This window comes from Ochotona curzoniae, unplaced genomic scaffold (genome assembly GCF_017591425.1).
Source record: "Ochotona curzoniae isolate NIBS_2020 unplaced genomic scaffold, NIBS_Ocur_1.0 contig_1826, whole genome shotgun sequence".
NCBI classification, from domain to species: domain Eukaryota; kingdom Metazoa; phylum Chordata; class Mammalia; order Lagomorpha; family Ochotonidae; genus Ochotona; species Ochotona curzoniae.
This window is the reverse complement of record NW_024465210.1, coordinates 1-70,777: the sequence shown is the minus strand read 5'-3', so window position 1 is coordinate 70,777 and position 70,777 is coordinate 1. Positions and strand designations below refer to the sequence as shown.

Here is a 70,777-nt window from a genome sequence, read left to right as displayed (position 1 = left end):
TGCATTGCCATTTACCCCGAGTCGAGCGGAGGGACTAGGGTTGTGAGACAGACAAGACAGACAAGACACACAACACACTGAGGCTCATTCTTGTGAAGTGAGGCCTTTATTCAAAGTCGAACTCTCTTATATAGTCTGCTGGGCCCTCCCAGGACCTTCCAATGGTTAAGCAACACCTAAGCTCCCCCAAGGACGTGCAAAAAGGGGAAATAGGAAGGAGGGAAATTGCAGTCAGGACGTGCAAGAATTTGAGGCAGGAAGGAGGGAAATTGCAGTCAGGACGTGCCAGAATGGGAGGCAGGAAGGAGGGAAATTGCAGTCAAGCCATTGGCTAAATGTATCAGGCCATGATTGCCCTTCCTGTTACACCTTTGAGAAACAGGCTGTGCTGCGGAGTTAACCTTTGGGAGACCCGACCGTGCATATCCCCCTTTTTTTGTTTTTAATGGACACCTGTCTTAGGTTGTCCAGCAGTCAGTTGATGCCTTACCCGTCATGGGGAGTCCCACCCAGGGCATGTGTGATCCCTGTCTTAGGTTGGTCATCAGCTCTGCCAGATCTTACCAGTCTCTGGCTGCCCATTACACATCATGTTCAACTGGACTTGAGCTCTAGGGTTTTCCACAGCTAAAGTCATAGTTTGTCATATAATGACCTGCTCCTGGGCTTTCCTGTGTAGGCGGCAAAGAAGAGTAAACAGTACTGCAATCATGGCTATGACTATCAGCCCCATGGCCAATATTCCGCTACATTCCTTAAACATCTCCTTAAATATCCATGCTGCCAGTCTAATGACATTTACAATAACTTCCCTTGACATGAGGGGAACTCGGGTCTTAACAATGTACAAGTATTGTTGAAAATACTAACAATCAAGAATCTCACAGAGCTAAAATGTTACATGTATACCACAATTTTAGCAGGAACCGGAGACCCCAACTACTTATCATCCCATCTGGCTCAAACAGATAATGGATCCCAAAAGTTCTTAGGGAAAGGGGCGTAGTCATCAGCTCTTAGCTTCTTCCTGGTGAGTGGGGGGTGCAGTTGGGTAACAGCAGCAGTTGGGGGTCAGTCCATCTAGTGGTTCCTGCTAGAAGGCAGAATTCATCAGGTGTTTGATGTATGTCTTGGCACTTGAGAGGCTTCGGAACCATTCAGCTGAACAGACTTTGAAGGTCCTGAGAAAGCAGAAACAGACATGCCTCTCCAAGGCATGTCTGCTTAATTGTGTATCCATACATTATTTTCAAAAGGATTTAGCTTAGCAATTGACATTTATGAATTTCTCATCTGTAAGCCAATTCAGATAGACTACATAGCTTGCCACATAAACATGTGCATGTATATCAGATAACACATTATAAAGCAAAACTGCCATTGTAACAGCTACTTGAGATTTCTCTTAAGTGTGTAAGTTACCAATTGTTTAGAATTTCATTCTGTTTTTAATAATCTGAATAAACCATACCTATAGTTTACTATTAAACTTTAGCAATGCCCCAATTTTTTTTTTAAAGATTTATTTTTATTATTTTGTTATTGGAAAGGCGGATATACAGAGAGGAGAGACAGAGAGGAAGATCTTCCATCCGATGATTCACTCCCCAAGTGAGCGCAACGGGTCGATACTACGCCGATCCGAAGCCAGGAGCCTCTTCCGGGTCTCCCACGTGGGTGCAGGGTCCCAAAGCTTTGGGCCGTCCTCGACTGCTTTCCCAGGCCACAAGCAGGGAGCTGGAAGGGAAGCGGGGCTGCCGGGATTAGAACTGGCGCCCATATGGGATCCCGGGCGTGCAAGGCGATGACTTAACCACTGCGCCACCGCGCCGGGCCCCCCAATTTTTTTTTTTAACAGATTGAATCAGTTGTCTGTTCTACAATTAACTTTTCCAACTAAAAGATACAGCCTTTGAAACATTCTTCTGACTTTGAGGCTGCTAGGGGCCCATCTAGAAGTCCCAAAACCAGAAGAGTTGAGCATATTAAATATGCCAAGAGGCCTTAAAATATCTGATCGAAGATGCTTCATTATAATGGCCATCCTTTTAATCAAACTGATACAAACAGTAGCATGAAAAATTTTCTATCACATGTAAATGATCAAGCAAACATTTCAAAGTAAATACATGGGTGGGTCTCAGGACGGGGCGTCTCATGCCTGGATTCCGGACGGCCGCCATGGGCACCTGGTGAGCCGTGTCCGGGCCTGCTGGGTTCCAGAGGCTGCTTCCTTTGGGGTGAGTAGACCGAGGGGGGAGGCCTCTGGGACCGGGCAGGTCCGGCACCCAGCCACCGCCCTCATTGGGCAGTGAAGGGGATTTGGGAGGGGCACGACCTTAGGCCTGGGAATTTAAACCTCCAGCTGCCTCCCGGCAGCTGGTGGGTCTCAGGACGGGGCGTCTCATGCCCGGATTCCGGACGGCCGCCATGGGCACATGGTGAGCCGTGTCCGGGCCTGCTGGGTTCCAGAGGCTGCTTCCTTTGGGGTGAGTAGACCGAGGGGGGAGGCCTCTGGGACCGGGCAGGTCCGGCACCCAGCCACCGCCCTCATTGGGCGGTGAAGGGGATTTGGGAGGGGCACGACCTTAGGCCTGGGAATTTAAACCTCCAGCTGCCTCCCGGCAGCTGGTGGGTCTCAGGACGGGGCGTCTCATGCCTGGATTCTGGACGGCCGCCATGGACACATTGTGAGCCGTGTCCGGGCCTGCTGGGTTCCAGAGGCTGCTTCCTTTGGGGTGAGTAGACCGAGGGGGGAGGCCTCTGGGACCGGGCAGGTCCGGCACCCAGCCACCGCCCTCATTGGGCGGTGAAGGGGATTTGGGAGGGGCGCGACCTTAGGCCTGGGAATTTAAACCTCCAGCTGCCTCCCGGCAGCTGGTGGGTCTCAGGACGGGGCGTCTCATGCCTGGATTCCGGACGGCCACCATGGGCACATGGTGAGCCGTGTCCGGGCCTGCTGGGTTCCAGAGGCTGCTTCCTTTGGGGTGAGTAGACCGAGGGGGGAGGCCTCTGGGACCGGGCAGGTCCGGCACCCAGCCACCGCCCTCATTGGGCGGTGAAGGGGATTTGGGAGGGGCGCGACCTTAGGCCTGGGAATTTAAACCTCCAGCTGCCTCCCGGCAGCTGGAGGGTCTCAGGACGGGGCGTCTCATGCCTGGATTCCGGACGGCCGCCATGGGCACATGGTGAGCCGTGTCTGGGCGGCCAGTGCGCCATCGACGCCAGGCTCCGCCTACTGGCCGCCCGGCTGGGAGCTCTGGGGATTTTGTTCTTTCAGTCGCTGCTTAATTAGCTCCAGGTTGAACTCATTGTGATTCTCGGACCTGAAACAGGCAGTAACTCTTTCTTTGTAAAAGTTGTAATCACTAATAATGCTGGGCACCAAATACCAGTCATGCAGAAGCCTGGGCTTGGGGCTTGTCCTGCAAAAGTAGCTCCAACGGCTAGCTAATGTGTCAACTGGTGGGGAACAGAGTAGATCTGGTACGAAGGAGCAAACCTTAGCCCAGAAGCAAAACTAGAAACCAGGAGGGAGCAAAGGTCATGCCAAGCTAGGCTCTTGTACCTACTGGTCTGCAGGAGCCAGGGACACAAAGCCACAGTGTCTAAGGCAGAGGTCGGGACAGGTGAGGAGCTGTGCTAAGCTGAGTCAGAGCAACCACTGGCATGCGAGTGATCTATCGCTGGGAACAGACCCGGTTGGGGAGCAAAGGGGACAACCCTAGCTGGGCTGAGGTTCCCACAAAGAGGCGCGTGGCCTGGAAGGGGGGCTGCGTTCTGATCTGGATACAGTTGTAGTCTCCCTTGGCACAAGTGTGGACTGGGATCGGATGCACCGAACCGGGCTGGACCCCGACTCCCCCTGGTGTTCTGGAGGACCAGGGCAGATGTGTGATAGACTAGGCAAGGTCTCAAACCCCTACTGAGCCATGTGTGAGCCATACGTGGGTATGGACAAGCCATGGCTGGGCTGGAACATCCAACAGCAAGAACCAGATTGGGTGGAAGGCCAGTCAGGAAAAGCCACAGTTCCTGCTATGACAGGAGGTGGACTGAGTAGGATTGGCTCATGGACCCACTGGTAAGCGTGTAACCTGGCATTGGGAGAGGTTCTGATGGAGGAGCCTGGGCAACTCCTCTGGCAGGACACAGACCCGGCAGGTCAGCGCAAGAAACATGATAGGAAACAGCCCAGAACAGGCCATGGAAAGCTACCCACTGGCATACACTTGGCAGACGTAGGGGCAAGACCAGGCTGAATCTGTCCACGTCATCCACTGGCAAATCCAGGCACCAGTGTGGGTCGACCTAGGTTCGGTTGCAGCAAAGACTAGTGCACAATATGGAATGCCAAGGTGAGGTTGCCTGTACCGGAGGGGACCACAGTGCCCAACCAGCCTGAGAATGAGAAAGGAAGTAGGCAGAGCCAGCGGGGGAATAAGGGAGGGTTCCTTTGCTGGACAGCTACTCCCGCAGGAGAGCATAGGCTGGGATGGAGGCAGACCAGACTAGGCAGAGCTACCACACCTGTGCGCCTCATGTGGACTAGATCAGGGAAAAGCCAGGCTGGGCAGATTATCCCTACTGGTGCAAACAGAATTAAAGTGGGCGAGGGTTGTTTTGGGCAGCTGGAATCTGGGAGTGGGAGAGGCCTGGGAGGGTAATAGTGGGCTCATCCCTCTTGGGTTACCACTTCCACGGGAGGACATAAAACTAAACAGTGGCTGGGGTGGAATGGGGTGTGGGGCAGACTGGATTACTGCTACACTTACTGGCAAACCAGGGTAGGGGCGGTCCTGGTGGGGGTTATTGTGGGTCGCTCCAACTAGGCTGCAGCTCCCACTGGTTTAGGTGAGGGCCAAATATGTGCGGGGCAGAACCAGGCTGGACTGCAACACCCATTGGTTCCAGTGGAAGTCGGGAGTGAAAACAGAACCAACCCAGCAATTACAACCACCAGCTGATTGGAGCGATGGACGGTGCCTGGCCCTGTACTTGTTAGCACATACAAGAAGTTTCTTTGGAGATCTTCCTAATCTAAATGCTGGACTCAGAACCCTAACGAAGAAAAGAGAGAAGACAGAACAGGTCAACCAACCATCTCAGCTATGATGGACTATGTCAATCAGTGGATTTTTCAAAGACCTCATAGTGCTTGGAGTGGCGAGATTGACAGCGATTCATGACTGTTGCAACATCAAAACCACTTGAGCAAGAACCTCAGAGCATGCCCTACATCCGGGACTTGGGGAGGGTGGGAAATTGGGTTGGCCTTCTCCCTTAATACCCCCCTTTTAAACATGAAGGTAACAATATGGAAAACATACTAGTATTATCCACTTTCCTGTAGCCCTTGAACCTTCTTACTCTAACTAAGTATGTAAAGAATATAAAAATAAATTATATTTAAAAACAAACAAACAAACAAACAAAAAATAACAAAGTAAATACATGGCAGAAAATACCCTTGAAATCACAGCTCTTCTAACTTTTTAAGAATTTTACCCAATTCAAAGGTCGGAACAAGAATAGAGCTTACCGAACCTCTATACACATTTGATAAAGTTACCAATTAAACAGAAACTAAAGTTCATTGCTTTAATTTTTTAACAGCTTTAAAAAATTAGAAATAATTCAGCTGTTGTCTTGGGAGATTACCTAGAAATTTACTGAAGTTAGTTAATAATAAGGTAAAAATAATTTGAAAAGATGTTAAAACACTTGTTTCTCTCAAGGAATCAGACTCCAACTCCATTATCATAAAGGCAAAATTCAGTAATCATACACCTCATAACCATTTTCACTGTGCAATTTAAACGAATTTGTTGTTTTCCTGTAAGGCAAAATTTCACATACTTTCTTGTAAGTAAGAACACAAATAATTTACAATCAGGGCCAATTTCATACTTAGGAAACATCTGATAATCTAAATTATTTTGAATGACAATTACACTACTGAAATTTTTGTCTCAATATTTGAGAGTTCCAGGGATCCTACTAGAATGCTCAAAGTCATGAGACTTGGTTTAGAATTCTGAAGAATTTAGAGGTCTAAATAAGTTTAATTTTTAGACTTGATAAATACCAGGACAACAGGGTAAGCTGAAGATCAAACAGTAAGAAAACATTATACAAACTTTTCCCAATGGAGGTGGGGAATCTGGTCTGGCCAGGGCCTGTTAAATATGTTAGACCTCTCTAAAATTATTCACCAGGAGAGAGAGAGGGGGTAGGTTATCATTCGTCCCATCTTGTCTGTCAGTCAGTCACACACGCACCCAGTTCTGAACAAGAACAACTTAACAACTCAAGACAAAGACAGAACTGGAGAAAGAATATTAAAACAAAATCTAGTTTTTGTCTGGACAAAAATAACAGAACACCAATAATAATGACTAAACATATGCACAAACACCAAACACATCAGAACAGAGACATATAACTCTTAAACACTTTGCGATTTCCAACCTCTTCTTTGACATACTTTAACCTGGAGATATTTTATGAAACAAGTACTTAGGTTCCTCTCATGTATTAAGTTAATTTAACAGTGGACCACTTTGTATCAGATTATTTTTGTTAAATTAAGTTGCAGAACACGTGTCTTTCTTTCATTTTTTTTCTTTTTCTTTCTTACTCTTTTTTTTTTTTCTTTTTTTTCTTTTATTTTGAATCTACCTTGCTTGAATTGCTTAACTCTCCGGTCAGCCTGTTCTGACAAATAGCATTCCCCATTTTATGTAGAAGTTCTTTAAGCTCGGTGTCCAATTTATCCTGGGAGAAGGCTGAACCCATTTTATATTCCTTTTCGCAGGATAAATTAAACACCAAAACCTAACTATACTTCAAAATAAATTTAAAACCTAACTATGCCTCAAAATAAATCTAAAACATTAACTATATTTCAAAATAAATCTTAAACCTACCTATATTTCAAAATAAAACTCCCTTTCCTACCAGTTTAGGAAAGACTTACAATACGTCCCACTTACCTGCTGGCCAGCCTCCTGAGACGACTCTTCGTCGTGTATCCTATCTTTCTCAGATCTCGGTGGAACCTGCATTTGTTGGCAACGCCTGCATTGCCATGTACCCCAAGTCTAGCGGAGGGACTAGGGTTATGAGACAGACAAGACAGACAAGACACACAACACACTGAGGCTCATTCTTGTGAAGTGAGGCCTTTATTCAAAGTCGAACTCTCTTATATAGTCTGCTGGGCCCCTCCCAGGACCTTCCCAATGGTTAAGCAACACCTAAGCTCCCCCAAGGACGTGCAAAAAGGGGAAGTAGGAAGGAGGGAAATTGCAGTCAGGACGTGCAAGAATGTGAGGCAGGAAGGAGGGAAATTGCAGTCAGGACGTGCCAGAATGGGAGGCAGGAAGGAGGGAAATTGCAGTCAGGACGTGCCAGAATGGGAGGCAGGAAGGAGGGAAATTGCAGTCAAGCCATGGGCTAAATGTATCAGGCCATGATTGCCCTTCCTGTTACACCTTTGAGAAACAAGCTGTGCTGCGGAGTTAAACTTTGGGAGACCCGGCCGTGCAGGGAGGGCATAGTTGCACCAAGACAGCCTTGACTATAGTATTTCAGGTTCTCAGTAGAGACACACTGCTACAGTTCCTTGTGTGCAGTATCTTCGAGCACACAGTAGAGTGAGCCCTGCTCAGCATCTGAGGAGCACAGAGACATGTGTGGTAAGCATTGGCACAAAGTGGCATGAAATGTATAATTTTTGGTGATAATATCCTGTATAATGCAGTTGTTATGAGATAAATCAATGCCCAACATTTTTCCCACTTCTGTCTGCCCCATTTTACTGTTCAAATATTTTTCTCTAATGTCTCGGCAAGGTGGAGAAGTCTGATAGCAGATACAACCTTAGCTTTCTGCTCTAATGGTATCATGGCATTGTAGTCTACTACCATATTGAGAAGGTAGATTGAACTGTTCCTGTCTTGTCTACTTCTCATGAGGAGTAACTATGCATACTGCAATGTGTTTCATCTTCTGGGAATTTGTAAAGTTTAGGCATCCCTGCGTGAAATTTAGAGATCCCACCTAGATCTGCTGAATCCACCTTCTGTTGTATGTTCAGGTGGAGAATGTGATGTCTTCTGGAGGATTTTGCACTTGTGTTCATAAGGAATATTGGTGTATATTTGTTGTGATGTTGTCCTTCTTTCCAGTTTTGATATGAAGGTGATGATGGAAGGCATTTTGAAGGATTTTGTCTTTCTGACTGCTGTTTTCTGGTCTTATGCAGGCTTGAGACTAGTTCTTCCTGACCCATTTGTAAGAATTCAGCAGTGTGCTCATCCAGGCCTTGAGTTTTGCTTGTTGTTGCAGGGAGGATTCAATTTGCACTCTTCCTTGACAATAGAGCCATTGATGTTTTTAGTTATGCCTTGAGTATGATGAGGAGAATTTTCCTTTCCAGAAATCTCTTCTGAATTGAGCCATGTACCTGCTTGTAATCATTCCTGATGGTTTGATGAATGTCTGGGCCACCATTTCCTTGCTGCTGCCTGTTTTACAGTTTTGTGTTTCTTCTCACACTCTGAAGTGTGTCCCTGATGGAGTAAGGATTGTACATTTTCATGAGACCTGTCTCATTGACCCATTGATAGTATAAGAGCTTTTGTCCCTCTGTTTGTATCACAGCTGGCCGGAACAAAGTCATCCATGTATTGATTCTATTTGCTAGCCTTGTTAGGCACTTTCAGATGAAGAGATGGCTTAATATCATAGACATGACCTAGGTTTGGTTCTGGGCTATGATTACATATGTATTTTTGTACTACCCTAAATTCGTCTCTCAGGTTTTATATGATCTATTGAGATTGATGACTTTACTTATTCCAGGAATATTTCTTCATAGATTACCTCACAATTTTGGTAACTCAGTTTTCATTCATCAGCATGAGGTTTAGATTCTGATCCTTTGTATGCTGAGATATTTTCTGTTTGTACTTAACTGTCTCCAGTTTCAATCCATGCTGCTCTGAGAAGCTGGTAGGTTTTGATATTTTCAAGACCCCAGTCTTGTTTTGTGCCAGAGAATATTTGCATCTACACATACTTTCATACATATACGTATTTAGTGGACACAATTTAAATAGAATCCAAACACACACACACACACGTAAAATTGGTGGCTAATTTAAGTCACGGCCTCGAGTCAAGGATTATATCATAAAGCAAGTCAGTGTGATGCATTAGCCTGAATCAGCTGTATGGGAGTTCACAGTTTTCAGGAACATTGTGAAAGCAGCACTGGTTATTTCTCAAAATAGAAGGTTTCTGCAGTTGTGTCATTCATTTGGCAACATGTGCTACCCCATGTAAAGCTTTCTGATCATTGGGTAATAATCCCCTTCGTTCATTCAGAGCATGTTTGTGAACTCATGGCTCTGGACCATTTGCATTGTAGAAGCTTTGTGTTGTAACTGGGTATTTTTTCACCCTAAATTTTCTTGAAAGAAAATGCATGGAAAAAGGCACGATCTGGCATGTCCTTGAGAGCAGCAGAAGACTTCATTTCTTTTGCAATTAAACGGAAAAGGATTCATGAAGGCGTTGTTGTTTAAATTAAGCAATGCTTAAATTTAAAGTCATCTGGCAGGTGAAATAAATAAGAAGAAGACACATGCAAATGTGTATCCAAACACATAGGCATCCATACCGTGTCTTCTAAAGTATTTATTATTACTACACACCAGTGACGAAATGCAACTCCTGCTGCCCTGCCATCAACTGAGACAAAGGAGTGGTGGACAGTATCTTCTGGACAGCCACTGCATTGAGAAAAGTCAAAGCGCATGTGCTCTGGCTGAATATGCATGAGTTGGCTTATTGGCATTGCCAATAATTTAACATCTGTTATTCGTAGTGGGTAGAATTTTGTAATCTGCATCGTTGAGCTTCACATATTCTCTTTGGCACATCTAAGTTCTTCCACAGTGTCTCAATCTACACGATTGGGTTTTCAGGTGCAGCAGATGCCTGGAACGTCACCATCGAGGTAGTTGTCCAAAGGCAGCATAGATTGATGCAGATGCAATTACGTAGGTCACCTAAAAACCATGAATGGGTTTGTCATTAATTCAATAATTCTGCTAGGAGCTTGTTGTATGGCAGTCTGTTTTGCCTTTGGCTACAGAGGCTACTTACAACTGCTCATTTCCCTTCAAGTGAGCATAGGAGATCTACTGTCTACTTCCCTTTCAGTTGTGTGCACTTTTCTTTTTGTGCACAGCAAACATGTAGTTGGTGTTGTTCAACCAATTGAGCCAATATGCCTCTTGGGGTTGCAGAACATACATCACCTGCACTCTGCTATATCGTTGAAGTGAAACAATGTGGTCTTCACCTTCGTCCATAACATTCCTACTCTTTCCTTCCTATGACCCTCGTACTTATACTTAAAGATAATCTACATCAGCATTAGCTTATGATGCCAGTGATTATTCAGTATATCTGTGTCCTTATTCAGTATATCTATAAACAGCTTTTGTATAGCTGCTGGGTTTTGATGTTTCTATCCACTTCTGTTTCTTAGGGACGCTATTATTTTGGCTTCATTGATAAGTGAGCTTTTATTGAACACTACCAATCCTCTGTGCAATTTCATTCTTTCAGTTACAGCATTATGTCCCTCCTTTCTGACATGGCATTTGGTTTGAATGTGTCATCGGCTGTAGGTCTTGTTTGATGTCCCGTGAATGTAGACTAGGCGCACATGTCTAAAATTGAGGGTCTTTCCTTGCCATGTCACCATGGAATGTTTGGCAATAAAGTGCTGAGGAGAAAATAGATTTGGTCGTCCCAGCGTGGTGGGCTAGTGGCTAGAGTCCTCATCTTAAATGCTCGGGGGATCCCACATGGTCACTGGTTCTAATCCTGACAGCTCTGCTTCCCACCCACAATCATTTACACAGTTAGATTGAATGAAGCCTTTATCCTAATTCAGCGGCAAGAAAGCCAGGCTTATGCCATTCTTGCGATTCATTTCTTTGACTTATGTCTTGTTACTCGTATGCATTTTTAGATTTTTTTAATAAAAATTGTGGCTATACTTTAGCATGGCCCACGTGTCCCAGTTTCCCAGCTGCTGTGTGTCAGTGGCATGTTGGGAAGCAAGTGGGGGTCAAAGGTGAGATGTGCTGCTGAGGTAGAAGACAGCATATAGTGATGTCACAATGGTTCTGTATGAGATGTGGCGGAGGGAGAGAGTGGTTAGTCTGGACATTTCTTCTCAAGCGTTCCGAGGAACAACAGTCTTCAAATCCTTCAGCGGAACCAAGGGACAGCAATCAAGTTGCTTCGAGGAACTGAAGACAGAACTCATTCCAGGTTTTAAGATGTGCTGTGAGTGGTAGTGTCTGAGCCCAAACATTCTCGTGGAAGCTCCAGAAAGTGAACAGCTATTGTTGAGGATACTCACCTAAGGTCTGTGATTGAAGAAGAAGCCTTTAAACTTTTATCCCAGCAGTCCTTGCTGGACAGACCGTCTTCTCCTAGCGATGGATTCACTCATCAGGAACAGAATAACCATCATGTTCTGGGGTTTCCTAGAAAACTTTGGCAAATAGTGGAAAGCCCTGAATTCAAATCGATTTGGTGGGATGAAGGAGGAACCTCCTTCGTGATAGATGTAGAGCAATTTCAGACAGAAGTTTTAGAGATGAAAGGTCATTTCAGAATCTTTGAAACGTGCAACATGAAGAGCTTTGTTCGACAGCTTAACCTTTATGGATTCAGGAAGATGCAGTCAACTTTTCCGAGATCGGCTTCCCTATTCCACTTTATGCCGGAATGTTGTGATGTCTTAGGGTCAAGCAAGGTGATGAAGATTTCCATCCCTTGGATTCCAACTGAACATATAATGTGTATTGATAGTGCCAAATTCTTGTAAAGGATCCAGAGTAGGAGGCCTGAAGGATGCTTTCAAATTTAACATGGGATATTTAGTATTTGGTTGTTGCAGTTGTTGTGGGAGAGGTTATTATTAACAAGTTCAATAGCACTGTGCATTTTGTCTGTACACTGCAAGAAGACAGTCATGTCCGTGTGCTGTGTGCTGGAATCTCCACTTTTCTTTTCCTTTGTTGGCATTTTAGCCATCTTGAAACAAACTGTGCTTCAATGAACTAAGCATAGGAAACTCATTCCAAAAGCAATATCAGACTAATTTCTCTTTCTCTCATTTTCTCTTTCTCTCTAGTTCTCCCTATCCAATATGTGTGTGTGAGAGAGAGAGAGAGAATGTTTGTGTGCATAGTTGGTGTAACGAGATTTTCGAAAAATAAGAAAAGGCTTAATGAGCACATGATGAAATACCAAGATTACACTCAGAACATTCAAGACCTGGCTTATGAAATGGTGATACAGATTGTTTGGCAAAATTTTCCAGTTACCAAATATCTTAGCTCCTTGCCAGGGCATGTCTGTTTTTCAGAGGATGAAACACCTGTACTTATGCATATAGTCAGCCACATAATTTTAACCATGATTCCACATCAGTGGGAAAGCCAAGTGTAGCTGCCATGTGTCTATTCAGTCTCTAGTTAGTAGAGTTTGTTTTTGCCACGTGTTCACTTGCCTCCTGGCTAGAAATATTGCTGATGCATGCTTAATTTTGTCGCAGGTGCAGTTCTTCCATCAACCACATTTCAAACAAGGCTGTCCTCAGCTCTTATGACATATTCTAAGAAGAGTGGGCATTAAAAAGAAATACCAGGCCCTGGAATCCTCACTTCAAAAACTGCCCAAGGAGTCACGTCGAGCAGGGGAGGTTTGAGCAAAGAGTAAAGGAAATGCAAGTGTTGTTCCACGGAACAACATCAATCCTCAAAACTATGCATGCTTTGGTGCATCACCTCGCAGATGCAGTCCATCTGTAGCTGACACCTTGGCTCCTAGAACTGACGCAATAAGAGGAGCCTCATCAGCTCCATCATCATCTTCTGCCATACCATCAGCCATCAAGGACACACTCACACTTGAGACTCCTCTTCAGTTGACATCAAGCCAGTTGGTCTCATCTGGTCAACATCCTCATTCTAGAGCCTCTATCAAGAATATTGTTTCAACCACACATTCTTCTTTGTGGAAATACACAAGGATGCCACACTGCACTCATTCTTACCCAATTATGCCACATCCATCTGGGTTTCCCCTCACATACGTGGAATTCTGGTCCCATCAGCAATCATCTCATCCCTCTTTCCTTGTAGGCAATCCACACATCCCCAGGAGAATGATGGCACAGCCATCTTTTGCTTGCCCTCTTACTCATTTCCAAAATGACCCCACTCACACTACAAAATGACCATGAAAACTGCTATTACACCTTTGCATTTCCTCTGTGGAAGCATTTCATAAAATGTAGCCAGTGGGTGAATGCTGCAAAGAATATGCTTGCATAATGTTGCAAATAAAAGCATCACTACCTGTGCTTCATGGCTTATGTTTTTCATTCTCAGCATGCTTTTGGGATGCAACAAAATGGCATATTGCCCGGGAGTAGGCTGAAATTCATGCTGAGTGCTCAAGAGGGTTAAGTGACAAAGTAACCACTTCCATACTTGCTACAGAGGTGACACTTCTTACAGAAATCAAATGAGTACGTCCTTTGTCAAAGTAAGAAGGAGAACAGTGGTTGTTGAGCATTGTGGTTAGGTATCAGCCAAAGCTGTGAGGGGGCAGGGAATGGGTCCATCATGATCCTTGGCTCAGGCAAGCTGCCCCTCCTGCCCTGCCTGCTTCTATGTTACGCCTGCCCTATCTGACTAATTCACAGATTCTGCGGAGACTGGAGTGGACAGGTGCATCCAGTGTGGATGTTGTACTAGTTCTTTCAGCCTCGAGATAATTTTGGGAAAGTGGAATGGAATGATCTGATACTCCAGCTCATTCATTTCTACTGCTGGAGTAACTGGAGAAGATACAAGTGCCAAAGAGTTCATCCTTTTCAATTTTCCTTCACAAATTCTGCAAGGCAAGAGTCAGAGTGTGCATAACTCTCTTCTGTGGAGAGAGCCTGGCTTCAGGCACTCATTACTGTCCAGTCAATTCAGATGGTGAAGCCGTATCACGGGTCTAGTGATGCAATCACCCTCATCCATGCACAGCTTTGCTAAATTCAGGGCAAGGCCAGGGTCACTGAGAGGAAGCAATGTGTCTCAGAAAACAAGGTGTGGGGAGGTGTTGGCAATGCCTGCATTGCCATTTACCCCGAGTCGAGCGGAGGGACTAGGGTTGTGAGACAGACAAGACAGACAAGACACACAACACACTGAGGCTCATTCTTGTGAAGTGAGGCCTTTATTCAAAGTCGAACTCTCTTATATAGTCTGCTGGGCCCCTCCCAGGACCTTCCCAATGGTTAAGCAACACCTAAGCTCCCCCAAGGACGTGCAAAAAGGGGAAATAGGAAGGAGGGAAATTGCAGTCAGGACGTGCAAGAATGTGAGGCAGGAAGGAGGGAAATTGCAGTCAAGCCATGGGCTAAATGTATCAGGCCATGATTGCCCTTGCTGTTACACCTTTGAGAAACAAGCTGTGCTGCGGAGATAACCTTTGAGAGACCCGGCCGTGCATATCCCCCTTTTTTTTGTTTTTAATTGACACCTGTCTTAGGTTGTCCAGCAGTCAGTTGATGCCTTACCCGTCATGGGGAGTCCCACCCAGGGCATGTGTGATCCCTGTCTTAGGTTGGTCATCAGCTCTGCCAGATCTTACCAGTCTCTGGCTGCCCATTACACATCATGTTCAACTGGACTTGAGCTCTAGGGTTTTCCACAGCTAAAGTCATAGTTTGTCATATGATGACCTGCTCCTGGGCTTTCCTGTGTAGGCGGCAAAGAAGAGTAAACAGTACTGCAATCATGGCTATGACTATCAGACCCATGGCCAATATTCCGCTACATTCCTTAAACATCTCCTTAAATATCCATGCTGCCAGTCTAATGACATTTACAATAACTTCCCTTGACATGAGGGGAACTCGGGTCTTAACAATGTACAAGTATTGTTGAAAATACTAACAATCAAGAATCTCACAGAGCTAAAATGTTACATGTATACCACAATTTTAGCAGGAACCGGAGACCCCAACTACTTATCATCCCATCTGGCTCAAACAGAAAATGGATCCCAAAAGTTCTTAGGGAAAGGGGCGTAGTCATCAGCTCTTAGCTTCTTCCTGGTGAGTGGGGTTGCAGTTGGGTAACAGCAGCAGTTGGGGGTCAGTCCATCTAGTGGTTCCTGCTAGAAGGCAGAATTCATCAGGTGTTTGATGTACGTCTTGGCACTTGAGAGGCTTCGGAACCATTCAGCTGAACAGACTTTGAAGGTCCTGAGAAAGCAGAAACAGACATGCCTCTCCAAGAGCTTAATTGTGTATCCATACATTATTTTCAAAAGGATTTAGCTTAGCAATTGACATTTATGAATTTCTCATCTGTAAGCCAATTCAGATAGACTACATAGCTTGCCACATAAACATGTGCATGTATATCAGATAACACATTATAAAGCAAAACTGCCATTGTAACAGCTACTTGAGATTTCACTTAAGTGTGTAAGTTACCAATTGTTTAGAATTCCATTCTGCTTTTAATAATCTGAATAAACCATACCTATAGTTTACTATTAAACTTTAGCAATGCCCCCAAATTTTTTTTTAACAGATTGAATCAGTTGTCTCTCCTACAATTAACTTTTCCAACTAAAAGATACAGCCTTTGAAACATTCTTCTGACTTTGAGGCTGCTAGGGGCCCATCTAGAAGTCCCAAAACCAGAAGAGTTGAGCATATTAAATATGCCAAGAGGCCTTAAAATATCTGATCGAAGATGCTTCATTATAATGGCCATCCTTTTAATCAAACTGATTCAAACAGTAGCATGAAAAATTTTCTATCACATGTAAATAATCAAGCAAACATTTCAAAGTAAATACATGGCGGAAAATACCCTTGAAATCACAGCTCTTCTAACTTTTTAAGAATTTTACCCAATTCAAAGGTCGGAACAAGAATAGAGCTTACCGAACCTCTATACACATTTGATAAAGTTACCAATTAAACAGAAACTAAAGTTCATTGCTTTAATTTTTTAACAGCTTTAAAAAATTAGAAATAATTCAGCTGTTGTCTTGAGAGATTACCTAGAAATTTATTGAAGTTAGTTAATAATAAGGTAAAAATAATTTAAAAAGATGTTAAAACACTTGTTTCTCTCAAGGAATCAGACTCCAACTCCATTATCATAAAGGCAAAATTCAGTAATCATACACCTCATAACCATTTTCACTGTGCAATTTAAACGAATTTGTTGTTTTCCTGTAAGGCAAAATTTCACATACTTTCTTGTAAGTAAGAACACAAATAATTTACAATCAGGGCCAATTTCATACTTAGGAAACATCTGATAATCTAAATTATTTTGAATGACAATTACACTACTGAAATTTTTGTCTCAATATTTGAGAGTTCCAGGGATCCTACTAGAATGCTCAAAGTCATGAGACTTGGTTTAGAATTCTGAAGAATTTAGAGGTCTAAATAAGTTTAATTTTTAGACTTGATAAATACCAGGACAACACGGTAAGCTGAAGATCAAACAGTAAGAAAACATTATACAAACTTTTCCCAATGGAGGTGGGGAATCTGGTCTGGCCAAGGCTTGTTAAATATGTTAGACCTCTCTAAAATTATTCACCAGGAGAGAGAGAGGGGGTAGGTTATCATTCGTCCCATCTTGTCTGTCAGTCAGTCACACACGCACCCAGTTCTGAACAAGAACAACTTAACAACTCAAGACAAAGACAGAACTGGAGAAAGAATATTAAAACAAAATCTAGTTTTTGTCTGGACAAAAATAACAGAACACCAATAATAATGACTAAACATATGCACAAACACCAAACACATCAGAACAGAGACATATAACTCTTAAACACTTTGCGATTTCCAACCTCTTCTTTGACATACTTTAACCTGGAGATATTTTATGAAACAAGTACTTAGGTTCCTCTCATGTATTAAGTTAATTTAACAGTGGACCACTTTGTATCAGATTATTTTTGTTAAATTAAGTTGCAGAACACGTGTCTTTCTTTCATTTTTTTTTTCTTTTTCTTTCTTACTCTTTTTCTTTTTTTCTTTTATTTTGAATCTACCTTGCTTGAATTGCTTAACTCTCCGGTCATCCTGTTCTGACAAATAGCATTCCCCATTTTATGTAGAAGTTCTTTCAGCTCGGTGTCCAATTTATCCTGGGAGAAGGCTGAACCCATTTTATATTCCTTTTCGCAGGATAAATTAAACACCAAAACCTAACTATACTTCAAAATAAATTTAAAACCTAACTATGCCTCAAAATAAATCTAAAACATTAACTATATTTCAAAATAAATCTTAAACCTACCTATATTTCAAAATAAAACTCCCTTTCCTACCAGTTTAGGAAAGACTTACAATACGTCCCACTTACCTGCTGGCCAGCCTCCTGAGACGACTCTTCGTTGTGTATCCTATCTTTCTCAGATCTCGGCGGAACCTCCATTTGTTGGCAACGCCTGCATTGCCATGTACCCCAAGTCTAGCGGAGGGACTAGGGTTATGAGACAGACAAGACAGACAAGACACACAACACACTGAGGCTCATTCTTGTGAAGTGAGGCCTTTATTCAAAGTCGAACTCTCTTATATAGTCTGCTGGGCCCCTCCCAGGACCTTCCCAATGGTTAAGCAACACCTAAGCTCCCCCAAGGACGTGCAAAAAGGGGAAATAGGAAGGAGGGAAATTGCAGTCAGGACGTGCAAGAATGTGAGGCAGGAAGGAGGGAAATTGCAGTCAGGACGTGCCAGAATGGGAGGCAGGAAGGAGGGAAATTGCAGTCAGGACGTGCCAGAATGGGAGGCAGGAAGGAGGGAAATTGCAGTCAAGCCATTGGCTAAATGTATCAGGCCATGATTGCCCTTCCTGTTACACCTTTGAGAAACAAGCTGTGCTGCGGAGTTAAACTTTGGGAGACCCGGCCGTGCAGGGAGGGCATAGTTGCACCAAGACAGCCTTGACTATAGTATTTCAGGTTCTCAGTAGAGACACACTGCTACAGTTCCTTGTGTGCAGTATCTTCGAGCACACAGTAGAGTGAGCCCTGCTCAGCATCTGAGGAGCACAGAGACATGTGTGGTAAGCATTGGCACAAAGTGGCATGAAATGTATAATTTTTGGTGATAATATCCTGTATAATGCAGTTGTTATGAGATAAATCAATGCCCAACATTTTTCCCACTTCTGTCTGCCCCATTTTACTGTTCAAATATTTTTCTCTAATGTCTCGGCAAGGTGGAGAAGTCTGATAGCAGATACAACCTTAGCTTTCTGCTCTAAGGGTATCATGGCATTGTAGTCTACTACCATATTGAGAAGGTAGATTGAACTGTTCCTGTCTTGTCTACTTCTCATGAGGAGTCACTATGCATACTGCAATGTGTTTCATCTTCTGGGAATTTGTAAAGTTTAGGCATCCCTGCGTGAAATTTAGAGATCCCACCTAGATCTGCTGAATCCACCTTCTGTTGTATGTTCAGGTGGAGAATGTGATGTCTTCTGGAGGATTTTGCACTTGTGTTCATAAGGAATATTGGTGTATATTTGTTGTGATGTTGTCCTTCTTTCCAGTTTTGATATGAAGGTGATGATGGAAGGCATTTTGAAGGATTTTGTCTTTCTGACTGCTGTTTTCTGGTCTTATGCAGGCTTGACCCATTTGTAAGAATTCAGCAGTGTGCTCATCCAGGCCTTGAGTTTTGCTTGTTGTTGCAGGGAGGATTCAATTTGCACTCTTCCTTGACAATAGAGCCATTGATGTTTTTAGTTATGCCTTGAGTATGATGAGGAGAATTTTCCTTTCCAGAAATCTCTTCTGAATTGAGCCATGTACCTGCTTGTAATCATTCCTGATGGTTTGATGAATGTCTGGGCCACCATTTCCTTGCTGCTGCCTGTTTTACAGTTTTGTGTTTCTTCTCACACTCTGAAGTGTGTCCCTGATGGAGTAAGGATTGTACATTTTCATGAGACCTGTCTCATTGACCCATTGATAGTATAAGAGCTTTTGTCCCTCTGTTTGTATCACAGCTGGCCGGATCAAAGTCATCCATATATTGATTCTATTTGCTAGCCTTGTTAGGCACTTTCAGATGAAGAGATGGCTTAATATCATAGACATGACCTAGGTTTGGTTCTGGGCTATGATTACATATGTATTTTTGTACTACCCTAAATTCGTCTCTCAGGTTTTATATGATCTATTGAGATTGATGACTTTACTTATTCCAGGAATATTTCTTCATAGATTACCTCACAATTTTGGTAACTCAGTTTTCATTCATCAGCATGAGGTTTAGATTCTGATCCTTTGTATGCTGAGATATTTACAGTTTTTACTTAACTGTCTCCAGTTTCAATCCATGCTGCTCTGAGAAGCTGGTAGGTTTTGATACTTTCAAGACCCCAGTCTTGTTTTGTGCCAGAGAATATTTGCATCTACACATACTTTCATACATATACGTATTTAGTGGACACAATTTAAATAGAATCCAAACACACACACACACACACGTAAAATTGGTGGCTAATTTAAGTCACGGCCTCGAGTCAAGGATTATATCATAAAGCAAGTCAGTGTGATGCATTAGCCTGAATCAGCTGTATGGGAGTTCACAGTTTTCAGGAATATTGTGAAAGCAGCACTGGTTATTTCTCAAAATAGAAGGTTTCTGCAGTTGTGTCATTCATTTGGCAACATGTGCTACCCCATGTAAAGCTTTCTGATCATTGGGTAATAATCCCCTTCGTTCATTCAGAGCATGTTTGTGAACTCATGGCTCTGGACCATTTGCATTGTAGAAGCTTTGTGTTGTAACTGGGTATTTTTTCACCCTAAATTTTCTTGAAAGAAAATGCATGCAAAAAGGCACGTCTGGCATGTCCTTGAGAGCAGCAGAAGACTTCATTTCTTTTGCAATTAAACAGAAAAGGATTCATGAAGGCGTTGATGTTTAAATTAAGCAATGCTTAAATTTAAAGTCATCTGGCAGGTGAAATAAATAAGAAGAAGACACATGCAAATGTGTATCCAAACACATAGGCATCCATACCGTGTCTTCTAAAGTATCTATTATTACTACACACCAGTGACGAAACGCAACTCCTGCTGCCCTGCCCTCAACTCAGACAAAGGAGTGGTGGACAGTATGTTCTGGACAGCCACTGCATTGAGAAAAGTCAAAGCGCATGTGCTCTGGCTGAATATGCATGAGTAGGCTTATTGGCATTGCCAATAATTTAACATCTGTTATTCGTAGTGGGTAGAATTTTGTAATCTGCATCGTTGAGCTTCACATATTCTCTTTGGCACATCTAAATTCTTCAACAGTGTCTCAATCTAAACGATTGGGTTTTCAGGTGCAGAGCTCCTTGTCCTGACACATGACCCAAACTAAGTGTCCTGCTGCCAGCTTTTGGCTGGCGGGGACAGGGGAGAGCCAAGATTTTACCCCCAGCCCCCCGCCAGCGCCTGCAGGTACTCACCCGTGAGGCGGCTAATGTGCCCCCGGGCCAGGAGAAGGCCGGTGTCTGTGCCCCCGCCTTGTGGCAGGATAGTGGCTCAGACCCCGACAGGGTTCCGTCCGAAGAGGCACCCCCACCGAGGGCCACCTCGATGAGTGATGATACCCGCCCCTTGTCCTGAGACACGACCCGCCCTACCTGTCCTGCCGCCAGCTTTTGGCTGACGGGGACAGGAGAGAGCCAGAATTTTAGCTCCAGTGTCCCGCCAGCCAACGCGGATACTCACCCGCGAGGGGGCTGAGGTGCCCTGGTCCAGGAGAAGGCCAGTGTCTCTGCCCCCGCTTTGCGGCAATGACTGTGGCTGAGAACCCGGCGAGGTTCCCTCCGTCAGAGGCGCCCCCACCGAGTGCCACATCATTGAGGGTTGAAACACGTCCCTGGTCATGAGACGAGACCCGTCATAGCTGTCCTGCCACCAGTTTTTGCATTCGGGGACAGGGGAGAGCCAGGATATTACCCCTAGCTCGCCGCCAGCTCCCGCGGGTACTCACCCGCAAGGGGGCATCGGTGCCCCCGGGCCAGGAGAAGGCCAGGGTCTCTGCGCACACATTGCGGCGATGACTGTGACCGAGAACCTCCTGGGCTCCGTCCGTCAGAGGCGCCCCTCCGAGTGCCACCTCGATGAGGGCTGAAACCTGGCCCCATGTCCTGAGGCGCGACACGCCCTACCTGTCCTGCCACCAGCTTTTGGCTGGTGGGGACAGGGGAGAGCCAGGATTTTATCCCCAGCCCCCCGCCAGTCACCGTGGGTACTCACCCGTGAGGGGGCTTCTGTGCCCCCGGGCCAGGAGAAGGCCGGGATCTCTGCCCCCTCCTTGCAGTGGGCACTCTGGCCCACACACTGGCGGGTTTCCCTGCGAGAGGGGCCCCCACAGAATGCCACCTCGATGAGGGTTGAAACCCGCCCCTGGTCCGGAGACGAGACCTGCCATAGCTGTCCTGCCACCAGTTTTTGCATTCGGGGACAGGGGAGAGCCAGGATTTTACCCCCAGATCACCGCCAGCTCCCGCGGGTACTCACCCACAAGGGGGCATCTGTGCCCCCAGGCCAGAAGGCCAGGGTCTCTGCCCACGCATTGCGGCGATGACTGTGACCGAGAACCCGGCGGGGTTCCGTTCGTCAGAGGCTCCCCCAAGCGAGTGCCACCTCGATGAGGGCTGAAACCTGGCCCCATGTCCTGAGGCGCGACACGCCTTACCTGTCCTGCCGCCAGCTTTTGGATGGCGGGGACAGGGGAGAGCCAGGATTTTATCCCCAGCCCCCCGCCAGTCCCCGTGGGTACTCACCTGGGAGGGGGATTCGGTGCCCCCGCGCCAGGAGAAGGCCGGGGACTGTGCCTAAACCCTGGCGTGGTTCCATAAGGCAGAGGCGCCCCCACTGAATGCCACCTCGATTTGGGTTGAAACACGACCCTTGTCCTGAGACGTGACCTGCCCTACATGTCTTGCTGCCAGTTATTGCCTGACGGGGACAGGGGAGAGGCAGGATTTTAACCCCAGCCACCACCAGCCAACGCGAGCCCCAGCGGGTACTCACCTGCGAGGTGGCTTAGGTGCCTCTGGGCCAGGAGAAAGCCGGGGTATCTGCCCCCACCTTGTGGCGGGGACGATGTGCGAGACCCTGGCGGGGTTCCGTCTGCCAGAGGCGCCCCCACCGAGAGCCACCTCGATGAGGGTTGAAACCCTCCCCTTGACCTGAGACGTGAACCGCCCTACCTGTCCTGCCATCAGTTTTTGGCTGGCGGGGACAGGAGAGAGCCAGGATTTTACCATCAGCCCCCCGCAAGTCCCCACGAGTACTCACGCTCGAGGGGGCTTAGGTGCTCCCGGGCCAGGAGAAGGCAGGGGTCTCTGCCCCCACCTTGTGGCGGGGACTGTGTCCGAGACCCTGGCGGGGTTCCGTCCAGCAGAGGCGCCCCCACCGAGAGCCACCTCGATGAGGGTTGAAACCCGCCCCTTGTCCTGAGATGCGACCCGCCCTACCTGAACTGCCGCCAGTTTTTGGCTGGCGGGGACAGGAAAGAGCCAGGATTTGACCCCCAGCGTCCTGCCAACACCCGCTCTACTCACATGCGAGGTTGCTTAGGTGCCCCCAGGCCAGGAGAAGGCCGGGGTCTCTGCCCGCTCCATGTGGCATGGACTGTGGCCCACACGCTGGCGGGGTTCCCTGTGGCAGAGCGGCCCCCACAGAGTGCCACCTCCATGAGAATTGAAACCCGCCCCTTGTCCTGAGACGCGACCCGCCATACCTGTCCTGCCGTCAGATTTTGGCTGGCGGGGACAGGAGAGAGCCAGGATGTTACCACCGGCCCCCGCCAGTCCCCGCGGGTACTCACCTGCAACGGTGCTTAGTGCACCGGGGCCAGGAGAAGGCCGGGGTCTCTGCCCCCGCCTTGTAGTGGGGACTATGGCCCCAACCCCGGCGGGGTTCCGTCCGGCAGATGCGCCCTCACCGAGGGCCACCTCGATGAGTTTTGAAACCCGCACCTTGTCCTGAGACGTGACCCGCCCTACCTGTCCTGCTGCCAGCTTTTGGCTCTCAGGGACAGGGGAGAGTTAAGATTTTACCCCCAGTGCCCCACCAGCCCCCGCGGGTACTCACCCGCGAGGGTGAGGGTGCTTAGGTGCCCTCGATCCAAGAGAAGGAACGTGTCTCTGCCCCCGATTTGTGGCCATGACTGTGGCTGAGATCCCTGCGTGGTTCCGTCCGGCAGAGGCGCAACCACAGAGTGCCACATCGATGAGGGTTTAAACCCGCCCCTTGTAATGAGACGCGACCAGCCATAGCTGTCCTGCCGCCAGTTTTTGCATTCGGGGACAGGGGAGAGCCAGGATTTTACCCCCAGCTCGCCGCCAGCTCCCGCGGGTACTCAGCCGCAAGGGTGGCTTAGGTGTCCCCGGACCAGGAGAAGACCGGGGTCTCTGCCCCCGCCTTGTGGCGATGACAGTGGCTGAGACACCGACGGGGTTCTGTCCGGCAGAGGCGCCCGAACCGAGTGCCACCTCGATGAGGGTTGAAACCCGCCCCTTGTTCTGAGAAGCGACCCGCTCTACATGTCCTGCTGCTAGCTTTTGCCTGGCGGGGACAGGGGAGAGCCCAGCCCCCCAAACCCCGCGTGTTCTAACCCGCGAGGGGGCTAAGGTGCCCCCGGGCCAGGAGAAAGCCGGGGTCTTTACCCCCACCTAGCGGAGGGGACTGTAACCCAAAACACGGAGGGGACTGTGTCCGATACCCCGGCGGGGTTCCGTCCGACAGAGGCGCCCCCACGTATGGCCACCTCAATGAGGGTTGAAACCTGCCTCTTGTCCTTAGATGCGAACCGCCATACCTGCCTGCAGCCAGCTTTTGGCTCACAGGGACAGAGGAGAGCCAGGATTTTACCCGCAGCCCATTGCCAGTCCCCGCGGGTACTCACCCGCGAGTGGGCTTAGGTGCTCCAGGGCCAGGAGAAGGCCGGGGACTGTGGCATATACCCCGGCGGGGTTCTGTCTGGCAGAGGCGCCCCAACCAAGTGCCACCTCGATGAGTGTTGAAACCAGAAACTTTTCCTGAGACGCGACCCGCGCTACCTGTCCTGCCGCCAGCTTTTGGCTGGCGGTGACAGGGGAGTGCCAGGATTTTACCCCCAGCCCCCGCCAGCCCCAGCAGGTACTCACCCGTGAGGTGGCTTAGGTGCCCCGGGCCAGGAGTAGGCCGGGGTCTCTGTCCCGGCCTTGCTGCGATGGCTGTGACCCAGACCCCGGTGGGGTTGCGTCCGGCAGAGGCGCCCCCACAGAGTGCCACCTTTATGAGTTTTGAAACCCGCCCCTTGTCCTGAGAGGCGACCCACCCTACGTGTCTTGCCGCCAGCTTTTGGCTGTCGGGGACAGGGGGGAGCCAGTATTTTACCAACAGTCTGCCGCAAGCCCCTGCAGGGACTCACCCGCGAGGATGCTTAGGAGCCCCCGGGCCAGGAGAAGGCCAGGGAATCTGCCCCTGCCAAGTGGCAGGGACTTTGGCCCAGAACCCGGCGGGGTTCCGTCCGGCAGAGGAGTCCCCACAAAGTGCCACCTCGATGAGGGTTGAAACCTGCCCATTATCCTGAGACGCGACCCGCCCTACCTGTCCTGCCGCCAGCTTTTGCCTGGCGGGGACAGGGCAGAGCCTTGATTTTATCCCCAGCCGCCAGCCAGCCACCTCGAGTACTCACCCGCGAAAGGGCTTAGGTGCCCCCAGGCCAGGAGAAGGCCAGGGTCTTTCCCACGCATTTTGGGCGATGACTGTGACTGAGAACCCTCTGGGTTCCGTCCGTCAGAGGCGCCCCAACCGAGTGCCACCTCGATGAGGGTTGAAACCCGGCCCCTTGTCATGAGACGCGAACCGCCATACCTGTCCTGCCACCAGCTTTTGACTAGGGGGGACAGGGGAGAGCCAGGATTTTACCCCCAGCCCCCCCCAGCTCCCGCGGGTACTCACCCGCGAAGGGGCTTAGGTGCCCCCGGGCCAGGAGAAGGCCGAGGTCTCCGCCCCCGCCTTGCAGTGGGCACTCTGGCCCACACCCTGGTGGGGTTCCCTGCAGCAGAGGGACCCCCACAGAGTGCCACCTCGATGAGGGTTGAAACCCGCCCCTTGTCCTGAGACGGGACCCGCCATACCTGTTCTGCCACCAGGTTTTGGCAGGTGGGGACAGGAGAGAGCCAGGATTTTACCAACAGGCCTCTGCCAGCCCCCGTAATTACTCACCCGCGAGGGGTCTTAGGTGCCCCCAGGCCAGGAGAAGGCCGGGGTCTCTTCTCCCGCCTTTTGGCGTGGACTGTGGCCCAAACCCCGGCGGGGTTCCTTCTGACAGAGGTCCTCCCACAGAGTGCCACCTCGATGAGGGTTGAAACCCGCCCCTTGTCCTGAGACGCGAACTGCCATATTTGTCCTGTCGCCAGCTTTTGGTAGGCGGGGACAGAGGAGAGCCAGGATTTTAACCCCAGTCCCCCGCCAGCTCCCCACGGGGACTCACCCGCGAAGGGGCTTAGGTGCCCCCGCGCCACGAGAAGGCTGGGGACGGTGGCCTAGACCCTGGCGTGGTTACGTCTGGCAGAGGCGCCCCCACTGACAGCCACCTCGATGAGGGTTGAAACCCGAAGCTTGTCATGAGACGCGACCCGCCCTACCTGTCCTGCTGCCCGTTATTGCCTGACGGGGACAGGGGAAAGCCAGAATTTTACCCCAGCCACCGCCAGCCAACGCCAGCCCCCGTGGATACTCATGCGCGACGGGGCTTAGGTGCTCCCGGGCCAGGAGAAGGCCAAGGACTGTGGACCAGACCCCGGCGGGTTTCCGTCCGGCAGAGGCTCCCCCACAGATTGCCAACTCGATGAGGGTTGAAACCCGCCCCTTGTCCTGAGATGCGAACCTCTCTACCTGTCCTGCTGCCAGCTTTTGCCTGAGCGGACAGGGGGGAGCGATGATTTTACTCCCAGCCCCCCACAAGTCACCAAGGGTACTCACACGCGAGGGGGCTTGGGTGCACCCAGGCCAGAAGAAGGTCGGGGTCTCTGCCCCCACCTTGTGGCGGTGACTATGTGCGAGACCCAGGCGGGGTTCCGTCCGGCAGAGGTGCCCACAGCGAGTGCCACCTCGATGAGGGTTGAAACCCGCCCCTTGTCCTGAAACATGACCCGCCCTACCAGTCCTGCCGCCAGCTTTTGGCTGGCGTTGAGAGGCGAGAGCCAGGATTTTATCCCCAGCCCCCCGCCAGTGCCCGTGGGTACTCACCAGCGAGGGGGCTTCGGTGCCCCCGGGCCAGAAAAAGGCCAGGGTCTCTACCCCCGCCGGGCGGCGGGGACTGTGGCCCAGACCCCGGCGGGGTTCCTTCCGGCAGAGGCGCCCCCACCGAGAGCCACCTCGATGAGGGTTGAAACCCGCCCCTTTTCCTGAGACGTGACCCGCCCTACATGTCCTGCCGCCAGCTTTTGGCTGTCGGGGACAGGGGAGAGCCAGGATTTTACCCCCTGCTCCCCGCCAACCCCGGCCGGTACTCACCCGCGAGGGGGTTTCAGTGCCCCCGGGCAGGGAAAAGGACGGGGTCTCTGCCCTGGTCTTGCGGCGTGGACTGTGGCCCAGACCCAGTTGGTGATCCGTCCGGCAGAGGCGCCCCCACAGAGTGCCACCTCGATGAGGGTTGAAATCTGTCCCTTGTCCTCAGACATGACCCGGCATACCTGTCCTGCTGCCAGCTTTTTGCAGGTGGGGACAGGCGAGAGTCAGGATTTTACCACCAGCCCCCACCAATCCCGCTGGTACTCACCCGCGAGGGGGCTTAGGTGACCCCGGGGCACGAGAAGGCCGGGGTCTCTGACCATACCTTGCGGCGATGACACTGGCCGAGAACCTGGCAGGGTTCCGTCCGGCAGAGGAGTCCCCACAAAGTGCCACCTCGATGAGGGTTGAAACCTGCCCATTATCCTGAGACGTGACCCGCCCTAACTGTCCTGCTGACAGCTTTTGGCTGGCGGTGACAGGGGAGAGCCCTGATTTTACACCCAGATCCCCGCCAACCCCCACGTGTACTCACCCTCGAAGGTGCTTCTGTGCCCCCGAACCAGGAGAAGGCCAGGGTCTTTGCCCCCGCCTTGCGGCGGGCACTGTGGCCCCGACCCCGGCGGGGTTCCATCAGTCAGAGGAATCCTCACAAAGTGCCACCTCGATGAGGGTTGAAACCTGCCCATTATCCTGAGATGCGACCCGCCATACCTGTACTGCCGCCAGCTTTTGCCTGGTGAGGACAGGGCAGAGCCATAATTTTACCCCCAGCCGCCAGCCAGCCCCTGCGAGTACTCACCCGCGAAAGGGCTTAGGTGCCCCCGGGCCAGGAAAAGGTCAGGATCTTTCCCACCCATTGCGGCGATGACTGTGACCGAGAACACCCTGGGTTCCGTCAGTCAGAGGCGCCCCAAACGAGTGCCACCTCGATGAGAGTTGAAACCCGGCCCCTTGTCCTGAGACGCGACCCGCCATATCTGTTCTGCCGCAGGCTTTTGGCTAGCGGGGACAGGGGAGAGCCAGGATTTTACCCCCAGCCCCCCGCCGTACCCGCGGGTACTCACCCGCGAGGGTGCTTAGGTGCCCCCAGGCCAGGATAAGGCCGAGGTCTCCGCCCCCGCCTTGCAGTGGGCACTCTGGCCCACACCCTGGCGGGGTTCCCTGCAGCAGAGGGGCCCCCACATAGTGCCACCTCGATGAGGGTTGAAACCCGCCCCTTCTCCTGAGACGCGACCCGCCCTACCTGTTCTGCCACCAGCTTTTGGCAGGCGAGGACAGGAGAGAGCCCGGATTTTACCAACAGGCCTCTGCCAGCCCACGTGATTACTCACCCGCGAGGGGTCTTAGGTGCTCCCAGGCCAGGAGAAGGCCTGGGTCTCTTCCCCCGCCTTTTGGCGTGGACTGTGGCCCAAACCCGGGCGGGGTTCCATCCGGCAGAGGTCCCCCCACAGAGTGCCACCTCAATGAGGGTTGAAATCTGCCCCTTGTCCTGAGACGTGAACTGCCATATTTGTCCTGTCGCCAGCTTTTGGCAGGCGGGGACAGAGGGAGCCAGGATTTTACCCCCAGACCCCCGCCAGCTCCCCGCGGGTACTCACCCGCGAAGGGGCTTAGGTGGCCCCATGCCAGGAGAATGCCGGGGACTGTGGCCTAGACCCTGGCGTGGTTACGTCTGGCAGAGGAGCCCCCATTGAGTGCCACCTCGATGAGGGTTGAAACCCGAAGCTTGTCATGAGACCCAACCCGCCCTACCTGTCCTGCTGCCCGTTATTGCCTGACGGGGACAGGGGAAAGACAGAATTTTACCCCCAGCCACCACCAGCCAACGCCAGCCCACGTGGATACTCACGCGCGACGGGGCTTAGGTGCTCCCGGGCCAGGAGAAGGCCGAGGACTGTGGCCCAGACCCGGGCGGGGACTGTGGACCAGACACCGGCGGGTTTCCGTCCGGCAGAGGCTCCCCCACAGATTGCCACCTCGATGAGGGTTGAAACCCGCCCCTTGTCCTGAGACGCGAACCTCCCTACCTGTCCTGCTGCCAGCTTTTGCCTGACGCGGACAGGGGAGAGCGATGATTTTACTACCAGCCCCCCACAAGCCACCAAGGGTACTAACACGCGAGGAGGCTTGGGTGCACCCGGGCCAGGAGAAGGCCGGGTTCTCTGCCCCCACCTTGTGGCGGGGACTATGTGCGAGACCCAGGCGGGGTTACATCCGGCAGAGGCGCCCCCACCGAGAGCCACCTCGATGAGGGTTGAAAACCGCCCCTTGTCCTGAAACATGACCCATCCTACCAGTCCTGCCGCCAGTTTTTGGCTGGTGGGGACAGGGGAGAGCCAGGATTTTGCCCCCAGCCCCCCGCCAGCCCCTGCGGGTACTCACCCGCGAGGGGGCTTAGGTGCTCCCGGGCCAGGAGAAGGCCGGGGTCTCTGCCCCTGCCTTGTGGCGGGGACTGTGGCCGAGACCCCGGCGGGGTTCTGTCCGGCAGATGTGCCCCAACCGAGTGCTACCTAGATGAGGGTTGAAACCTGCCCCTTGTCCTGAGACGCGACCCACCCTACCTGTCCTGCTGCCAGCTTTTGGCTGTCGGGGACAGGGGATAGCCTGGATTTTATAACCAGCGACCCACCAGTCCCCGCGTGTACTCACACGCGAGGTGACTTAGGTGTGCCCGGGCCAGTGGAAGCCTGCGGTCTCTGCCCCGGCCTTGTGAAGGGGACTGTGTCCGATACCCTGGCAGGGTTCTTTCCGGCAGAGGAGCCCCCACCAAGTGCCACATCGATGAGGGTTGAAACCCGCCCCTTGCCCTGAAACATGACCGGTCATACCTGTCCTGCCGCCAGCTTTGGCTGGCGGGGACAGGGAGAGCTAGGATTTTGCGCCCAGTCCCCCGCCAGTCCCCGCGGGTACTCACCCTTGAGGGTGCTTAGGTGCCCCCGGGCAAGGAGAAGGCCGGGGTCTCTGCCCCCGCCTTGCGCCGATGACTGTGACCCAGAACCCGGCGGGGTTGCGTCCGGCAGAGGCGCCCCACAGAGTGCCACCTTGATGAGGGTTGAAACCCGCCCCTTGTCCTGAGACGCAACCCGCCCTAAGTGTCCTGCCACCAGCTTTTGGCTGTCGGGGACAGGAGAGAGCCAGGATTTTACTCCCAGCCCGCCGCAAGCCCCTGCAGGGACTCACCCGCGACGGTGCTTAGGTGCCCCCGGGACAGGAGAAGGCCGGGGTATCTGCCCCCGCCAAGTGGCAGGGACTGTGGCCCAGACCCCGGTGGGTTCCGTCCATCAGAGGAGTCCCCACAGAGTGCCACCTCGATGAGGGTTGAAACCTGCCCATTATTCTGAGACGCGACCTGGCATACCTGTCCAGCTGCCAGCTTTTGGCTGGCGGGAACATTGGAGAGCCAGGATTTCAACCCCAGCACCCCGCCAGAACCCATGGGTACTGACTCGAGAGGCAGCTAATGTGACCCCGTGCCAGGAGAAGGCCAGGGTCTCTGCCCCCGCCTTGCGGCGATAACTGTGGCCCAGACCCCGGCGGGGTTCCGTCCGGCAGAGGCGCCCCAATCGAGTGCCACCTTGATGAGGGTTGATACCCGCCCCTTGTAATGAGACGCCACCCGCCCTACCTGTCCTGCCACCAGCTTTTGCCTGGCAGGTATATGGGCGAGCCAGGATTTAACCCACAGCCCCCCGTCAGATCCTGCGGGTACTCACCCCCGAGGCGGCTTTGGTGCACACGGTCCAGGAGAAGGCCGGGGTCTCTGTCCCCACCTTGCGGCGATGACTGTGGCCCAGAACTCCGTGGGGTTCCGTCCGACAAAGGTGCCTCAACCTAGTGCCAACTTGATGAGGTTTGAAACCCGCCCCTTTTCCTGAGACGCGAACCGCCCTACCTGTCCTGCCGCCAGCTTTTGGCTGGCAGGTACATGAGCGAGCCAGGATTTTACCCCCAGGCCCCCGCCAGTCCCCGCGGGTACTCACCCGCGAGGGGGCTTAGGTTCCCCCGGGTTAAGAGAAGGCCGAGGTCTCTACCCCTGCCTTGCAGCGTGCACTGTGGCCGAGACCCCGGCGTGGTTCCGTCCGGTAAAGGCGCCCCAAGACAGGGCCACTTTGATAAGGTTTGAAACCCGCCCATTGTCCTGAAACGGGACTCGCCATACCTCTCCTGCCGCCAGATTTTGGCTGGCGGGGACAGTGGAGAGCCCAGATTTTACGCCCAGAGCCCCGCCAGCCGCTGCGGGCACTCCCCCGCGAGGGTGTTTCGGTGCCACCGGGCCAGGAAAAGGCTGGTGTCTCTGCCCACGCCTTGCGGCCGGGACTGTGGCCTAGTCCCAGGCGGGGATCAGTCCGGCTGATCGCCCCCACAGAGTGCCACCTCGATGAGTGTTGAAACCCGCCCCTTGTCCTGAGATGCGACCCGCCCTACCTGTCTTGCCACCAGCTTTTGCCTGGCGGGGACATGGCAGAGCCAGGATTTTACCCACAGCCCAACGCCAGTCCATGTGGGTACTCACCCGCGAGGCGCCTTAGGTGCCCCTGGGCCAGGAGAAGGCAGGGACTGTGGCCCAGACCCCAGTGGTGTTCCGTCAGGCAGAGGCCTCCCAATCGAATGCCACCTCCATGAGGGTTGAAACCCGCCCCTTGTTTTGAGACGCAACTCGCCCTACCTGTCCTGCTGCCAGCTTTTGGCTCTTGAGGACAGGGGATAGCCTGGATTTTAACCCCAGCGTCCCGCCAGTCCCCGCGTGTACTCACACGCGAGGGGACATAGGTGCGCCTGGGCAAGTGGAAGGCCAGGGTCTCTGCCCCCGCCACGTAGGGCTCAGACACCGCCACTCACAGCACATCTTAAAACCTGGAATGAGTTCTGTATTCAGTTCCTCAAAGCAACTTGATTGCTGTCCCTTGGTTCTGATGAAGGATTTGAAGACAGTTGTTCCTCTGAATGCTTGAGAAGAAATGTCCAGACTAACCACTCTCTCCCTCCACCACATCTCATACAGAACCATTGTGACATCACTATATGCTGTCTTCTACCTCAGCAGCACATCTCACCTTTGACCCCCACTTGCTTCCCAACATGCCACTGACACACAGCAGCTGGGAAACTGGGACATGTGGGCCATGCTAAAGTATAGCCACAATTTATATTAAAAAATTCTAAAAATGCATACGCTAACAAGACGTAAGTCAAAGAAATGAATCGCAAGAATGGCATAAGCCTGGCTTTCTTGCCGCTGAATTAGGATAAAGGCTTCATTCAATCTAACTGTGTAAATGATTGTGGGTGGGAAGCAGAGCTGTCAGGATTAGAACCAGTGACCATGTGGGATCCCCCGACCATTTAAGATGAGGACTCTAGCCACTAGCCCACCACGCTGGGACGACCAAATGTATTTTCTCCTCAGCACTTTATTGCCAAACTTTCCATGGTGACATGGCAAGGAAAGACCCTCAATTTTAGACATGTGCGCCTAGTCTACATTCACGGGACATCAAACAAGACCTACAGCCGATGACACATTCAAACCAAATGCCATGTCAGAAAGGAGGGACATAATGCTGTAACTGAAAGAATGAAATTGCACACAGGATTGGTAGTGTTCAATAAAAGCTCACTTATCAATGAAGCCAAAATAATAGCGTCCCTAAGAAACAGAAGTGGATAGAAACATCAAAACCCAGCAGCTATACAAAAGCTGTTTATAGATATACTGAATAAGGACACAGATATACTGAATAATCACTGGCATCATAAGCTAATGCTGATGTAGATTATCTTTAAGTATAGGTACGAGGGTCATAGGAAGGAAAGAGTAGGAATGTTATGGAAGAAGGTGAAGACCATATTGTTTCACTTCAACGATATAGCAGAGTGCAGGTGATGTATGTTCTGCAACCCCAAGAGGCATATTGGCTCAATTGGTTGAACAACACCAACTACATGTTCGCTGTGCACAAAAAGAAAAGTGCACACAACTGAAAGGGAAGTAGACAGTAGATCTCCTATGCTCACTTGAAGGGAAATGAGCAGGGGTAAGTAGCCTCTGTAGCCAAAGGCAAAACAGACTGCCATACAACAATCTCCTAGCAGAAATATTGAATTAATGACAAACCCATTCATGGTTTTTAGGTGACCTACGTAATTGCATCTGCATCAATCTATGCTGCCTTTGGACAACTACCACGATGGTGACGTTCCAGGCATCTGCTGCACCTGAAAACCCAATCGTGTGCATTGAGACACTGTGGAAAAACTTAGATGTGTCAAAGAGAATATGTGAAGCTCAACGATGCAGATTACAAAATTCTACCCACTACGAATAACAGATGTTAAATTATTGGCAATGCCAATAAGCCAACTCATGCATATTCAGCCAGAGCACATGCGCTTTGACTTTTCTCAATGCAGTGGCTGTCCAGAAGATACTGTCCACCACTCCTTTGTCTCAGTTGATGGCAGGGCAGCAGGAGTTGCATTTCGTCACTGGTGTGTAGTAATAATAAATACTTTAGAAGACACGGTATGGATGCCTATGTGTTTGGATACATATTTGCATGTGTCTTCTTCTTATTTATTTCACCTGCCAGATGACTTTAAATTTAAGCATTGCTTAATTTAAACAATGAATCCTTTTCCGTTTAATTGAAAAAGAAATGAAGTCTTCTGCTGCTCTCAAGGACATGCCAGACGTGCCTTTTTCTATGCATTTTCTTTCAAGAAAATTTAGGGTGAAAAAATACCCAGTTACAACACAAAGCTTCTACAATGCAAATGGTCCAGAGCCATGAGTTCACAAACATGCTCTGAATGAACGAAGGGGATTATTACCCAATGATCAGAAAGCTTTACATGGGGTAGCACATGTTGCCAAATGAATGACACAACTGCAGAAACCTTCTATTTTGAGAAATAACCAGTGCTGCTTTCACAATATTCCTGAAAACTGTGAACTCCCATACAGCTGATTCAGGCTAATGCATCACACTGACTTGCTTTATGATATAATCCTCGACTCGAGGCCGTGACTTAAAATAGCCACCAATTTTACGTGTGTGTGTGTGTGTGTTTGGATTCTATTTAAATTGTGTCCACTAAATACGTATATGTATGAAAGTATGTGTAGATGCAAATATTCTCTGGCACAAAACAAGACTGGGGTCTTGAAAATATCAAAACCTACCAGCTTCTCAGAGCAGCATGGATTGAAACTGGAGACAGTTAAGTACAAACAGAAAATATCTCAGCATACAAAGGATCAGAATCTAAACCTCATGCTGATGAATGAAAACTGAGTTACCAAAATTGTGAGGTAATCTATGAAGAAATATTCCTGGAATAAGTAAAGTCATCAATCTCAATAGATCATATAAAACCTGAGAGACGAATTTAGGGTAGTACAAAAATACATATGTAATCATAGCCCAGAACCAAACCTAGGACATGTCTATGATATTAAGCCATCTCTTCATCTGAAAGTGCCTAACAAAGCTAGCAAATAGAATCAATATATGGATGATTTTGATTCGGCCAGCTGTGATACAAACAGAGGGACAAGAGCTCTTAAACTATCAATGGGTCAATGAGACAGTTCTCATGAAAATGTACAATCCTTACTCCATCAGGGACACACTTCAGAGTGCGAGAAGAAACACAAAACTGTAAAACAGGCAGCAGCAAGGAAATGGTGGCCCAGACATTCATCAAACCATCAGGAATGATTACAAGCAGGTACATGGCTCAATTCAGAAGAGATTTCTGGAAAGGAAAATTCTCCTCATCATACTCAAGGCATAACTAAAAACATCAATGGCTCTATTGTCAAGGAAGAGTGCAAATTGAATCCTCCCTGCAACAACAAGCAAAACTCAAGGCCTGGATGAGCACACTGCTGAATTCTTACAAATGGGTCAGGAAGAACTAGTCTCAAGCCTGCATAAGACCAGAAAACAGCAGTCAGAAAGACAAAATCCTTCAAAATGCCTTCCATCATCACCTTCATATCAAAACTGGAAAGAAGGACAACATCACAACAAATATACACCAATATTCCTTATGAACACAAGTGCAAAATCCTCCAGAAGACATCACATTCTCCACCTGAACATACAACAGAAGGTGGATTCAGCAGATCTAGGTGGGATCTCTAAATTTCACGCAGGGATGCCTAAACTTTACAAATTCCCAGAAGATGAAACACATTGCAGTATGCATAGTTACTCCTCATGAGAAGTAGACAAGACAGGAACAGTTCAATCTACCTTCTCAATATGGTAGTAGACTACAATGCCATGATACCCTTAGAGCAGAAAGCTAAGGTTGTATCTGCTATCAGACTTCTCCACCTTGCCGAGACATTAGAGAAAAATATTTGAACAGTAAAATGGGGCAGACAGAAGTGGGAAAAATGTTGGGCATTTATCTCATAACAACTGCATTATACAGGATATTATCACCAAAAATTATACATTTCATGCCACTTTGTGCCAATGCTTACCACACATGTCTCTGTGCTCCTCAGATGCTGAGCAGGGCTCACTCTACTGTGTGCTCGAAGATACTGCACACAAGGAACTGTAGCAGTGTGTCTCTACTGAGAACCTGAAATACTATAGTCAAGGCTGTCTTGGTGCAACTATGCCCTCCCTTAAGATGAGGACACAGTCCCCGTCACAAGGCGGGGTCAGAGACCCCGGCCTTCTCCTGGCCCGGGTGCACCTAAGTCCCCTCGCGTGTGAGTACCCGCGGGGACTGGCGTGGCGCTGGGGGTAAAATCCTGTCTCTCCCCTGTCCCCGCCAGCCAAAACCTGGCGGCAGGACATGTAGGGCGGGTCACGTCTCAGGAAAAGGGTCAGGTTTCAACCCTCATCGAGGTGGCACTCAGTGGGGCACCTCTGCCGGACGGATCCCCGCTGGGGTCTTGGCCACAGTCCCCGCTACAAGGCGGGCATAGAGACCCAGGCCTTCTCCTGGCCCGGGTGCACTAAGAACCCTTGCGGGTTAGTACCCGCGGGGACTGGCGGCAGCCGGGGATAAAATCCTGGCTCTCCCCTATCCCCGCCAGCCAAATTCTGGTGGCAGGACAGGTAGGGCGTCTCACGCCTCAGGACCTGGGGCCGGGTTTCAACCCTCATAGAGTTGGCACTCAGTGGGGGCGCCTATGACGGAGGGAATCCCGCCGGGTTCTCGGTCACAGTCATCGCCACAATGGTTGGGCTGAGACCCTGGCCTTCTCCTGGCCCGGTTGCACCGAAGCCCCCTCGCGGATGAGTACCCGTGGGGACTGGCGGTGGGCTGGCGGTAAAATCCTGGCTCTCCCCTGTCCCCACCAGCGAAAAGCTGGCAGCAGGGCATGTAGAGCTGGTCGCGTCTCAGGACAAGTAGCAAGTTTCAACCCTCATGGAGGTGGCACTCGGTGGAGCCCCTCTGCCGGACGGAACCCGCTGTGCTCTGGGCCACAGTCCCTGCCAAAAAGTGCGGGCAGAGAACCCTGGCTTCTCCTGGCCTGGGGGCACCTAAGCCCCCTCGCAGGAGAGTAGCGCAGGTGTTGGCGGGGGGCTGGGGGTAAAATCCTGGCTCTCCCCTGTCCCCGCCCCCAAAAACTGGCGGCAGGACAGGCTGGGCCTGTCGAGTCTCAGGACAAGGGGCGGGTTTCAACCCTCATCGAGGTGGCTCTCGCTGTGGGCGCCTCTGCCGGACGGAACCACGCTTGGGTCTCGGACATAGTCCCCTCCACAACGTGGGGGCAGAGACCCTGGCCTTCTCCTGGCCCGGGAGCACATAAGCCCCCTCGCGTTTGAGTACTCGTGGCGACTGGCAGGGGGTTGCGGGCAAAATCCTGGCTCTCCCCTGTCCCCGCCAGCCAAAAGCTGGCAGCAGGACAGCTATGGCGGGTCACGTCTCAGGACAATGGGTGGGTTTCAACCCTCATCGACGTGGCAATCTGTGATGACGCCTCTGCCGGACGGAACCCCGCCTGGGTCTGGGCCACAGTCCCCGCTGCAAGTTGGGGGAAGAGACCCCAGCCTTCTCCTGGCCCGGGGGAACCTAAGCCCCCTCACGAGTGAGTAATAGTGGGGGCTCTCGGGGGTCTGCTGGTAAAATCCTGGCTCTCCTTTGCCCTTGCCAGTCAAAAGCCGGCGGCAGGACAGGTAGGGTGGGTCATGTCTCAGGACAAGTTCCGGGTTTCAACCCTCATCGAGGTGGCACTCGTTGGGGGCGCCTCTGCCGGAAGGACCCCGCCGGGTTCGTGGCCACAGTCATCACTGGAAGGTGGGGGCAGAGACCCCGGCCTTCTCCTGACCCAGAGTCACCAAAGCCCCCTCGCGGGTGAGTACCCGCAGGGGCTGTCGGGGGTCTGGGGGTAAATTCCTGGCTCTCCCCTGTCCCCGCCAGGCAAAAGCTGGCAGCAGGACAGGTAAGGCTGTTCGCGTCTCAGGACAAGGGGCGGGTTTCAACACTCATCGAGGAGGCACTCGGTTGGGGCGCCTCTGATGGACGGAACACCGCCGGGGTCTGGGCTACAGTCCCCGGCCTACTCCTGGCCCGGTGGCACCAAAGCCGGCTCGGGGGTGAGTACCTGTGGGGGCTGGCGGATGCCTGGGGTAAAATCCTGGCTCTCCCCTGTACCTGCCAGGCAAAAGCTGGCGGCAGGACAGGTATAGAGGGTCGCATCTCAGGACAAGGGGTGGGTTTCAACCCTCATCAAGGTTGCACTATGTGGCAGAGACCCAGGCCTTCTCCTGGCCCTGGGGCAATAAGCCCCCTCGCGTGTGAATACCCACGGGGTCTGGCGTGGGCCTGGGGGTAAAATCCTGGCTCTCCCCTGTCAGCGCCAGCCAAAAGCTGGCGGCAGGACATGTAAGGCGGGTCATGTCTGAGGACAAGGGGCGGGATTCAACCCTCATCGAGGTGGCTCTCGGTAGGGGCGCCTCTGCTGGTTGGAACTCCGCCGGGGTCTCGGACACAGTCCCGGCCACAAGGCGGGGGCAGAGACCCCGGCCTTCTCCTGGGCCGGGGGTACATAAGACCCCTCGCGGGTGATTACCCGCAGGGATTTTTTTTGGGCTGGTGGTAAAATCCTGGCTCTCCTCTGTCCCCGCCAGCCAAAAGCTGGCGGCAGGACAGGTAGGGCGGGTCATGTCTCAGGACAAGGGACGGGTTTCAACCCTCATTGAGGTGGCTCTCGGTGGGGGCGCCTCTGCTGGACGGAACCCCGCCGGGTTCTTGGCCACAGTCCCTGCCGCAAGGCGGGGGCAGAGACCCAGGGCTTGCGCGGCCAGTGCTCCAAATGGTGCCAAGCTCTTCCTGATGGCCTCCCAGTGGCGAGCTCTGGGCTTTTGATGATATGAAATAGGTGATTTGTGACACCCAAAAAAAGATAGCGTTAGTGTAGGTGAGAAACTAATTTCTCCTGATTCCCAGAAACCGGGACATGAAACCTTAATGTAAGTGCGGGACTGAGAGCTGAATTTTCGGACTAAGCAAACCTTAGTCCACTAGCATGACTGGAACACAGGGGGCAACACAGGACATGCCCAGCTTGGTTTTGGCTCCAACTGGTCCACATTAAGCACAGAGTTGAGCCACAGTGTCTAAGGCAGGGTCATGACAGGTGGATGGGGCTGTGGCAGGGTCTGGATACAGCTGTCCTCTCCCTTGGCACAAATGTGGATTGGGAAAAGATGTACTGGGCCGGGCCAGACAGTAATACCTTCTGGTGCTTTAGAGTGCCAGGGTGGATGTGGGATGGACTAGGCTAGGTCCCAACCTCAACTTAGCCATATACGAGCTATATGGGGGCATGGATGACCGTGGCTGGGCTGAAACACTCTACAGCAAGAACCAGAAATGGATGATGGACAGTTAGGAAAGACCACTGTTCCTGCTAGGACAAGAGGCGAACTGGCACATGGACCCACTGATATGCGCGAAACCTGGCACATGAAGGGGTTCTGATGGAGGAGCTCAGGCAACTCCTCTGGCAGGACACAGACCCTGCAGGTCAGCGGAAGCAACATGCAAGGCAACAGCCAAGATGTCATAGAAAGTGTCCCACTGGCATGCATTTGGCATGGGTCGGGGGCAGACCAGGCTGAATCTGTTCATGTCATCCACTGGTAAATCTGATCGCCAGAACAGAGTGTGGGTCGAACCAGGTCCGGTCGTGACAAAAGCAACACACAAGCTGGAATGCCAAGGTGAGGTAGCCTGAGCCGGATGCAGCCGCAGCACCCAACCAACACACGTGAGAACCAGGAAAGGAGGCGGCAGAGCTGACAGGAGAAAAAGGGGAGGTTCCCTAGCTGAACAGCAACTTACACTGAGGATCGTGAGCTGGGTGGGGGGTAGACTAGACCAGGCAGGGACACAGCGCCTGTGCACCTCATGTGGACCAGATTGGATGAAAACCAGGCTGGGCTGACTATTCCCACTGGAGCAAGCTACAATCAGAGTTGGTGAGGGTTGTTGGGGCTTAGTTGTAGCACCAGCTAGCGGAAGCTGGTACAAAGGGTTAGACACATTGAGTTGAACCACAGGGCCAACTGGAGAGGGCACAACTGGAATTGGAGCGACCTGGGAGGGAAATAGTGGGTTCCTCCCTCGTGGGTCATCACCTTCCATGGGAGGGCATGGGAACTAGGACAGGGGCTGGGGTGGCTAGACAGACACCCAACAATATCTGTTAGGGACAGTAGGAGGAGATGGTTGGATGAAAGTAGGTTGCAATACCTGTTGACAAGAATATGAACAGAAGGGTACTTGGGACAGACTGGGCTAGTATGCCATATATACTGGCAAGCCAGGGTAGGAGGTGGGCCTGGTTGAGGTTACTGTGGGCCGCCCTGACTGGGCTGCAACTTCTACTGGTACATGCGAGGGACAAGTGCATCCAGGGTGGAACCAGGTGGGACTGCAAGAGGACACGGGTGGAAACAGAACCCGGCCCAGCAACTGCTGCCGCCAGCTGATCGGGGCGGCGGACTGTGCCGGGCCCTATGCTACTAGAACAGCAGGAATCTGGACTGGGAATACCCCAAAATTTCTTTGAGGATCTCCCCATTTGAGACACCGGACTTGGAGTCCTAACCAGGGAAAGACAGGACAAGTCAAGCAACAACCTCAGCCATCTGTTGGCAGCAGAGACTGGGCAAATGGAGACTCTAGAGGAGACTGTGTCAATCAATGGACTCTTCAATGACCACATCATGCTTGGGGTGGAGAGACTGGCAGTGACCCATGAATGGTGAACTATTGGAACCACTTGATCGAGTATCTCGGAGCGTGCCCCACACCCGAGACTTGGGGTGGGCGGCAGACTGGGTGGCCCTTCTTCCTCTATATCCCCCTTTAGGCCTTGAACCTTTTTTACACCTATTAAATTTGTAAGGATTGTCAAAAATAAAAAAATAAATAAAATTAAAAAAAAAAGAAAATGTTTTTTGAATGCAATAATAAAAGTATTTGTTCACTCATTGCTCTTTTCTTTTCATCTTTGTTCTCCTTCCACCACAAGTAGCAGCACCCCTGCTTGTCTTTCAGATGTCAGTACCAGACTACCCTTTGCCAAAGACTATTCCCAGACATACTTGTCACAGTCTTTGCAGCTGGTGCACAATTTGTTCCTTCCAGATGCTTTGTCTTTTGCTTGTGCTTCATCGTCCCAACAGTTGGGAATTACTCAAAGCTGCTGCTTGCCCCATAAAGTCTTGCTGTTATAGTCAACAAATTGTAAAACGTAACAATATTAGAATAATCAAAAACAATACATGTCAACGATATCCTCTCCAATAGTTGCCTAATGTCCTGCTCGCTACTCAGCACAGAGTCAGGAATGTTATAAGTTCTCACCAAGGTGCCAGAAACATTCTATCAATGATTGAAGATGTCACTCCATTCCAAAGGTCTAGCCAATAGTTTCAGGATGACAGTTCTGCCAGAGCCGAATTTATATGTGATTTATTTCTTCGAATGGAAAGCTAGTGTTGATTTTAATGTATCTATCATTTCTTGAAACCAAGAGGAGAAGATAGAGAAATTAAATTATTTGATGTGAGACCATGATATGACCCATATGCTTTGATTTAGAACCATGATTATTCCTGTGTCACAGAAGATATTGAATATTAGTAGTTGCATTGTCTAAATTTTACATAAATATAAATGTGCTAATAAAAGCAACATGTCCATTTTGCTTGAAAAACAAAACAAAGCACCTACTGCTTGAAAAAATACACAAAGCATGTGTGTATCAAAATGTCACATATATCTAAATAGTGTGAAATATTTGAATGTCTGTGTAATTTTTAAGAAGCTACATATTAATTCCCTTTAATTATGAGGTAAGAGAATCAAGATGGAGGATCCGTTAGGGACTGTTTAAATGGACAGAAAAACATTTAATCAGGATGAAGTAGAGCGAACACGTTCCAGGAAATAGAAGAGAGAAGACAACTGCAAGAGGGTACCTGGACATTGTCAGACACAGGAAAGCAAAGGACACAACGGTGTGGTGTTGCAGTGACTGATACTCCAGTGGCATTCAGCTAACCGGCAATCTGAACGCCACCAGCAACCAGAACTCCACCAGCAAGTAGGAGGGAAGGGAATTTCACTGGGAGCTTGGGAGGTGAACCCAAAGGACCATCCATTTTGCTGATTCATTTAATTTGACCAGGAACAGAGACAAAGTAGCAGATCACAAATGAGCGGTATGAGAAAAGCATGGATTTCACAGCCCATTTAGACTCCAAGAGCTGAACTGGGCACCATTTTGCATAAGGAGGCAAACGCACAAGAAAGGACTGACCATACGCTGAGCTGTGAGTGAAATCACTTCTGAGTCAGGGACATGCATCAGCATGGCATTCTACAGGTTCCACCCAAGACAGGTCTGGGTGCCTTCAGATCTGATGGGCAGAAGATCCAGAACTGAAGCATTGGTATGTCATGCACCATTGCATATACTGTGGCAATAACTTTAGGACTGCAAGGGACAACAGTGGACTGCACATGTGCTGAGCTTATGAGAACTCAGTGATTTTCATGGATTGCAATGGTCCTGCAGGAACATAATACCGACTATGGCAGGTTCTGGCAAGATCAGTGCCACCAACCATCTCACTCTATAGGATACCTGGTGTGTCTCTATTCCTGGGACCTGTTCCAACCTAAAGTAGGAAAAATGGTGCAGAGACAATGGTGCAACTTCAGCATGGTATCATGGAAGTGGAGATTGGTGAGCCAGCATTTGGGAAGTTCTTGGTGGACATCTAACATCTAACTACAGGGTTCTTGGTGAAAAAATAATATAAGAACGCATAGCTGGACCTCTGAGTGACCCTCTGAATGCCACCTTAATATGCTTCCTCTCTATCTCTGCTACTTTTTCTGTTTTGGTGGTTCTCCAAGTGTCAGTTTGCCTTCATCCTGTCTTCTCTTATTGTCTTGTATTTTATCCACGCTGCTTCACCTTGCATAATCCTTCTTCATGTGATTAACTATGTCTCCAATATACAAATATACTACAATATAACTCTCAGTTATTTTCGTTTACATGTCTCTTGGAGTGATGGGAAAACTCATCTCCAATGTGTATGGAATGACACATCTACTAGTATTAGTATCCAAGGATCACATGCCTAGTTTTCTTCAATTTCTAACTCTTATTATCAGGTTGAAACAAGTGGCAGAATTATCCTGCCATAACATCAAAAGTCTGTACCATGGCTCATGAGTGCTTCGGTATAAATAAAGTGAATAGCTTTCTTGTATTGTCCATCATGATCCTGGAACTGTATTAGCCTGTTTTGTTCCTCTTTGTGCCTCATCCCTACACCCTTTGAGAGTTCTGAGCTCAGCTGGAGCTGATTTCTGGCAGCAATGGAACCAGGGCAGCCTTGTGCTCCACATGGGGCTCTGCCATGCACCTGAGGGCCGTAAGGACTACATAGCTCTCAGCCATAGATCTGAGGTGTGAGCAGACCACATGGTATTCTGTCTCTAATTTGAAAGCTCTAGCATCATGTGTTGTGCCAGCATGCATCTGAGGGCAGTGTGGCTCACCAGGGAATTTGTTATGAATCTGAGGAATGTGCAGATCACTTGGGGCTCTTCCATAGATCTGAGAAGCATGCACAACACACAGGACTCTGCATGGATCTGAGGGCTGTGTGGACTACCAGGGGATCTGACATGGGCTTAAGGGAGTATGGCTCACATGGGATTCTGCCATGGATCAGAGCAGCGTGCAAACAAAATGTGGTTTCCCCATGATCTGAGGGATGTATGGCTTATGATGGTCACTTACATGTACCTGAGTGATGTATGTACAACATGGGCTCTGCCATTAATCTGAGGGCTGTGGCGACTACATGGGCTCTGCCTTGGATATGAGGAGCATGTAAAGCATACAGGGCTCAGCCATGGATCAAGGGCTGTGCGGATCACCTGGGCTCTGCCATGGACCTGAGGTGCATGTGGCTTATGCAAGATTCTGTCATGGATTTGAGTGGAGTTGGATCACCCAGTGTGTGGCTCATGAAGGACTGTGTCATGGACCTGAGGGCCATGAGGTTCATCCAGGATGTTGCCATGGATCTTCATTCCCCGAGGACCATATAGGGCTCTGCCATCACATGAGGATTGTGCATCTCACTTTTTATTCTACTATGGATCAGAAGAGCTTATGTCTCACACAGGGCTATGCCATGTATCTGAGGGGCATGAGGACCACGTGAGACTCTGCTTGAATCTCAGGAGTGTGAGGAGCACCTCCATGTCTACCATGGATCAGAGGGTTGTGAAGGCTAATTGAGGCTCTACTGTAAATTTGTGGTTCATGCAGCACAGAGAGGCCATGGATATGAGGTGTGTGAGCAAAACATAAGGATTTGATAGAGATCAGAAGAGTGTGTGGACCCCCTGGGTCTCTGCAATGAATCTGACGACCATGAGAATGGCAAGGAGCTCTGTTATGCATTTCAGGGCTGTTTGGGATCACATGGGTCCTATCATAGATAAGGGCCATAAGGACGACATGGAGCTCTGCATTGGATCTGAGAGATGTGCAATTCAAGTTGGGACTCTGCCATGAATTTGAGAGCCGTGCAGACCACATAGGGATCTGCTATTATCTGAGGGCTGTATGGACCACATGGTTCTTTGCCATGTATCTGGGGGTTGTGTGGTTCCCAAGAAACTCCTTTGGATTTATGGGGCATGTGTGCCACATGGTGCTATTCCATGGATCTCAGGCATGTGTGAACCACTGTAGGCTCTGCCATGGATTTGAAGTCTGTGTAGCTCAAGTGGGGATTTTCCATGCACCTGAGGACTGTGATGACCATGGTTTTCAGGGGTGTGTGGCTCATTCAGGGCTCTGTCATGGATGTGTGTGCAATGCAAGCCACATTTGGCTCTGCATGGATCTCAGGTTTGTGAGGACCACATGGCGATGAGACATGAATTTGAAAGGAATATGACTCACTCACGGTTCTGCCATGGATTAGAGGGGTATTCAGATCACCTGGATAAATGCAAAGTCCTGCCATGGATCTGAGGGACATGCTGACCCTCTGATTCTCTGCCATGGATCTGAGGGGAGCATTGGTCACATGGGTCAATGCCATGGACTGGAGGACTGTGTGGATCACACTGGGGTCTTGTATGGTTTTAAGGTCTTTGCAGTTGTGCGGGGCTCTGCCATGCATTTGAATGCCTTTTGGCAACTGTGAGTTTCTTCCATGTATCTGAGAGATGCGTGAGCCACATGGCGGTCTTTGCAATGGATCAAAAGCCTTCGGATAGATATGGGCTCTGCCATTCATGTGAGGGCCGTGAGGACCACATCGGTTTCAATCATAGATGTGAGTGGTCTGTGAACCACATGGGGCTCAGGCATGATTTAGAGTGGAGTGCAGCTCACACCAGATAATGTCATGGAAATGAGGCTTTTCAAGACCACATGGAGTTCTGCCTCAGATCTGTGGAACATGAAAACACACAGGGTAGTGTATTTTATGTGAGGGCTCTGTGGATGATTTGGGGATCTGCCACGTTATGAGGGGCCTACACCTTATACTAGGCGCTACCATGGGTCTGAGCGGGGTGTGTGTCACGGAGGTCTCCAGCAGGGATCTGCGGGCTGTATGCCTCATTCAGGTGCCTGTCATGGATCTGAATTGTGTGCAGACCTCTTGGGTCTCTGCCATCAATCTGGGGATCTTGCAAAGCATATGGAGTTGTGCCATAGCATAAAAGTTGTGCAATTCACTTCTTGTTCTGTCATTGTTCTGAGACTCTCAGCCTATATAGGGCTATGCCATGAATATGCGCAGTCTGTGGACTACCCTGGGAGGCCACAAATATGAGGGTAATGTAGACCCCATACTCTCTTTGTGAGAGATCCAAAGGGTGCGCAGACCACATTGCTCTCTGCCATAAATCAGGGCCATGAGAATGGCAAGAGGCTCTGCCATTCATCACCCATTGATTCCAATGGAAGTAAGCGTTGAAAACAGAACCAACTCAGCAATTGCCACCACCAACTGTTCAGGACAATGGACTGTGCTGGGCCCTGTGTTTGCTAGAACATACAAGAATTTGGTCTGGGAACACCTCAGATTAAGTTTCTCTGGGGATCTCCCATATTGAATCTCCAGACTCAGAACCCTAAGCAAGAAAAGCCAGAAGACAGAAGTCAATCAACCACGTCATCTATATGCTGGCAGTGAAATACTGGGCTAATGGAGACTCTATCATGGATTATGTCAATCAGCGTATTCTTCAGTGACCTCATCGAGGTTGGAGTGGCGATAATGGCAGAGAGTCATAACTGTTGAAGTATCAAAACGACTTGAGCAAGTATCTCAGAGCATGCCCCATATCTGGGACTTGGGATGGATGCGAAAGTGGGTTGGGCTTGTCTCTCAATATTCCCCTTTACCCCAGATAGATACATCAAGGGACCAATGTGCAAATAAAAGTCTTACCCACATTCCTATAGCCCTTGAAACTTTTTAGCCTAATTAATTGTGTAAAGATTGTCAAAATATAATAAAAATAACTAAATAAAAAATTTTAAAAAGAATCACATTGAGCTCTGCCATGGATGTGAGGCCCATGTGGACCACATGGGGCTGTTCCTTGGGTCTGAGGGCTGTGTGGCTTATGCATGGCTCAGAATAAGCCACTTATGCATAGCTCAGCTTTGAGTATGAAGATTGTGCAGAACACGGGGTTTCTTCCATGACTGTGAGGGGCGTGTGGGACACATGGGGATCTCTCTAATGAATCAAAGGCCTTTTCAAACATATGAGGCTCTGCCATTAATCTGAGAGAAGTGCAGCTCACATGGGGCTCTAACATGGATCAGAGGGGAGTATGGCTCACTAGGGGCTTTGCCATGGATCTGAGGCCTGTGAGGACAACAGGGGTCTCTGAAATGGATCTAAAGTTCTGGATGCCCACATGTCATTCTTCCATTGATCTGAAGGTTACATGGCTCACCCCGGACTCTGTCTTTTGACCAAGGCTGAGCTCCAAATGGGGCTCAGCCAGTGACATAAGGTTGTGAATCTTTTGCTGATCTCTGAGGGCTTTGTAGACAACATGTTGTCTGCCATTGATTTTACAATTGTATGGGCAGTATGCTCCTCTGCCATGGATCCAAGGATCATGCAGCTCACACAGGACTCGGCCATGCATCTGAGGCTCTTGAGGACAATGTGGTGTTCTGCTGTGGGGGACACATGGGGCACTGCCATCGATCTAAGGGTTAAGAGTACATCATAGGGCTCTGCCATGGATCTGAAAGTTGTGTAGCTCACACAGGTCTCTGCCATGGAACTGAGGACTATGCAGACAACATGGGGCACTTTCCTGGATCTGAGGTATGTGTGGACCAAATGGGGGTCTCTGCAATGAATCAAAGGCCTTCCAGACCACATGGGGCTCTGTCATGGATCAAAGGGATGTGTAACTGAACAGGAGTTTTGCCATGGGTCTGAGGCCAATGAGTACCACATGGGTCGCTAATATGGATCTGAGGGGCTTTTGACCACACAGGGCTAAGCCATGGATCTGAGGAGCAGGCAAGTCACAGAGGACTCTGTCATGGATCTGATTGCTTTGCAGAGTGACATGAGGCTCTGCTTTTGAACTAAAGGTTGCAACTCCCATGACACAGGTGTCTTATTATCCTAATGGGTTCAATGAATTCTTAATGAGACCATCTCTGGTCTTAAGATAAAGCCAGCAATGTACCATCCCAATTTATTAAAAAGCCCAACATAATATCACCTAAAGGAGTCTTCACAATGGATTTGAAGGGCCTGCAGACCATATGTGGCTCTTGTTGCCAGCCGCATCTGTATGTACTGGCTACATGCTGTACCCAAAATGGCGCCGGCCGGAAAAGCCACACCTTGGTTCCTGGTGACGTAGCTTTCGTGGTACTGCGCAGGCGCCTAGCGCAGTGAGCTGAGGCGTGGCCGCGCATGAACACTGGGGCTGACGAATCCAGTCGCCCAGGACCCTGCGTAATCATGACGCCGACCTATCATCGGCGGAGGCGGGGCCAGTCAGCACATAAGAGCAGACAGCCTGCCGGGGTCGGAGCCTTTTCCCTCCTCATCTTGGTGCGCGCAATAAAGATTACCGCAGAAGACTTCACTCGCGTCTGTCTCTCATTGCCGGACGATAAGAAACATGGGCGCGACAACTGGTGCCGGAAACCCGGGACCTGGAGGGAGCCTCCCGTTTTGAATGGGACGAAGTCAGAACTGCGGCCACAAAGACAGGTAAGGAGCTCTGAGAGGGAGAACTTTCGGGTGACTAGGAGCATAAATCGGAGGTATATGAGCCTCTGCTTCTGGTGATAGACATGGGCGCACAGATCTCTCTGGTGAAATTTTTGCAGACGGTTTATGCCCTCCTTAAGGGAGCGGTCAGAGAGAGTGACAAAGCCCTTCAGTCTGCCCAGGATAGTCTCTCAGAAACAGAGCGGGAGAGGAGAACCGGTTTGAAGCAAAAAAGAAAGGTGAAACTGAAAGCAGGATCTTCCTCATCAAGTTCGGAGACATCCGACGCTGAGGAAGGGTACAAGCGGGATAGGCGCTCAGAACGCAAACAACCCGCAGGAAACAGAGGAGGATCAGAAAAGGAGAAGAAAGAGAATGGCGGTGCTACTGCGCCGGCCACGCTCGACCCATGGCCTCAGGGCTCTGGAGCCATTTCACTAATTGCTCCTCCTCCTGTGACGCCATCTGCCCCGCCCATGAGTTGTGGTGCCAGCTCCTCCTTCATTGATCCAGCCACACGCCGGGAACTTCAAAATATGTTCCCCGTCTTAGAAGAAGAAAGGGAAAGAGTTTACAGACAGGTAGATGCATTATTAGTGCGAGAATTGGCCATGTCTGTAAAGCAATATGGTCTTCATGCCAATTATACATTGTCCCTGTTAGAACGCATGGGAGGAATGAATATGACTCCCTCTGATTGGCAATTTGTGGTGAAGGCTGTTCTCCCTAATATGGGATCATATCTAAATTGGAAGGGATTATGGCAGGAGCTTTTGGCTGAGACCGCCAGGGCAAATCAACAGCGCAGCGGCGAAGCTTTGACCTGGTCTTATAATATGCTTTCCGGACAAGGCCAATACTCTGATGATCAAAATAGATATCCATGGCCAGTATATACTCAAATTTCTACTGCAGCTATAAAGGCTTGGAAGGCCCTTTCACTTAAAGGGCAAGAGAAACTGGGCATTACACAGGTTAAGCAGGAGCCGGATGAGCCCTTTGCTGATTTTGTGGCACGCGTAATGCAGGCCGTGGAAAGGACCTTTGGAGAGGGAGATCAGAACACTAAAATGGAAGAGCAGATAATTTGGGAGCAGTGTAATGCAGAATGTAGAGCCCTACTCAAGGATCGTAAGTCCAAGGGAATTTCAGATTGGCTAAAGGTTTGTAGGGATACAGGAGGCCCTTTAACAGCTCATGGACTAGCAGCCGCCATTTTGAGGTCTAATCATAGGGAGAGAACATCACCCGTGTGCTTTCAGTGTGGCAAACCAGGACATATGAAAAGGGAATGCCGTGCAGGGCCTAGCAATAAGCCTCCTGGGATATGCCTATGGTGCCGCAAAGGTAGACATTGGGCCAATGAATGCAAGTCAGTGAAGGATATAAAAGGACGCCCTCTCTCGGGCCAGGAGCCAAAATCACCCCTTAAGCCAGGAGTCAAAAAACGGGAGATGGGGACCGAAGGCCCAGGTCCCCTCGACCAACCGGGCACTCTTCCGTCATGCATGAGGGAACCCTGCCAGGAATGACACCCTGCAAGTCTGGACCTCTGTGCTGCCACCGGAGTCCTCTTAAAACCAGAGGATGGCATTACGCCGGTACCGGACATCTTAACAGACACGGTACCACCTGGTGCGGTTGGGCTTGTGATAGGCCGAGCAGCCTTGAGCTCTCAAGGTTTTATTGTAACACCTGGAATTTTACATCCGGAAGCTAGCTCCTTTTCAGTGCTGTGCTCAGTCGCACGAGGTGCTTTTGCTGTCGCTTCAGGTGATCCTATAGCCCAACTCATATTTTTACCAGCTTTAATTAGTGCAGATAAGACTGTCCAGACCCAAGTAGAGGTTCCTTATATAAATTTAATGATGGATATGATCGATAGACCCATGCTTGAGTTGCAAATAGAGAATAGACCGTTTATGGGACTTTTAGACACAGGAGCTGATAAGAGCATCATAACCTCCAAGTATTGGCCGCGTGATTGGCCTTTGATTCAAACTTCTCATAGCCTACGCGGTCTGGGGTTTGAACAAGCTCCATCCCAAAGTGCCAGAGCCCTACAGTGGAAGGATAAGGAAGGCAATTGCGGGACAGTCACACCCTATGTCCTGAACCTACCGGTTTGCCTTTGGGGAAGAGATATTCTTCAACAGATGGGGATACGACTAGTCTCCAATGCCTCCGGTTATTCTGAAGTCTCTCAAAAGTTGATGGATAAAATGGGCTATATTCAAGGAAAGGGTTTAGGTAAACAGAGTCAAGGTATTGTCCAGCCAATTGAACCCCGGGGAAATCCAGGCCGTAAAGGTCTGGGTTTTTAGTAGCGGCCATTGGCATGCAGCTGCCCATACCTTGGAAAACAGCGGAGCCGGTTTGGGTTCCCCAATGGCCGCTTTCTCTTGAAAAATGCCAAGCTGCTCAACAATTAGTTCAGGAACAGCTACATTTGGGACATCTGGAGCCCTCTGTTTCTCCTTGGAATACTCCTATCTTTGTTATCAGAAAGAAATCAGGAAAGTGGCGCCTCCTACATGATTTAAGAGCTGTAAATGCACAGATGCAGTGCTTTGGTCCCGTTCAACGTGGCCTTCCAGTTTTGTCATCCCTCCCTAAGCAATGGCCGTTATTAGTGATTGATTTGAAGCATTGCTTTTTTTCTATACCATTAGCATTGAAGGATAGAGAGAGGTTTGCTTTTACTATTCCCTCCATTAATCATGAAGAACTGGATAAGCGATATCAATGGAAAGTTTTGCCCCAGGGGATGGCTAATAGTCACACCATGTGTCAACTTTATGTTGCCCAAGTGTTACAACCACTGCGAGATCGTTTTCCAGCGGCCCGCGTCGTCCATTATATGGACGATATTTTAATTTGTGCTCAAGAGCAAGATCAGTTGTTACAGATTTACGTTGATCTGAAGCGGGCTCTACAGGATTATGGCCTTATAATTTCATCCGAGAAGGTTCAAATGCAGCAGGTGAAAGCCTTCTTAGGGTCTTTAATTACAGAAACATATATTAAGCCTCAAAAGATAAGCCTCAAGATTTCTAATTTGCGAACTTTGAATGATTTTCAGAAATTAGTGGGGGATATTAATTGGTTGCGACCCTTCCTTAAGATCTCTTCTCAAGAGTTACGGCCTTTGTTTGCTCTGCTTGAAGGCGATTCTGATCTCGCTTCCAGGCGAACCCTCACCCATGAGGCACAACAGGTCATAATAAAAGTCCAGGAAGCTATTGAAAAGGCTCAATTAGTACGCCTAGATCAAAATCAGCCTTTTGAGCTATGTGTATTGCCTACAGAAGTTTTCCCCACTGCTGTATTATGGCAACAGGGCCCGTTACTTTGGATTCATTCTCAGGTTTCTCAGATTAAGTCTATTCAATGGTATCCATCTGCGGTTGCGTCAATAGTGTTTAAAGGATTAAAATTAGCCTTAATTCATTTTGGGCGTCATCCAGACCGCATAATAGTCCCCTATACTGTCCAGCAATTACAAGTGCTGAGTGGGTGTAGCAATGAGTGGTCCATCTTAATGTTTGTCTATCAGGGAATTTTTGATAATCATTTTCCAAGGCATCCATTACTACAATTTTTACAGCGACATCCTGTGGTTTTTCCAATAAGAACCAGTGCCTGTCCTCTCCCTGGCGCCCTTACAATTTTTACTGACGGTTCCTCAACGGGAGCTGGAGCCTTAATTGCCGGAGATACTGTAATAAAAAAGGCCTTTGCGACTGTTTCTCCTCAGAGGGTAGAATGCCATATGGTGCTTTTTGCCTTACAAACCTTTCTAGAACCTTTGAATATTGTTTCTGATTCTCAATATGTAGTTAATGCAGTGAATGTTTTGGAGGCCGCTGGCTCTATATCAGGGTCCGGCCCAGTGGTAGATCTCTTTAAACAAATTCAACAGGCCATCTGGCGTAGAAGCCACCCCTTTTATATAACCCATATCCGAGCTCATTCAGGTTTACCAGGGCCATTAGCTCGAGGGAATGCTCTTGCCGATGCCGCCACCAGAACCCAAATCATGATTATGATGGTGTCTCCACCATCCTCAGGGGAGAAAGCCCGCCAGTTTCATTCACAATTTCATGTTTCAGCCCAGACCCTCAGACTCCGATTTGGGATCACTAGAAAGGAAGCGCGCCAGATAGTTCTTGATTGCCCTGCCTGCTGCGAATTTAGACCTGCTTCACATGAGGGGGTCAATCCTAGGGGATTGAGACCCAATCAATTGTGGCAGATGGATGTGACACACGTCCCATCCTTTGGGAAGAACCAATTTGTTCATGTATCCGTGGACTCCTTTTCTGGTGTGCTCTTTGCATCAGTTCTAACCGGGGAGAAGGCCATCCATGTAATCCAACACTGCTTAGAAGCATGGGCCGCATGGGGTAAACCTGAGTGTATTAAGACTGATAATGGCCCCGCCTATACTTCAGCCAAATTTCGTGATTTTTGCATGAAGATGGGCGTCAAATTAGTGACTGGCATCCCTTATAATCCACAAGGTCAGGGAATAATCAAACATGCTCATCGCTCTATTAAGGAATTGTTGCAAAAACAAAAAACCACCTGGGAATCACTTGGCCTCGCCAGTCAGAGCCCTCGGGCCACTCTAGCCCTGGCTCTCTTCACCATCAATTTTTTACAGCTGGATGAGCAAGGCCTCAGTGCTGCAGATCGTCATTCCCTTAACACGGCGCAAGAACAATCTTGGGTCAAGTGGAAGGATGTTCTGGAGTCCAAATGGAAGGGCCCAGACCCAGTTATTAGGCAGGCTCGAGGAGCCATTTGTGTGTTTCCACAGGACGCCCCAGTTCCGGTTTGGGTTCCAGCTCGATTGACTCGTTCCTGTCCATCACCGCCTTCTGACGTTTCTGCAACCGCTGGAACGCTTGCACGAGGCAACGGCTGCTAATCTTTCCTGCCAGCTTTCTTCTCACCTTTTAAGAAACTGGACGAGAGAATTTGATATTCTACAGTCTGACTTGAGAATTGCCATTGTCCAGATTAATTCTACACGGGTGGATCCTGTTGTTGCTGAAACCCTGGCCACTTGGATTTGGAACATCACTTCCCATATTAAGGAATGGGTGGGAATGGTTGTGCTGATTCTGCTCTTGTGTGCAGGCTGTGCCCTATGCCTTTTTTCCTGTGTCGTCTGAGACATTGTGCTCAGCGAAATCATGTGGCAATACATCAAGCCCTACTAGCCATGCAGAATGGTGACTCCCCCATGGTATGGTTGAGCATGCTTCAACAGGTTTAGTTAAGAGCATGGACATCATGGCTCCTGCACCTCAGGCCATTATGGCATTGCACTGAATTCGAGCATGATGTGCCCGACTAGCCCTTGCACCTCGCAGGACTTGTCCATTGCACGCGAGAGGGTAGTCACTCTTATAACTGCCTTGTCGAGACATTGCTCTTTACAACCACCGTGGTTGTAGCCCATGACGGGTAAGATAGACCCAGACAATTATCGGTCTAAGACAGGGACTACGTCAAGCTACGCAGCCTCCCTATGACGGATCTGTGCCTTGAGTCTACAACCTAAGACAGGCCCATACCAGCTTATTTTTTCTATTGTATAAGAAAGGGGGAGATGTTGCCAGCCGCATCTGTATGTACTGGCCACATGCCGTACCCAAAATGGCGCCGGCCGGAAAAGCCACACCTTGGTTCCTGGTGACGTAGCTTTCACGGTACTGCGCAGGCGCCTAGCGCATGCGCAGTGAGCTGAGGCGTGGCCGGCGCATGAACACTGGGACTGACGAATCCAGTCGCCCAGGACCCTGCGTAATCATGACGCCGACCTATCATCGGCGGAGGCGGGGCCAGTCAGCACATAAGAGCAGACAGCCTGCCGGGGTCGGAGCCTTTTCCCTCCTCATCTTCGTGCGCGCAATAAAGATTACCGCAGAAGACTTCACTCGCGTCTGCCTCTTATCGCAGGACGATAAGAAACGTGGGCGCGACAGACTAGTGGAGCTGTCATTGCTCTTGCCTTTGCTGTCCCAGTCTCAGGGAGTCCTCTCTGTCGCTGTGGACCCCAGCACCATTCTCAGATCTCCTCAGCTATGAATGAAACCTACAAACATCATGTTGAGCACAAAAAAAAAAAAAAGAAAAATAAATAAAAAAAGAAAGAAAGAAAGGAAAGGAAAAGCAAGATGTAGAAGAAAGATATACCACAGCAACTTTATAAAAAGTTTTCATTTCCATGTACTTTATTTCCACTTTATTTGATAGGGAGAGAGATGGGTGAGGAAAGGAGACCTTCCATCAAGTGACTCATGCATCATATTCCTACAGCTTCCAGAACCCAGTGTGGGTCTGCTGCACGTCTGCTGTCACTACCTGCTGCCTCCCAGGGTGTACAGAGTCAGGAAGCCAGAATAAGGAGCTCTGATAGAGAATGCTTTACCACCGTACTAGACACCCGCATCTTACAGCAAACTCCAAGGCACACAAAATAATATAACTCAAGCAGGGTCTTTTTTGTTTAGGAAAATTTATAAAAAATTACATGAAGTTGACATTAAGTATGGTCAGGTGTCACTTTGTCTTAGAGTTATGTTTTGAGAAATATATCCTTAGACAATTTTGGCATAAACAAAATGGTGCAATATAACTAGAAGATATAATCTATAGAACTATTTTATATGACTGTAAATGGTATTAAAATTAAATAAGTACTAAACTCTCATCACTTTAATGATTGCAATGAGCAGATTATTGTAGGCTTTTCAACTTGTATTTGAAAGGCTGATTTATAATTACAAGGTATTGTAGAAAAGTTTTCCTTCTGCTGGTTCACTTTCCAAGTGTTTGAAATTGCTAGAGCTGAACCAATCAGAAACCAGGACCCAGGTGCTTCTTCCAGGTCTCTCATGGGGGTGGAGGGTTCCCAGGCTTTCTGTCATTCTACTCTACTGCTTTCCCATGCCAGAAGTAGGAAGTTGAATGAGAAGTGGAACAGCCAAGAGCTTTGACTTGAAGTGGTGCCCTTGGGGTGCTGGTGCAGGAGGCGGAGGATTAAACCTCTCTGGTACTGCATCAACCTCTAATTAACTGACTTTACAATAAGCAGAGTATTCGGGACGAATCAAGTGAGCCCAGGATAAGCAATGTACGCTAAATAGTGGAAGAGGAAGGTAGCAGAAGTAACCTCAAAATTCAGGCCTGAGAAGGACCCCACCGGGCATATGTGGGTTTAAAGGCAGGCAGGAGCAATCAGCCAAGGCTTATGTGGGTCCCAAAAGAGTGAGAAGAACACACAATAGCACACAGAATCTGGCTTCTTGAAAGAAATTGGGCACCTGTGTCCCACAGCTATTTGAAACTGAATGCCCCCTAGTAACCTGAGTAAGTCTGAGTAGAGAACAATGCATGGAGAGAGAGTAAGAGATCATGTTTAGGAGACATGCTGAGGGAAGATGAAGGAGGATTCTGTAGGGTAAGACACACATCTGGTCCGGATTTCACAGTGGGATTGTTTCAGGAATGTCAGCTCTTGAGAAAGAATACATTAGGCTGCTAGAACTACTTCTAGTCTGACATGGTTCTGCAATCAAATAATTCTGGGGAATGCTCTCTGTGGCATCCTCCTGGATGTTGGCAATGTTGCTTGTGTTAAGCCTTCCAGATCTGGACTTTTTTTTTTTTTCAGGAGACAACTTCCTTCCTCTTAACTTCCATAGAAATAACACTCTCTGTGACATGTCGGCACAGCTTGTTTTGACCTTGATCTCAAGTTTACAGCTTGTCTAGGACAGAAACTCACACATTTTCTGGGAAGGGCCAGCAAATACCTACTCAGGCTCTGTCACAGCCACTCAACTCTGCTGTTGTAGCATGCAAAAGGCTCTGAAGAACACATACCACACCCAGGCATAGCGGGATGCCAATATTTTAAGTGTGGACATTGGAATCCACATCCTACAGACATTTCACACATCATTAAATATTCTTCCCCCTAGCTCATTTAGCAAATGTGGAAATCCCGCATACCTTACGGTCCTGTACCAACAGGCAAGATTAGTTCTCTGCCCGCAGGTTGCAAGGTGATGAGTGCCATGCACAGCATGTGATTGATCTGAAGGCTATTTTTAGGGCAGAGAGCTGTTCTTTGGCTGGTGTTAACTTATACCCAATACTTCAGACTTCTCACTTCTAAGTTGCTGTTTTGTCTTATAGAAGTAAAACCTATTAAATTTAGGTAGATAAACTATTTAACTTCTAATATTTGTCCAGTAAGTTTAGGATTCACTTGTGAATTTGTTGGAATAAAATATTGCTTTCATAAAAACATTCCAAATGCTTCTACATGCATTCACTGGCCTTAACAATTAAGGAAGGGCTGATTATGCTCTCCCATTCACTTACTCAACTATTTATTTTTGATTTTAAAAATTCCTGTATTTGTTTTTATTGGAATGTCAGATTTCCAGTGAGAGGGGAGACAAAGAGACAGATCTTTCTTCTGCTGGCTTACTTCTTAAGTGGTCACAATGGCTTGTGCTCAGCCGAGCCAAAGCCAAGAGCCAAGGATTTTTCCAGGTCTCGCACACAGTTAGAGGATCCCAAGGAGTTGGGACCTCATTGACTGTTGTGACAGGGCATAAGCAGGAATGGGATGTGAAACGGAGGAGCTGGAATATAAACGAGAGCCCAGATGGGATCTGGTGCATCAAGGTGTGAGGTCTTTAGTCACTAGACTCCCATGCTGGGACTTATTCAAGTGTTTATTTATATCCATGAGAACTCTCAAATTTCTGGTACTTTACTAACAGCATTTGTTAATGAGTGGAATAATTATCATAACAAAACACTCTGGACATATTCAGTCTGATGGAATTTTTTGAGATGACTTAAAACGTCCATCAGTTCCCATAAACCAGGCCTTGGAATATCTTGTTCATTCATTCACCAACATTTCTTTCGAGTCAGCATCGTAAATGCATGCTGCGTGGAACCGGACTGCATGAATCAAGCAAACACTAGAGGTGTGGATCACCAATTGAATGGGAGGAGGGAAGGAGGGAGAAAAAGATGAAGAGAGGGAGGAAGGGAGGAAGAAAGAGAGAGAGAGAGAGATTTAGGAATGGAAAGGTACTCGAATGGATGGATGGGTAGAGGCATAGATAACAATTGGATGGAAGGATGAATGAACTGGTGTATAGACCAACATATATTTATATATTGTTGGTGGTCAAGCCGGTGAGTTAGTGTGCAGTGATTTGATGGACAGGTTTGTGAGTGGATGTGATGTTGAACGAATTTAAGCAGTTTTTTCATGGAGACAATAGGAGACTTAGCTGGTCTCTAAGTCCTTGTATAGCTCTTTTCTTCTGTGATGATCTCTCCCTTTTCTCTCCTCACTAATCTTGATAAGCTGCTATAAACTTGAATGGCTGATGCTTCTGCTTCTCAGCAGCATTTGAAGAGAAAGGTAAGATTCAAGGGAATCCCACATTTGAATTCCCATAGCAAAGAGTCTCTTGAGATTCCTCTGGATCTTGGGACACTTCCAGAAATCCTGGGAATGGTTGGAATGTGGATCATGTGTTGACTCTGACCTCGGATGAAGGCATAACTAGTAAAAATAAACCACTGCCATTTTTAAGATCCATTAAGACACAGAATCAGAAGTGCTTCTCGCTTTCATTCATTTATCTGGTAGCAGAGAGGCAAGAATGCCTGAGGGATATCACATCTCTTTAGTGACATCCCTCACTCACTCTCGCTTTAGTTGGGATTCATAAACTTTAGGTTCTTAAAGTGTTAAAAACAATGAAGATCCTAAAGACAGTTCCTTTTTTCAATTTGTATCATCTTTATGTATTTATTTTGTTACTATTGAAGCATTTTGGTTTAAGGTGTGCATTCATACAAATGGTCAACAGGCTCACAAGGAGATATGCAGAACACTTCGCTATCAGGAATTTCCAGGTCAAAATCTCAATGAGGTATTGCATCACATTCATTAGGATGGCTGTATGCCCACAGGAGAATGATATCGAGTGTTGACTAGGGTGTGGGAACATTACCTACTGTTGCTGGGAATGTACAGAGGGTCTGTTGTTTTAGAACATTCTGGAAATTTTCCAAACTTTGAACATTGCACAGCTAAACAATTCTCCTCTTAGAGGTATATGCAATAGAATTAAAAGAGAAAACCACAAGCAGGGAGCTGGATGGGAATTGGAACTGCCAGGATTAGAACTGGCACCCATATGGAATCCTGGTGCGTTCAAGGCGATGACTTTAGCCGCTAGGCCACAGCGAGTGGGAGGCTAGGAGGAGGCTCATATCCCAACCATGAAGACTCCCAAATTTTCACCAAGAACAACCAGTACTGACACCAAGGACTACATCCCAACCACTAAGAAGACCATGGCAATAGGAGTGCCTTCAGAGGCCGAGAACTCTGAGGGCACCCATCCCCATTTGGAGACTCTACAGGGGATGGAAGAAGTCCAAACTCTGCCATGCAAAAACCAGCGTCATTGGAATGATGGCCAGGATCCCTGAGTGGTCTGCAGAAATGGAAGAATAATAAACTTCCTTTGGGACTAGGGAAGTGAGCTCTCTCTGGTCATTGCCTGGCTCGGGCTCTGGGTCCCTACCTTCCCTCACGGTGGCCTTTAGGATCACTCCAAAAAACTCTCAAAACAAATGAACAAACATACAAGAGAAAAAAAAATATCATGAATGGACAGACAACAACAAGGAAAGCTTAGAATCAGACCAGAAATGGCCAGCGTGGATCCAATGATGCCTCACTAGGTGAGACACAAAGATTAATTACACATCACTGGAATATTAGGGATTTCTCTGCACACACATCCTAAAAAAAAAAAAAAAAAAAAAAAAAAAAAGTTCTGTACCTGAACTGATAGCTCATGTCTTGCTAGAGCTATAAGCCAGTTCAGACCAGCTGAAAAACAACTAAGATCAGCAAAACCATGCTTCAACCGTATAAACAGCTAAATGCAAGAACAAAAACAGATGAGACAGCTGAATAATGATCTAGAGCCATTTTGAGGTGTATGCAATCCGGTTGTATATAAACCAGAAGTGGAAATGTCTATGAAGAAGTCACAGGATGTAGTTAAGAACCTACATTTTCCCATTAACATCCTCTTAATCAATATCATGCCAATTAATGCCATAATGTTTTAAATGGTTGTTGATGTTATGTTGGGCTTTTTAATAAATTGGGATGGTACATTGCTGGCTTTATCTTAAGACCAGAGATGGTCTCACTAAGAATTCATTGAACCCATTAGGATAATAAGACACTGGGCTTTATGCTTGGAAAATACTTCCAATGAAAGAACAACTGAATTTGAATTGTGGTAATGCAGCAAGGTGGAGAAATTCACCATGGGAAGAGGGTTCAGAGAGGGGTAGGGAAAATTCCAGTGAACATAATACTGTGTCACATGCCAGTGGAAACATCATTATAAAACCGGTGTCTTTTTCTTATATTCCTGAAAGAGAAATAGCTGTAACAGAATTTTAAATTTGGACAAAGACTTGAAACATCTATATTCCCTTTCATGATAGGCACTACTCCATCCCTTCAGCAAGGCAAGCTAATTTTAAGCTTTTTTTTTTCCTCCCTCTCTCTCAATCCTTTTTTTTTTTATTTTAATCTTTGTGCTTTGCAACAGCCTTCTGTGTTTTCACAGACATAAAGAATGTCAGTAGGAGTTCTTGCTGCATTTGTGCATTTGCAGTATTCCTATACCCATTTTTCTTGAAATAAATTTGGATTTTAACGCTGTGGTTCAATTCATTAAGCAAGCTGCTCATTTGTGTAAATGGAAACCTACTTGTATTACCCGTCATAAGGAGAAAAATCACTCATAAAAATATAAGAAAGACAACAACATGGCATTCCTGAACGATGTTTGTGGGGAATGTCCCAACTTCTCCCTGCCTGTAGACAGCCTGGGTCACCCCAGGGCCCCACACTGTTGCCCAGAAGTGGTGACAGTGCCAAGGCCAGGCACATGAGCAGAGATCTCGGCATTGATGAGGTGGGGCGACTCTGCATGAAGGTGCCACCCAGCAATCAAATCCATGGCAGTGCCCCACGAGTCAAAAGCTCCTCAGATCCAAGGTAGAGCCCTGTGTCAGCCTCACAGCCATCAGACAAATCAATAATCCCTGCAGGAGCTGCAAGGCCCTCCTTCTTGGCAGAGCCACATATGGTCTGCAGGCCCTTCAAATTCACTTTGAAGACTTCTTGGGGTGAGGAACACCTGTGTCCTGAGAGTTGCAACCTTTAGTTCAAATGCAGAGCCTCATGTCACTCTGCAAAGCCATCAGATCCATGACAGAGTCCTCTGTGATTTGCCCGCTCTTCAGATCCATGGCAGAGCCCTGTGTGGTCAAATCCCCTCAAAACCATATTAGAGACCCATGTGGTACTCATTGGCCTCAGACCCATGGCAAAACTCCTGTCAGGTACACTTCCCTTTGATCCATGGCAGAGCCCCATGTGGTCTGGAAGGCCTTTGATTTATTGCAGAGACCCCCATTTGGTCCACACATACCTCAGATACATGAAGGTGCCCCTGTTGTCTGCATAATCATCATTTCCATGTCAGAGCCCTGTGTGAGCTACACAACTTTCAGATCCATGGCAGAGCCCTATGGTGTACTCTTAACCCTTAGATCGATGGCAGTGCCCCATGTGTCCCTCACAGCAGAACACCACATTGTCCTCAAGAGCCTCAGATTCATGGCAGAGTCCTGTGTGAGCTGCATGATCCTTGGATCCATGGCAGAGGAGCATACTGTCCACACAATAGTAAAATCAATGGCAGACAACATTTTGTCTACAAAGCCCTCAATTCATCATAGAGATCAGCAAAAGATTCACAACCTCATGTCACTGGCAGAGCCCCAATTGGTGCTCAGCCTTGGTCACATGACAGAGTCCTGGCTGAGCCATGTAACCTTCAGATCAATGGAAGAATGACATGTGGGCATCCAGAACCTTAGATCCGTTTCAGAGACTCCTGTTGTCCTCAGAGGCCTCAGATCCATGGCAAAGATCCTAGTGAGCCATACTCCCCTCTGATCCATGTCAGAGCCCCATGTGAGCTGCACATCTCTCAGATCAATGGCAGAGCCCCATATGTTTGAGAAGGCCTTTGATTCATTACAGAGATCCCCATGTGTTCCACATGCCCCTCACAGTCATGGAAGAAACCCCATGTTCAGCAAAATTTTCATATTCAACGCTGAGCTATGCATTAGTGGCTTATTCTGAGCCATGCATAAGCCACACAGCCCTCAGACCCAAGGAACAGCTCCATGTGGACCACATGGGCCTCACATCCATGGCAGAGCTCAATGTGGTTCTTTTTAAATTTTTGTTTATTTAGTTATTTTTTATTATATTTTTGACAATCTTTACACACTTAATTAGGCTAAAAAGTTTCAAGGGCTATAGGAAAGTGAGTAAGACTATTATTTGCACATTGTTCCCTTCATGTATCTATCTGGGGTAAAGGGGCATATTGAGAGACCAGCTCAACCCACTTTCCCATCCATCCAGGGTCCCAGATATGAGGCATGCTCTGAGATACTTGCTCAAGTCGTTTTGATACTTCAACAGTTATGACTCCCTGCCATTATCACCACTCCAACCACGATGAGGTCACTGAAGAATATGCTGATTGACATAATCCATGATAGGGTCTCCATTAGCCCAGTATTTCACTGCTAGCATATAGATGACGTGGTTGATTCACTTGTTCTGTCTTCTGGCTTTTCTTGCTTAGGGTTCTGAGTCTGCCATTTCAATTGGGGAAATCCCCAGAAAAACTTAGCCTGAGGTGTTCCCAGACCAAATTCTTATATGTTCTAGGAAGCACAGAGCCCAGCACAGTCCATTGTCTTGAACAGTTGGTGGTTGCAATTGCTGAGTTGGTTCTGTTTTCAACACCAACGTCCATTGGAACCAATGGGTGATGCATGGCAGGGCTTCTTGCCATCCTCGTGGCCCTGATTTATGGCAGAAAACAATGTGGTCTGCGCACCCTTCAGATCTCTCACAAAGAGAGTATGTAGTCCTTATGACCCTCATATTTGTGGACTCCCAGGGTAGTCCACAGTCTGCGCATATCCATGACATAGCCTTATATAGGCTGAGAGCCTCAGAACAATGACAGAACAAGAAGTGAATTGCACAACTTTCATGTTTTGGCACAACTCCATATGCTTTGCAAGATCCCCAGATTGATGGCAGAGACCCAAGTGGTCTGTACACAATTCAGATCCATGACAGGGACCTGAATGAGCCATACATCCCACAGATCCCTGCTGGAGCCCACAGTGACACACCCTGCTCAGATAAATGGCAGTGCCTAGTATAAGGTGCAGGCCCCTCATAAAGTGGCAGATCCCACACACCTCATATCCATGGCCTCTCTGAGTGCTGCATGAACCACAAATTCACAGTAGAACCTCAATTAACCTTCACAACCCTCTGACCCATGGTGGACATGGAGGTGCTCCTCACGCTCCTGAGATTCAAGCAGTCTCACGTGGTCCTCATGCCCCTCAGATCCATGGCATAGCCCTGTGTGAGACATAAGCTCTTCTGATCCATAGTAGAATAAAATGTGAGTTGCACAATCCTCATGTGATGGCAGAGCCCTATATGGTCCTCGGGGACTGCAGATCCATGGCAACATCCTGGATGAACCTCATGGCCCTCAGGTCCATGACACAGTCCTTCATGATCCACATACCCCTCAGATTCATGGGAGAGCCCTGGGTGATCCAACTCCACTCAAATCCATGACAGAATCTTGTGTAAGCCACATGCACCTCAGATCCATGGCAGAACCCAGGTGGTCCACACAGCCCTTGATCCATGGCAGAGCCCTGTATGCTTTACATGCTCCTTATATCCAAGACAGAGCCCATGTGTTCGCTACAGATCTCAGATTAATGGCAGAGCCCATGTACATACATCACTCAGGTACATGTAAGTGACAATCATAAGTCATACATCCTTCAGATCATGGGGGAACCACATTTTGTCTTCACGCTGCTCTGATCCATGGCAGAATCCCATGTGAACCATACTACCTTAAGCCCATGGCAGATCCCCTGGTAGTCCACACAGCCCTCAGATTCATGCAGAGCCCTGTGTGTTGTACATGCTTCTCAGATCTATGGAAGAGCCCCAAGTGATCTGCACATTCCTCAGATCCATAACAGGGTTTCTGGTGAGCCACACTGCCTTCAGATGTGTGACAGCACAACACATGATGCTAGAGCTTTCAAATAGGAGACAGAGTACCTTGTTGTCTGCACACACCTCAGATCTATGGCTGAGAGCTATGTAGTCCTCACAGCCCTCAGGTGCATGGCAGAGCCCCATGTGGAGCACAAGGCTGCCCTGGTTCCATTGCTGCCAGAATCCAGCTCCAACTGAGCTCAGAACTCAAAGGATGTAGGGATGAGGCACAAAGAGGAACAAAACAGGCTACTACAGTTCCAGGATCACGATGGACAATACAAGAAAGCTGTTCACTTTATTTATGCAGAAGCACTCATGAGCCAATGCACAGACTTTTGACATTATGGCAGGATAATTGTGCCACTTGTTTCACCTAACAACTGTAGAAGTTCCTGCTACAATTCTTATTCTACAACTCAATCTTGTATCACAAAGAAAAGGAGAAGTTAAACATCAAGGAAAGAGTGAAAACCTAATAATACAGGTCCCTTGATTACCATGAAGTCAATGGGAACAGTCAAAACAGTATGAATAGCAAACAGCCCTTTTGCAAGATGTGATTATTGACATTAACCTCCAAGTTCAGTGAACGGCCAACTCGAGAGGAGCAAACAATGCCTGAATGAATTAGGATTCTTCCAAGGGGTGGTCCAGTGTCCATTCAAAGGAAGATGGAGTCACATTCACCTGGTTGTAGAGACATCCCCTGGCCATTGCCATAGAGCGGGAAATTCCTTGTGGCCCTGCCTGCAATGAAATAATCGTTTTCCCCACTTGGTGTCCCCACATATCAACTACACAGATCCTAACATCTTCCCTTCTCTTATTATTAATTTGGACAATGCAAAGGGGAGAACAATTAGTATGATTCATAAATCTACACAAAGCCAGAAGAATGTCTTTTTGGAAGTAAAATATGAAGAAGTGGGCCCCGCGCGGTGATGCAAGTGGCTAATGTCCTTGCCTTGCATGCCTGGGATCCCATACGGGCACTGATTCTAATCCTGGAGGCCCTGCTTCCCATCCAGTTCACTGCTTGTGGCCTGGAAAAGCAGTCGAGGACGGCTCAGAGCTTTGGGACTCTGAACCCACGTGGGAGACCAGGAAGAGATTCCTAGCTTCGGCATCGGCCGTTGCGCTCACTTGGGGAGTGAATCATCGGAAGGGAGATCTTCCTTTCTGTCTCTCCTCTCTGTATATCCGCCTTTCCAATAAAAAATAAAAATAAATCTTAAAAAAAAAGAGAGATAAAAAAATAGTAAAGAGATGGGAAGAATGGATTAGTATTGCTTTCTGTTATGGAAACCTGATAATGAGAGTTAGAAATTGAAGAAAACTAGGCATGTGATCCTTGGACACTAATACTAGTAGATGTGTCATTCCATACACATTGGAGATGAGTTTTAACATCACTCCAAGAGACATGTGAATGAAAATAACTGAGAGTTATATTGTAGTATATTTGTATATTTGAGACATAGTTAATCGCATGAAGAAGGATTATGCAAGGTGAAGCAGAGTGGATAAAATCCAAGACAATAAGAGAGGACAGGATGAAGGCAAATGGACACTTGGAGAACCACCAAAACAGAAAAAGCAGCAGAGGTAGAGAGGAAGCATATTAAGGTGGCATTCAGAGGGTCACTCAGAGGTCCAGGTCTGCATTCTTATGTTATATTTTCACCAAGAACTCTGTAGTTAGATGTTAGATGTCAACCAAGAACTTCCAAAATGCTGGCTCACCAATCTCCACTTCCATGATACCATGCTGAAGTTGCACCATTGTCTCTGCACCATTTTTCCTACTTTAGGTTGGAACAGGTCGCAGGAATAGAGAGACACCAGGTATCCTATAGAGCGAGATGGTTGGTGGCACTGATCTTGCCAGAACCTGCCATAGTCGGTATTATGTTCCTGCAGGACCATTGCAATCCATGGAAATCACTGAGTTCTCATAAGCTCAGCACATGTGCAGTCCACTGTTGTCCCCTGCAGTCCTAAAGTTATTGCCACAGTATATGCAATGGTGCCTGACATACCAATGCTTCAGTTCTTGATCTTCTGCCCATCAGATCTGAAGGCTACCCAGACCTGTCTTGGGTGGAACCTGTAGAATTCCATGCTGATGCATGTCCCTGATTCAGAAGTGATTTCACTCACAGCTCAGCGTATGGTCAGTCCTTTCTTGTGCGTTTGCCTCCTTATGCAAAATGGTGCCCAGTTCAGCTCTTGGAGTCTAACTGGGCTGTGAAATCCATGCTTTTCTCATACTGCTCATCTGTGATATGTTACTCTGTCTCTGTTCCTGGTCAAATTAAATGAATCAGCAGGATGGATGGTCCTTTGTCTGTGTTCACCTCCCAAGCTCCCAGTGAAATTCCCTTCCTCCTACTTGCTGGTGGAGTTCTGGTTGCTGGTGGCGTTCAGATTGCCCGTTAGCTGAATGCCACTGGAGTATCAGTCACTGCAACACCACACCGTTGTGTCCTTTGCTTTCCTGTGTCTGACAATGTCCAGGTACCCTCTTGCACTTGTCTGCTCTTTTCTGTTATCTCTACTTCATCCTGATTAAATGTTTTTCTGTCCATTTAAACAGTCCATAACTGATCCTCCATCTTAATTCTCTTACCTCGTAATTAAAGAGAATTAATATGAGGCTTCTTAAAAATTACACAGACATTCAAATATTCCACACTATTTAGAAATATGTGACATTTTGATACACACGTGCTTTGTGTATTTTTTCAAGCAGTAGGTGCTTTGTTTTGTTTTCCAAGCAAAACGGACATGTTGCTTTTATTAGCGTATTTATATTTATGTAAAATTTAGACAATGAAACTTCTAATATTCAATATCTTCTGTGACACAGGAATAATCATGGTTCTAAATCAAAGCATACTGGTCGTATCATGGTCTCACATCAAATAATTTAATTTCTCTATCTTCTCCTCTTGGTTTCAAGAAATGATAGAAACATTAAAATCAACACTAGCTTTCCATTCGGTGAAATAAATCACATATAAATTTGGCTCTGGCAGAGCTGTCATCCTGAAACTATTGGCTGGGCCTTTGGAATGGAGTGACATCATCAATCACTGATAGAATGTTTCTGGCACCTTGGTGAGGACTTATTCCTGACTCTGTGCTGAGTAGCGGGCAGGACATTAGGCAACTATTGGAGAGGATATCAATGACATTTGTTGTTTTAGAATATTTTAATATTGTTATGTTTTACAATTCACTGACTACAACAGCAAGAGTTTAGGGGGCAAGCAGCAGCTTTGAGTAATTCCCTACTGTTGGGACCATGAAGCGCAAGCAAAAGACAAAATATCTGGAAGGAACAAACTGCGCACCAGCTGCAAAGACTGCGACAGGTATGTCAGGGAATAATCTTTGGCAAAGGGTAGTGTGGTACTGACATCTGAAAGACAAGCAGGGGTGCCGCTACTTGTGGCGGAAGGAGAACAAAGATGAAAAGAAAAGACCAATGAGTGAACAAATACTTTGGTTATTGTATTCAAAAACATTTTCTTGATCTTAGTATTCATAGGAATTGTTTCCTGCCTCTCTGAATTCAGAGGAACTGCTTGTTTTCAGCTTCTGCAATGCTTTCCTCCAGCACATAGCTTACCAATGCCACCTAACTTTCCCTCGCTTTGTCCTTCCTAACTCCATTTTGCATGTTTCTTTAATTCATATTTGACATCTGCATATGTCATTGAAAGCAAATTTCTGCACCACACACTCTTTTCTACCACATAATTTGCCAACTTACATTGGCCCACATGGTAACATTCACAATCTCCAGACATTAGCATACAACCATTGGATTCGAGCTGTTCACAACACTCATGAATTCATAAAACAAAATAGCACATAATTAAAGAAACGTATAATACATTCAACAACAGCAGAGCTTCAAAACAGATGCAATCCAACAAGTGACGCATAACTACTGTGTCCACCAATTTGCCAAGACACTGAGAAACCTAGAATTTACTTAAAATTTCTGCAATAAGTTTTGAGTGGCCTCTGTCATAGCCCTGGCATGCATGAAATCACCTTCACTCCTGTGACAGCAAGATTTGTGAGTATTCCCATGAGATAAACAACATGTGTGTTATGTACTGTACTTTGGAAAACAGACAAGTAAGATGCCACATCCCAAGGTTAACTTGTTGTCATTTTCCAATCAGTATCCAAGAAACCTCATGAAGATGCTCCTGAGATGTGTGTGGAGGTCCCAACCCATTACACATATGAAGGAGAAAGTTGCTCTACATGTGACGATGTCTATTTTGTTTCTGCTTGGAATGAACCCATTCTTGTCAAAGGAGACGGTAAGGTGCAAATACCAGGTCCAAACTCAGAAGTTATACTTTAGGCAGCCAACCCAACCTCTACTCACTCCACTTTCTCATCACAATGACTGCTTTACAGCACAGCGAATAGATTAAAGGGTTTGAGAAAGGACACATAGCTAGTGTGGTGCCAAGAACAGCTCAAAGCTTTAGAACATAGCTTTTCATCATCGGAAGATCTGCAAGTGAGGCCAGGTGCATAGATGATGCTTATGGAAGCCTGTTTGGAGCTTCCACACACACTTCTCCCCAAATCACCTGTTCTATCATCCCATTAAGAAAAAAAAAAACAAACAAAACAAAACCAACAAAAAAAAAAAAAACTCAAGGCATTTTGCTTAACTCATCAACTAAAGTCCATCTGCATCCATCCTGCCCTTCACTACCCTGTATTGACTGCATAGTGAGATATTTATACCTTCAAGTCTGTAGATTATCTATAACCATGGGTAATGGATACACTGCATTCCATTCCAATAAAACTGCCTTATTTAGGCCACATGGACAACAACTGTGTTTATCATGAGAATTCACTTTCCTTTTCTAACATGAAGTTATTATACATTATGTATTTAAAAGGAATACAGAGCCCCCATCAATTTCTGCTTCTTTTTCCCCATCAACTCTCCAGCTGACACACACCTTTATATTAGTGACAGTTTAGTCACAAACATCCATTCACCTCACAGGTCGCTGAAGCCACAGAAAATTCAACCTGTGAAAATGCAAAACACATGGATAAATGCACTACAACACACACACACACACACACACACCACACAAAATACACTCTGTTTATGACAGACTATGCACAAATCCAAAATGGAATGGTGTGACACTGATATATACAGGAGTGTATAAAACTGTCATTCAAATAAATGAAATTTCCTTCTAAACTCAATATTCACTGCAATATTCACTTTAGTAAGCACTTAATAACATATTAGCTTCAACACAACATTTGCTAATATGATATGAGGGTACATACAACCAGAAGATTGAATGCAGTGACATATTGTCCTGTAACGTGTGAGTCCAGTTATTTAATCGGAAATAAAGCACATTCTTGACACAATAGCTAATTTCAGGATGTGCACCAAGGTTTGAACTATTTTAACAATCAATAGCAACAATGATCTGAATATTCATAGAGATGTATATTCTTTAGAAACTATATTTGAAAAAGTAAACATGTGTATATTGCTTCATTTGAGCCTGTGTTCATATTGATGTGAAGTGAAGCGTCAGTGTTGAAAATATAATGGAGTAAAGACTCAAAAACATTACCAACGAAGTTGTATCTGAGGTCCATTATACAGAACACTGAGAGACACAAGACTCCTGCACATGCTAATTCCATTTCAGTTCCTTATGTCTAATCTAGACTCTGGCAAATGTGCACACATTGAGTTATAGAAATTAGCAGGATAGGCTTTATTTTTATTCCCTCAGATTAACTTGGGGAATCACAATGACACATCAGATCATGATTAGAAGTGTTCTAAGAATTGGATATTTGTTTAGAAAAGGTTAAACTGCTTTGAACTCAAAAATGAAAGCAATTGCAAAGAATGGACTACCCATGGACTAGATATAACCTTAGCTTAGTGAATTTATCTACTCTGTATTAACAAGTATGACAAATGGGCACACACTGAAAGAAAATACAGCAAACTCTTCTAGCATAGCTCTGCCTGTAGCTAAAAATGAACTCAGCCTATGATATGGGCTACAAAGTAATTACACAAGGCCTACTTTTTTAGTGGCTTAAGAAGAGAATGACCTCATGTTTTGTACGTACATTCTTTGTACTATACCACCTTAATTGCTTAGTTCGAACCCTTGTCACTCTGCTGCTTCTCCTTTAAATTTGATTTTTTGATGCCTCTGTCTATTAAGTCAATCTGCAATTGTAATGCATACTCATGTTTGAATTATAAAATGTTTAATTTTCTCACTTCAAACAAGTCCCATTTTACACAGTTGTTGACACTAACAAGCTTGAGAAAGCCACAATAAAACATCATGATCTGAGAGCATTTCATAAAACAATTCAAAATCTTGGGCCCGGTGCGGTGGAGAAAGTGGTTAAAGGTCCTCGCCTTGCACGCCAGGGTTCCCATATGGGCTCCGGTTCTAATCCCGACAGCCCCGCTTCCCTTGAGCTCCCTGCCTGTGGCCCGGAAAAGCAGTCGGGGATGGCCCAAAGCTTTGGCACCCTGCACCCGCATGGGAGACCCGGAAGAGGCTCCTGGCTTTGGATCGCCATAGTATCGGCCCATTGCCCTCACGTGGGGAGTGAATTATCGGACGCAAGATCTTCCTCACTGTCTCTACTCTCTGTATATTCGCCTTTCCAATAAAAAAAATAATAAAAATAAATCTTAAAAAAAAAACAATTCATAATCTTAAAACAATGAATACATGCAGAATGAATACATTATCTGTGGATGGGTTAGACCTATGCATGTGCACAATTCCATATATATTCTTGTTATTATTGACATTTGGCAAGTGAATGTGGATTTTCAAAGACCTCATAGTGGTTTAAGTGGCAAGATTGACAGCGATTCATAACTGTGGCAATATCAGGACCACTTGAGCAAGAACCTCAGAGCATGCCCTACATCTGAGACCTGGGGAGCGTGGGAAATTGGGTGGGCCTTCTCCCATAATAACCCCCATTAAACATGAACGTAACACTATGGAAAACTATTATCCACTTTCCTGTAGCCCTTCAACTATCTTACCCTAATTAACTATGTAACAATTGCAAAATAAATTTTATTTTAAAAAAATGAAAAAAAAAAGATTCCAGTGGAAGCTCCTGAGATGTGTGTAATACGGTGATTGTGTCTTAGGAAAGAAAGAGAGCCTTTCGCCATCTCACTTACATTCTTCTTTTTATCAACTTAATTGAAAATATTCTTCCCACAGAGGATGGTAGGCCAGATCATAAGGGTAAAGCCTGAAATCCAAGAAGGCTTGCAATTAGGCACAAAGAACACTATTTCCTCAAACTGCTCCAACACAAAACATGCTCCTCAACACAGTCACTGATCAGGTCTCTGAGGATTGATTCACTGGGGATGCATTCCCAGGAAAAAGTCAAAGCTTGTTGAGCATACTTGAGCACCAAGTAAGATTTGAGAGCAGTGGGAGATCCTCATGTGTGGACATGGGTGTGAGTATAACACAGATCTTTCCAGAGCCTCCCCCATGCATTGGTGGAGTCTCACAGTTCACATGCTCTATTAGGCCTCATTGTGGAAGGAATCTCTTCACTTTCTAACGAATCCTCACAATGCATTTCCATTCACCATGTCTTTGCCAGCTCACAAAGTCTTTGAGCATGCACACTCATAGAAAGACATTGATACTGCAAGTCAGGGCTGCAAACTCTTCAGGGCTTCTAAGCACTGTGTGTGATATAATATCACTTGCTTTTGCACATGCTATGTCTCATGTGTGTATGGCACACCCTCTGGAGACTTTTCAAACCTTCCTCTACTGATGCAATACACAGATTCAAAACCATATCACACACACACACACATATAAATATATATATATGTATATATATACACAAAATCTAAGAATAACACATACACACATACAAACTACACAAAATACCAATTACATATAACATTGAG

General features: G+C 47.9%; 1 long non-coding RNA gene across 1 annotated transcript; it reads right to left on the bottom strand.

Moving 5' to 3' along the window:
* Positions 1–39,517: 39,517 nt before the first annotated feature.
* On the bottom strand, positions 39,518–45,239 carry LOC121148830. The gene is made up of 3 exons (XR_005882596.1): positions 45,157–45,239; positions 39,789–39,791; positions 39,518–39,530 (listed from the first exon to the last, which is right to left on the bottom strand). It is a non-coding gene; the product is annotated as an uncharacterized LOC121148830 (long non-coding RNA).
* Between the last annotated feature and the right edge of the window lie 25,538 nt (positions 45,240–70,777).